Source organism: Oryza sativa, chromosome 1, assembly GCF_034140825.1.
Source record: "Oryza sativa Japonica Group chromosome 1, ASM3414082v1".
NCBI classification, from domain to species: domain Eukaryota; kingdom Viridiplantae; phylum Streptophyta; class Magnoliopsida; order Poales; family Poaceae; genus Oryza; species Oryza sativa.
This window is the reverse complement of record NC_089035.1, coordinates 23,100,131-23,170,534: the sequence shown is the minus strand read 5'-3', so window position 1 is coordinate 23,170,534 and position 70,404 is coordinate 23,100,131. Positions and strand designations below refer to the sequence as shown.

The window sequence follows — 70,404 nt, the reverse complement described above, 5'->3', positions numbered from 1 at the left end:
CATTTGCACTGTGCTTGCGTTGTACGTATGCCATTTTTACTCACTAACTTCTAAAGCTCAATATGTAACTATGCCACATTATCCTCCACTAGCAATAATTACATATTTAACATCGTACAAGCATACAAATCAACATACAAGTATATCTAATTATCTTCTCTCACATAATCTTCACAATATTTTAACAAATCTATCTATCATTTTTATAATATTTAATATATACTTATCAATATGTTCCGCATTAAATCGCGGGTATCATTAGTTTATTTTATGATATGTACCAATAAACTCTCATGTTTCATTATTATTTTACCTTTTTACTCCTAGCACAATGTTGAAAAATATATATTAAAAATTGCTTAGTAATTTTTATAGCAAAGTGCGAAGAATCACCTGCTATCCCACGGGATGGCCACCCTGGATGGGCCGGAATGTAGCATTTGCCATAGAAGGCCTATACGGGCCTTAATCCGGGTACATCCTCAGGAATGGGCCGTAATCTCGGCCCGTTCATGTCGAAAGTCTGGGATTCGAGTACGACCCATCCAAACGAGACCCCACGACCAACCTGGTCCGACCGACCGACGACCATACGAACCCGAGCACCCGAGCCATCCCGACCGGCCGGAGAGCGAGCCCTAGGGCAGAGCGGCGGAGGCGGAGGCCGGAGGCGAACGGGAGGCCGGCGAGATGTCGTCGGTGTACGTGCTGGAGCCGCCGACGAAGGGCAAGGTGGTAGTGCAGACGACGGCCGGCCCGCTCGACATCGAGCTGTGGCCGAAGGAGGCCCCCAAGGCGGTGCGCAACTTCGTGCAGCTCTGCCTCGAGGGCTACTACGACGGCACGCTCTTCCACCGCGTCATCAAGTCCTTCCTCGTCCAGGGCGGCGACCCCACCGGCTCCGGCACCGGTGAGATCCCCAAATCCTTCGCCTATCTGTATCTAGGGTTTGTGATTCCAGACTGTACTGTTTGTTGGCCTGATTAGGTTGCTGGGGGGGGGGGGGGGGTTGGATCGAATTGCTGAACAGTGACCGAAAAGCTAGTAGGATATATGCTGCCTGGTTAACAATTTGATTGTGTTAATTTGTTGGGTATGTGAGCCATAGTGTAATTGGGGAGTTGTATAATGCTTTTGAATTGAAGGTGATATGTGTCTAATTGCTATATGCAGGGGGTGAGAGCATATATGGGGCCCCATTTGCAGATGAGTTCCATACGCGCTTGAGGTTTAACCACAGGGGTTTAGTGGCGTGTGCCAATGCCGGCACGCCTCACTCGAATGGGAGTCAATTCTTTATCAGCCTTGACCGTTGTGATTGGCTCGATAAGAAGAATACCATCTTTGGGAAGGTACTGTGTTTGGCTTGATTATTGATCTCAGGGCGGTATTTGGTGCTATGCATTTGTCTCATTTAGGGTGATTATGGTTGCTTATTATGATGTTGTATGCTGTATGCAGGTCACTGGCGATTCTATTTTCAACCTTCTAGCCTTGGCTGATATCGAGACTGATAAGGATGATCGACCTGTGTATCCGCAGAAAATTCTTTCAGTTGAGGTTGTCTTTTGTTCTCTCGTTTTTGGTGCACTTCCACTTTGTTTTGGTACTTACAATTTGATGATATAGTACCTTCTAAAAACTATTTATGGTGAAGCCAACTTATTTAATGGTTAGCTACGTATGCTTCTAATTCTGAAGGTACTCTGGAACCCATTTGATGATATTGTTCCAAGGCAACTTAAGAAGACTGAGCCTACTGCCAAGGGTGATATCGAGGGGAAATCAAAGAAGAAAGCCGTTAAGTAAGTTGTCTGCCACTTCATGTTGCCCTTGAAAAGATAGGGAGATGTGCGTTTGTTTTGACTTGTTTTATTCATCATACAGGCAACTTAATGTGCTTTCATTTGGAGATGAAGTAGAAGAGGAGGAGAATGAGGCAGCATCCTCTGTGAAGGACAAAATAAAAAGTATTCACGATGTGTTGGATGATCCTCGGTTTCTTAAAGGAGAGGCACCGGATGAGCAACTGGTGAGTAATATCATTTGTAGTTAGATAAGCCTTTAAAACTGGCAACTGGCCAGTGAACACACTCACAGTAACAATAACAGGACAAAACAAACTCTGCAGTAACGCTGCTGTTTCAGCACCTTACAGTATGAAATCAGGACTTGATGTGCTGTTTTTTCTACTTTACCAAGGAAGGTGGTTCATTTGAGCTGTTTATGTAGGTTATGTGTTTTCAGTTTTCACTAGTCCATAATACTTCATAGCCAAGTATCTAGCTACAAGACATTGAGTCAAAAAAGTATTTTTTTTAATAAATATTTCATACTAGGCCTCCTTTTGAACACATGATTTTTTTCCTGGTTCCTGAGAGAACTGAACCGCTTCCTAGAAATTCCTTTGTTACAAAGGAGGTCCTAGTTTATTTTCCAGGAAACATGTACTATGAACTCAGGACCACTCTGTACTTAGTACTAATCAGAATACTCTCATTTATGATCTGATTTCCTGTTATATGTTGTTCTTCAGTCATGCACAATCTGTCTTTTGTTACTTTAGGGCATAAACTGTTACTCTGCTATGGTTTTGCAATTACTGTGCCACCTTTAGATCAGATTAAGAGTTAACTTGTTAAGAGACATTACAGAGGAATGTCATCTTGGAACCATTACAATGGTCTCATTTAGAAAAATGCTATCGCGAACATGAAATATTCTGATAATTATCATTACCATCACATTTTCCATCCCATGGGTATGAAATGCCCATTCCCCCCTTCCCCCACACTTTTTACTTTCATTTTCTTTTCTTTTGTTGTTACTTAGGCAGTTTCACCTGTTATAACATACCAAAACTTGGAAGCATTTTTAAAAATCAGATTAAACATTTAATTTTCAAGCGAACAATTCTTTATGCAGATTTAATAAAGTATTTCTAATCCATGTAATTATCAAGTTCAAAATCTATTTTGCCTCCTTTCGAATTCTCTCACCAAAATAGATGTTAAGTGGATGGGAAATGTTGCAGCAGTAGTATTCCCCAGAATTTTTCATGTCTGATGATGGCATTTTACTACAGAAGACCTTTTGGATGGTATTTTTTTGCGTTCCTTTACGATGGCATTGGACATATTTACTTTATTATGAATTAGTTTTAGTTCCTCTTAAATGTAAAAAGTCATTATGCTTATTCCAATCTTGCAGACCAAGGAGCAAGAGGACAAAAAAAAGGAGACTGTTCAATCTGTCAGGGAGGCTTTAGTATCAAAAAAATCTGACTTCAGAGAGCTAGAGCATGATTCAGAAACAGATGATTATCCTGACGATGAAAACGAGGAGGATTTTGATAACAGAATGCGCTCTCAAATTCTAAGAAAACGCAGGGAGCTTGGGGACATCCGCTCTAGTGAAACCTCCAAAAAAACAGGTAAATTATCTTCCTGTTTATATTAGAAACATCAATATCCAACTGTTGAACAATTTGATAGTAGTGTAACAGTTTTAGCAGGTAGTGTGCTTCTGCAATTTCCTGCCAATGTTTGCAATTTTTTAATACTTACGGAATTATGATTGCTAAATATTGTTTAATACTTTGTTTTGTTGCTTGGTACAGATAAAGCACACCGTAAAGACAAGGAGTTACCAGTTCACAGGTTCATATCTACCATATCTCTGTATAACCTTATCTGTACCATACCTTTGAAATAGCTGTGTAATGTTGAAAAGGTTGTTTATTTCAAAGCCTCATTATTATGTAATATTGAACAACGGTGAACTGTACTTTTGCGATAGTTGAAAGAGGGGAGGAGGGGGATAAATCGGATTTGACCCTATTGAACAACTATAATATACCCCTTCTCGACTTCACTACTTAGCATGCAATCCTGCAGCCCCCTGAAATACCTCTCTCTTATACAATATTATATGATTATGTTCTGAAATGTCATGGTACAGTATTTACATTTAGTTATTGGCAAACTAATATTCAGGGTCAAGAATCTGTCTGAAACTCCAAATGGACTATCTTTCCAAACCAGAATCAATCTTAAAAGAAATGGTCTATTTCAATCTTAAAAGATTTGGTTTATTTCTGTTCATCCTTTAACCGTAACGTTGTTCAGAATCAGTGGACCATGCTGTACTGGACTTCTGAACTTCATTTTATTCCAATGGTTTTAGTAAATTTGTTACCTATCTGATGTTTGCAGGAGTGACGATGACAATGATGACGACAATGAAGACCACCAGCTAACCAAGTCTAGAAAATTTTCTATGAAGAAAAAAGGCATTGGCTCAGAAGCCAGTGCTGAAAGGATGTCCAAAGGCGATGCTAATTTGCAGCTATTGAATCCAGCTGAGCAAGAGAAGCATTTGCAAAAACAGAAAAGGCGCCGTCTTCAAGGCCGTGAAGATGAGGTAGTGATTTTTTTTTGCTTGTTTGCAATTTCAACATTTTTATCCCATGCCAAGATGTTCATGCCTATTCATATAATCATATTCCAATTAGCATCACATCTACTTCTTAGCTTCTATGTTCTCTAAGTTGAGCTGTGAAATGTTTCTTACCTGTTGTTTTTCTTGTTAGACGTTAGCGAAGCTACAGAAGTTCAAGGCATCGTTTCTCAGTAAGAACCCTGCAACTGGTAACACAGAAAAGAAGACTGATGAAGAGGATTACACAGGGTGGCACAGCAACCGGCTGACTTTTGAACCTGATTCTTCTAAGGTATGCTACCACACCCTCTACTTTTCTTGCTCATCTTTTTCAGCACACAAGTGGCAAATAGATTCATTATGTGCAGTGCCTGAGTTGTTATCTGATATTTACAGGATGGAATGACGAGGAAAGATGATCCAGATGACTATGTAGTGGTTGATCCTCTCCTTGAGAAAGGAAAACAAAAATTCAACAAGATGCAAGCAAAGCTTAAGCGGAGAGAACGTGAATGGGCAGGCAGATCTCTGACCTGACCGCATAAGCTGCTTGAGGTGCTTTACTGTTTCCTTCATAAGCGGCCTTCCTGAATTTTTCAGCTTACATTAATTTATCCTTTTTTTGCCTCTCAGAGGTGCACCGTGCAAAAGATTACCTCATATCATAACAGTGCCACTACTGCAGTTTTGATGGTGTTGTAACTGTACACTGCGTTTCGCTATGTTGTGGTTCATGGTAGAGGGACCACCTGTAGACTAGTGCTTTTAACATTAACATTTGTATCATTGTCAATCAAACTGTAAATAACAATTGTTTTAAACTTAGAGGTTCATAATGCCCTTATTAAGTTGCAGTGGTCTTTTTTTTTATTGGAATTTCTTTTGTGGTATCATGTGCTACAGGACAGATTATTTATATAACCGCATAAATTGATCCGACTCTTATCTTGGAACAGAACGCTCTTCCAGGCAACCATCAGTCGCATTGCAGGCTTGCCGCGTTAAGGGTTTTACGAGCCTCAGAAAACACAGCCTGTAGCATGATTTTCCAAAGTGGATGAAGTATTTTTTTCCCGGTTATTGCATGACTGTAGCAGTTCGGTGCTGTCCAGCCATTAGTAGTAGTATTTTTAGAGAGATCTTAGACAATTCATATGCAAGCCCATGGGCGTCAATACATGGGCCCTGTAAATGAAAGCCGGCAGCCACGTCATGGGTTAGGAATGTCCACCACGGCTCTGAATTTGTCAACTGGAGTAGTTTAGAAAAGGAAGTTGTGTTCTTCCCACGTAATTGTGACTTTACCCCTTCCCTTTAGGTTTTATGATTTTGCTCTCCTTTTCTACCTGAAGCTTTGATTTGTCCCTAGTGTGTTAAGTCATCTTAACGGTATTAACTTCGTGGTGGAGCTGCCAAAAAGTGATCGGAGCAATCCGCTAAATTGACAAATGAGAAATCTGTTGGAAGAAAAAAAGGAGGTTCGCCTACGCAGTTGAAAAATTCTAACTCTTATTAGTGCAAACAATTCAACGTGATTAATCCAAATGAACATAGTTTTTTTTTCCTGAATGGATCAACATAATTGAAATCGTTGCCTTTTCTCGTGTCCACAAGCGGAGGTCAAAGCACACGCCTACATTTTGCAACTGATTGAATCTCATTTTCGTACTCATAGCAATGATGGTTGAATGTGGCCGTGTCATATACATCAACCGCATGATTGACCTTTTCTTTGCCATTACTTGGGATGGTTGTACGTATGAGTACGATTGTGCTTCAATTAAACATTTACTCATAGCATGATGGCTTTTTTCTATTCTATTTAATGAAATTGGCGCTTCTCGATTCGTTAAAAAAAAGTTAGACATTTACCGCCCCTCGCCGGGGCAAAATGGCTGGCGATTGAAGACCAGGAAAACCTCGGAGGAATTTTAACCTCAGAGGAATTTTAGGTTCATCTGTCTAGTACGTCTCCAAGTTCAAATGCAATGACTTTGTTTCTCCAACTGCAAAAACTCGTAGCGTATACACGCACAATTGAAAAGTTGAACTTGATAAACACTTAGTATTTCATAGAAATTAAAGCACTTCATAAAGACAGCTTTAAACGGTTCAAATGAAAAGTTGCAGGCATTCTATTCAACCAGAATACCAAGTCATATGCATTGTTTGTTGGACTTCCTTCACGCCTTCAGCTTTATATGAATGTGACTAGCACATAAAAACTAAGCAGTGGAATGAAAAATTCCCCAACCAGAAGTGCTATATACAGCTCGAACTATCTGAATACTTTCTTTTTTTGTCGCCGCATTTTTTATGTACTAAGTAGGCATGGATATTCTATTTTCTGCATTAGCCAGTGAAATTGCCAGTCGGACCATCTCCTTCATCGTTGCCAAGTATCAGAAGCAGACCACCATGGATAAGACAATTAGGCTACATCAGCTGCTGCTTCGAGCCCGGACAATCATCGAAGAAGCTGATGGAAGGCACATCTCCAACCAAGCGATGCTTCTGCAGCTCAGGCAGCTAAGAAACGCCATGTATGAAGGCCATTATGTGCTCGACACCTTCAAGGGACAGACCGAGGTGAACAAACCTTTCAACAACCTGAGCAAAATCCAGGTCAGCATCGAGAGTTTGGAGTCTAAGATAGGTGATTTGAAAGAATTTGTTGTGTTTTTGATGGACTGCCCTCGCTTCCTTCGCGAACCATACAACACATATCTTTTCATGGAGAGGTGTATGTTTGGTCGGCATGTAGAGAAAGATCATATCATTGATTTCTTGATGCAACCTTCAAGTTTGTCCTTAGAAATTCTTCCTGTCATTGGCCCTCGAGAAATCGGAAAGAGGACGCTGGTAGAGCATGTACTGAACAAGGAGATGGTACAGAAACATTTCTCACACATTATTCGTCTCAGCAGCGATGATCTTAACAATATAGAAAATGACAGTACTAGCAAGGGACACAACTTAATTTCCTTTACTGAGAGGAGTTTACTTGTTGTAGAGCTTGAGCATGAAGCTGATTTGGTGGCATGGGGAAGATTTCGCTCCTCTCTTTCGAAGATAAATATTATGATTAAGGTCTTACTTATTAGTTGTGTGCAGAAGGTCTCAACATCGGGGACAACAGGAGCACTGAAGCTAAAACGGATGCGCTCAGATGAGTTCTGGAATTTCTTCAGGACACTTTGCTTTGGAAGTGAAAACCCGTATGAGCATCAGTTGCTGTTATCAATGGCCTTGAAGATGGCAAAATTGGCGAAAGGTGATTTTGTATGTGCAAATATAGTTTCAAGGCTATTACGAGCTAACTTTAGTACAGAATTCTGGAGCCATATGTTGGATCGCATGATAAAAGGACAACGGCTGCACTTCCATTTATTTGGGGAACACGCAAATGACCGTGTTGGGAAAAACCGTTCTCACATTGTTTTTGATATTGCTGATGGCACCATCATTTTAGCCAATAAAATATATACCTCTACTACAAGCTTGGAGGACACGGGTGTTCCGAAAATTACGGTTGAAAACTTACTTAATAAAACCGCAATTATTCCCACCGAGGGAAACTTTGAGGTGTTACGGTGGCAATCTCCAATAGCTCCCTATTACAGCTACCTGGGAAATTGTGTCAATAGGAAAGCTTCACAGGTTGTACCAAAAGAGAGGTATCTCAAGAGAAAAAGAAAGGTATAAAAGCCTTAGGAAGCCTTAGGTTATTAAGGGTGTGTTTAGTTCACGCCAAAATTGGAAGTTTGGTTGAAATTAGAACGATGTGACAGAAAAGTTTGAAGTTTGTGTGTGTAGGAAAGTTTTGATGTGATAGAAAAGTTGGAAGTTTGAAGAAAAAGTTTGGAACTAAACTCGGCCTAAGAGATAACTTTAGGGTATAGTTCTGGAGCCATATTCTGACAACTCACAGTTAAGGACTAGAATATGTGACAATTTTATGTATTGGGTAATATAACACCTAATACAGTTTATGTGTAATGCCAAGTATAGTTTTCAATACTTTTACAACAAGCCCAATTTCTAGACTTTGAATCCTCTAATTACTCTCTCTTGGATATGGAAAAGCAAAGCTTTTTCACTAGGTTTGGCGGGAAGTGAGGAAGCCCTCTTATGGAGTTTGACAGGAACTAATGGGCTATCCCTAGTTGTGGACCGCTGCTAGAACTTTTCTTTAATTCTTTTTGATGTGTTACCGTCTTGCAGTGACTTGTTTTGTGGTGGCACAAATTCTTGTATTTCTTTTTGTTGTTTTTAGTGTGATTGGACGTCTTTCTCCTTCTATTAATGCAATGATACATAACTCTCTTGTGTATTCGAGAAAAAAAGTTTTCACTTGGTTGTTGTTAATGGATAAAGTGAATACGAGAGACCTATTGGATAGGAAGAATTGCAAACCCCAAGATGCTACAATCATCTGTTCCCTAGGCAAATTAAGTACTCAGATTCGGTGCTTGCTTGATATCTCTCTTTGAATCTGAAACCTGACATGACCATTGATTCCTCCTCCATTGCTGGAAAGGATAATGATGAATCTTTAGCTAGCTCATAGGCAGAGGAAAGGTATAGTCTCGTTAACAGATAAGGAAAAGTTGATCCGCTACCAAATACGTTGTGGATCCATGTTCTCCGGGGTAAATACTGGTTTGAGTGTTCTTGGGATGGGTTCTTTTGCCACTAGTACTAGTACAGCTATCTACGAGAAAAGGAAACGATCAAATCGCCTAAACCTATTCTATTGGTTAACTATTCCGGTTCTAATATGGAATCGTAGTGAGAGTATCTAGCATACATCTGTACATTCTGAACTAAGTTCTACTAATTTCTTCTAAGATAGGGTGTTCGCATTCCCGCTTGCACTAACGAACTGTGATGTTTACGGATGAGAAGTAGGCTGTTGGACAGATGATGCTTGTATTTCCAGCCTTCATCGGCTCCGAGGTGTGGTCGGGTGAGCAGTCTACGGAACGTTTCACTGCCTGGCCTCCCGGGTTTCTGAGTGCTAGCGAACCTCCTTAGAAGTAGCTATATTGGAATACCCCGCTGACTTCAGATTCTGATTGGCTGGAGGTGAAGACCTTAGCCAATCCATCTTATTCAGGATAGTTCGGTATGAATGGTATTCTTTTTAGTCTTAATCCTAACACTTCTATCATGGGCTTTTTCAGTGCTCTGGGGAACTAGGGGAATGAAAATGAAGCACTGGTAGATCTCAATAGGGCCTTCCTAAAGACAGAAATACTAGACAAGGAGGGGAATAGTTCCACGTGCCAAGAGAAGGGGATTGCTTGTGTTATGAATGGGCTATCGAACTTGCTTTGACATATTATCATATCATATAAAAATAGAGTTTTTAGACAGAATGAATCAACTCACTCATTTTTCCTTGGTCATCATTATGTTGAATTAAAGTTTTTGGATAGAAAATTGCATCTTGCTAATATTTTTTTACTAAACCATTGGATGCTTCTCACTTTGCTTTTCTTTGTGAGAATGGGGAATTATTCATCCTTTTGGCATGTTTTGGTGGGAGTTTGTGCTCTTGGTTTTATAAAGCAAATATGAAAATAAATGAAAAATGAAAAAAAAGAGAGTTTTGTTTTATGCTTATTGTATATTCTTGTGCATGCTAGCAATATAAGTAAGATTTATTTATCGCGAGTATAGCTTGTATGCATTGTAGGCTTTTCATGAGGCTTAGATATTCCTTTTAAGGAAGTGATGGATGTCACTTAAATTCTTTTACTTGAATCAAGAGAATATGCAATGTCGAAACTAGTGCTTAGTTTGGATGAGTAATGCTTGTATATATGCTTGTTGGATGTTATTCCTGAAATTGCTCTTTGTTTGATCCAAATGCCGCAAGTATTAATATTGCTTGTATTTACTTTTAAGAGAGGTAAAAGTAAATACTGAATCATTGGAAACAGTCTTGATGACAAAGACATATTCGCGATGAGGAAAATAATAGGTGCCGAATCCTTGGCAACAGTCTTGACGACAAGGATGTACCCGGAATGATTGAGAGATTATGCTAAAATGAGCACAAAAGGCTCAAAAAAATATTGAAAGTTCTCTTAGTTATTTTTGTGATGGAGTTAATTTGAGAAAGAGTAATAATGCAATAGGTATATATGTAGGGGTTTTTCTATTCAACATATGTTCTAGTGAATATGTTGCATTATAAATCGCTTGAAGTCATGAATCTTGATTGTTGATTTGATCTCACTGGTAAAAGCTGTGGTCCTCTACTTTGTTTCTAATTATCATGATGGTTCCCTCATTTGTGCAATAGTTTGGACATAACTGCAAGGTTATAAAGGGGATGCAAAAGAAAATAACAGTCGAAGACATTCCTCTTAAAAGTATTGTCAAAACATTGGTGTTGGTGATTCCTGTACTCCTTTTAGGAGGATCCGGGAAGGGAAAGTAAGAGCTCAATCTTAGCCAAGACTATCAAGACTATCATCATATGCCAGGAATAAGAATGATAATGTGGAAAAACATTTCCAGAGAGATGTCCAAATTAAAGTCAATTTCTGCTACCACTGTCTTCACAAGCCTATGATGAATATGTTCAAAACAAACCAAGAGCTAGCTTCTTTCTCAGTATCCAACAATTCAAATATCTGGATTTATTTTTGGGTAATGCCAAGTACACTATTCAATACTTTTACAACAAGCTCAATTTACAGGGTCAACTCTATCCTTCTAATATATTCGACAATGCTCTTGCTGCTTTCACCTCAAAAAACAACAAGCTCAATTTCTGGACTTTGAATCCTCTAATTACTCTCTCTTGGATATGGAAAAGCAAAGCTTTTTTCACTAGGTTTGGCGGGAAGTGAGGAAGCCCGCCTATGGAGTTTGGCAAGAGCTAATGGGCTATCCCTAGTTGTGGACCACTGCTAGGATTTTTCTTTAATTCTTTTTGATGTGTTGCTGTCTTGCGGTGACTTGTTTTGTGGTGGCACAAATTCTTATATTTCTTTTTGTTGTTTTTAGTGTGATTGGACGTCTTTCTTCTTCTATTAATACAATGATACATAACTCTTTTGTGTATTCGAGAAAAAAAGTTTTCACTTGGTTACTGTTAATGGATAAAGTGAATACGAGAGACCTATTGGATAGGAAGAATTGCAAACCCCAGATGCTACAATCATCTGTTCCTTGGGCAAGTTAAGTACTCAGATTCGGCGCTTGTTTGACATCTCTCTTTGAATCTGAAACCTGACATGACCATTGATTCCTCCTCCATTGTTGGAAAGGATAACGATGGATCTTTAGCTAGCTCATAGGCAGAGGAAAGGTATAGTCTCATTAACAGATAAGGAAAAGTAGATCCGCTACCAAATACGTTGTGGAGCCGTGTTCTCCGGGGTAAATACTGGTTTGAGGGTTCTTGGGATGGGTTCTTTGGCCACTAGTACTAGTACAGCTATCTACGAGAAAAGGAAACGATCAAAAATCGCCTACACCTATTCCACCGGTTAACTATTCCGGTTCTAATTTGGAATTGTAGTGAGAGTATATGGCATACGTCTGTGCATTCTGAAGTCTGAACTAAGTTCTACTAATTTCTTCTAAGATAGTGCCGTTCTCATTCTCGCTTGCACTAACGAACTGTGATGTTTACGGATAAGAAGTAGGCTGTTAGACAGATGATGCTTGTATTGCTAGCCTTCATCGGCTCCGAGGTGTGGCCGGGTGAGTAGTCTATGGAACGTTTCACTGCCTGGCCTCCCAGGTTTCTGAGTGCTAGCGAACCTCCTTAGAAGTAACTCTATTGGAATACCCCGCTGAGGTGAAGACCTTAGCCAATCCATCTTATTCACGGTAGTTCGGTATGAATGGTATTCTTTTTAGTCTTAATCCTAATACTTCTATCATAGGCTTTTTCAGTGCTCTGGGGAGCTAGGGGAATGAAAACGAAGCACTGGTAGATCTCATTAGGGCCTTCCTGAAGACAGAAATCCTAGACAAGGAGGGGAATAGTTACACGTGCCAAGAGAAAGGGATTGCTTGTGTTATGAATGGGCTATCGAACTTGTTTTGACATATTATCATATCATATCATATAGAAATAGAGTTTTTAGACAATGAATCAACTCACTCATTTTTCCTTAGTCATCATTATGCTGAATTGAAATTTTTGGATAGAAAATTGCAACTTGCTGATATTTTCACTAAACCATTGGATGCTTCTCAGTTTGCTTTTTCTTCATGAGAATTGGGAATTATTCATCCTTTTGGCATGCTTTGATGGGAGTTTGTGCTCTTGGTTTTATCAAGCAAATCTGAAAATAAATGAAAAATGAGAAAAAAAGAGAGTTTTGTTTTATGCTTATTGTATATTATTGTGCATGCTAGCAAATACTAAACAAATGCTATAAATAGATCTTACTTTTATTGCTCATGTATATTATTGTGCATTATTGTGTCGGTTTTGGTTTTGGGTTTTTCGTTTGGATACTCATGATTAATTCATGTTTATTACTTCTAGATGGATACTATGCATTTGTAATACTGTTGTTTGCTAATGTTAAGTTGAAGAGAAGTTGTGCTCGAATATGGTTTCTTGGTTGATTCATGTGTATGTGAGTCTTGATGCCTCGAGAGAGTGTTGCCTGTGATGAATCGGGAGTCAACTTGGGAGAACATGACATCGGGACGACCAAGATATCATGCGGGATGCTTAGGCTAAATATCAATGCACTTGGTTTGTAAAGATTCCATATGGCATATGATGGAGATATTGAGTGCGTATGGGATGTGGAGTCAAATTTGGAAGGAGTCCAAATTTGGTATGATTGGAGTTTGTTTATTTCTTGTGCGAGAAGGTTTCCTAGTATATTAAGACTTCTTTCTTTAGGCTACTTACCTCAGGTATAAATAGAGAGGAGGTTGAGGCCTCGTGATATTAATTTTGTGAGAGTTTAGTTTTAGAGAAAAGTTAGGGTTTCGAGTTTAGTCGAGATGCTTGAGGGAGTGTTGTTGTTGCACTTTTAAACATGAATATAAGCAATAAAGTTCAATCTACTTGGAGAGATTTTCAATTTGTGTTTTCTTGGGTTTCGATGGTCACACCGGTGGTCAAACCGATGATATTGGCCCGATTAGACTAGCGACAATATCACGGTTAGACTGGTGATGGTGACAAGCGACGACAGCGAGATCGTGCTATTAGACCGGAGCTACAACGCTGGTCAGATAAGAGGTCTTCAAGCTGTTAGACCGGCGCATCTACTCCGGTCAGACCGATCTCCATCAATTCGAGGGCAACTTTTAATTCCGCTAACAGTTTTGGTTTTTGGGTATACCAACCATTCACCCCTATCTGATTAGCTTGGTTCTTACTGTGTGATCCTATAATTACAATCACTTTTACTTTTTTTTGCCTTTAGTTGGGATGGTTCTAAGTATGTGTGCTATTGTACTCCAACCAGACAAAGGCCCCCTCTCCCCGAGAAAATGGCGGCCGATCGAGTGTATCACAAAAGAAACACTACTATAGAAACCCTAATTGGTGCCGGTTTGGAACCCCCCTTAGGTGTCGGTTTTCCCAACCGGTACCACGGAGGCCGCACTGATGACTTTTGGTCATCAGTGCCGGTTTTAGAACCGACACCTTTGATGTCTTAGGAATGCAAAAAAAAAGTTGGCTCGATGCATGCATCGATCAATTTCACTTCAAGAACACATGAACACATGAACACAACATGAACATCAAGAACACATGAGCACACATAAACACAAGATGCCGCTACCAGGCTGTCGTTGTCGCTTCTGCTCTCGTTCGCCGCCGTTGGGCCATCGCCGAGTATCCTCCCGGCCAGATCTGGCGGAGGGGAGGTGCCGCCGCCGCTGTCGGGTCGACGCCTTCCCTCTCGCCACCGCCCGCCGCTGCCGCTCCTACCTCCCTTCCTGCCGGGCCACCGCTCTCGGCAGGATCCGGCAGAGGGCGCCGCCGCTGCCTTCCCTCTTGCCACCGCCCACCGCCGCCCCCGCTTCCCCTCCTATCGGGCCGCTGCTCCCGGCCGGATCTGGCGGAGGGCGCCGCCGCTGCCCTCCCTCCCGCCCCGCCCCCGCCTCCCGTCCTGCTGGGCTGCCATTCCCGGCCGAATCTGGCGGAGAGCGCACCACCTCCACGTCCACCGCTGGGCCGCCACTCCAGGCTGGATCTGGTCGAGGGTGCTGCCGCCTCTGCCTCCACCGCCGCCGCCGTCTCCACCACCCGGCCGCAGCCGACGCGCGAGAGAGCCGAGGGGAGGGCGCAAGAGAGCCAAGGGGAAGAGAAGAGGAGAAGAATGAGAGAATAAAGAAAGAGATAAGGAGAGAGAGAGGGGGGGGGGGTGGGGGGATAAGAACGGACGCGGCTCCCCGTGCGGCTCGGCTCGGTTAGAAAACTGACACCTATAATATATTATAGGTATCATTTTTTTAAAAAGCCGGCACCTATTCCTTTTACCACAAAGATGCCGGTTCTTGGGTGGGTCCTGCGCCAACTAAAAGATGCTGGATGTAAATTAAAACCGGCATCTATTTCTGACAGGGGTAAAAGATGCCGATTTTTTTAATAAAAAAATGGGCACCTATTAGGAGATAAAGATGTCAGTTCTTGGCATTTTGGTAGACTGACGGGCGCGCGGGAGGGAAAGGCACTATAGGTGCCGGTTTTATCACTTTCGGCACACATAGTGCCAACATATATATATTTGATGTTTCGTAGTAGTGAAAGATTGGTCCAGGTTCCAGTTATAAATATCCCGGTCATGGTGTAGAACATTAATGAAGTTCTTAAGAGGAATTTTTGGTTCATGTAGACAGTACAGGGTTTCAAAGTTCAAATGCAATGACTTTATTTCTTCAACTCCAAAGATACGTAGCATATGCATGCACAATTACATCCGTTGAATACAAAGTCATTGCATGCACAATTACATTTGTTGACTTTATGCCTATACGTCTTTCAAGAAACCAAAGCACTTGACAAGGACAGCTCCACTGTTCAAATGGGAGCTTTCAAGCATTATATTTCAACCAGTATGTCAAGCCATGTGCCTTGTTTTTCAGAATTTGGAGATATGAACTTCCTCATCTTCTCCTTAATTAATTAGCTCCTATAGCTAATAAAAACAATGTGTGGAATGGAAAAAATTACCCAACCACAGCTGCTACACATAGTTTTGCCCATATACATAATACCTTCGTTTCAGGTTATAAGACTTTCTAGTATTACCCACATTCATATAGATGTTAATGAATCTAGGCGCGCGCGCGCATACACACACACACACACACACACACACACATATATATATATATATATATATATATATATATATATATATATATATATATATATATATATATATATATATATATATATATATATATATATATATATATATATATATATATATATATGTCTAGATTCATTAACATATATATGAATATGGGCAATGCTAAAAAAATCTTATAATATGAAACGGAGGAAGTACTTCCTTTCTTCCCACAGTTGAAGTATTAAGAAGGCATATGGATATACTGCTGTCTGCATTAGCCAGTGATCTTGCGAGCCGCATCATCTCCTACCTCCTTCTGAATTATCAGAAGAAGACCACCATGGATATGATGGATAGATTACATCAGATGCTCGATCCTTAGAGTCTCCACAATCATTGAAGAAGCTGATAGCAGGTACATCTCCAACCAAGGGAGGGTCCTGCAGCTCAGACGGCTAAGAGAAGTTGTCTATGAAGGCCATCACATGCTTGACACCTTCAAGGGACACACCATGGTGGGCCATTCTTTCAATCTGAAGAAAATCCAGGTTACTGTGGGGAGTTTAGAATCTACAATAGGTGACATGAAAGAATTCGTTGTGTTTTTGATGGACTGTCCTCGCATCCTTCGCCAACCATACATTACATATCTTTTCATGGAGAGGTGCATGTTTGGTCGTCACAAGGAGAAAGCTCATATCATTAGCTTTTTGATGCAACCTTCTAATTCGACCTTAGAAGTTCTTCCTGTCATTGGCCCTCGAGAAATCGGGAAAAAGACTCTGGTTGCACATGTATGTAATGAGGAGATGGTGAAGAAACATTTTTCTTGCATTATTCGTCTCAGCGGCAATGATCTTAACAGTCTAGAAAATGGTAATGCCATGAAGCGACACAATTTAATGTCATTCAGTTAAAGGTGCTTACTTGTTGTTGAGCTTGAACATGATACTGATTTGGTAGCATGGAAAAGGTTATATTCCTTGTTTTCAAAGATAAATCATCTAAACAAGGTCATACTAATTAGTTGTCTGCAGAAGGTCTCGAGGTTAGGAACAACACCAACATTACAACTAAAAGAGATGCATCCTGATGAGTTCTGGTATTTCTTTAGGACCCTTAGCTTTGGAAGTGAAAACCCAGATGAGCATCAGGTGCTATTGCCAATAGCAATAAAGATCGCAACATTAATGAGTGGCGACTTTGTATGTGCAAATGTGCTTTCGAGGTTATTAAGAGCTAACCTTAGTGCAGAGTTCTGGAGCCATATCTTGAGATTTCTTAACAAATCAGTACAGTGGCACTTCCATGTCTTTGGAGAACACCCATTGTACTGCCTTAGGAAAGGCCTCTCTTACTACATTTCTATAATGATGGTACCTTCATTCTGTGCAGTAGTTCATACAGTACCACTAGGAATTTGGTAGAATGTGGTACGCGGAAAATAGCATCTGAAGACATTTCTCTCAAAGGTGTTGCTGCTCCAAGTGAAGGAAGCTTTGAACTTGTGAAATGGAGGTCTCCAATACCCCCATACTACAGCTATCTAGTAAAGGAATGTGTTGTTCAGAAAGCTTCGGAAGTTGTTCCTGAAGATAGAGGCCTCAAGAGAAAGAGAAGGGTATAAATCACCAGTTCCTGTGAAACATAGTTGTGACCAACAGTTTTTTCTGTGTTAATTATTGAGTGTATAATTATCTGATGGCTGTATTTAATAGTGAGTTTCTGGTATGTTATATTGATTGCTATAGAATAGAAGTTAGCAAGGTCTTCTGCTTTTCCACAGTTAAACAAAAATACCGACACAACACTTTCAAGTCTTCTACCTGCTCTGTCTGTAGGCGATTTGGAATCACAGGCACGATGTTGTTTTTAGGGGACGAACCCCATCAGTTGGATCCAGCCTGCAAAGTTGTGTAAGCGAAGCAGCCCTCTGGGCAGAAAATTTAAAGATTGAAAACAGACATGTAATTTCTGTTTGGAAACAAATTCTCTTCCCTCCCTCCAAACTCTTAATCTTATGTAACGTACCTTATTCTATCACAAATGCAATGACGAATTCAGATGGGGAAGTTCTCCCCCCCGGTGATTTAGTTAAAAAAATACTCAAAATCCACTTGTTTAAAAAAGAATCTATTTTCTTAAGCATATAAAGGATAAGTACGCCCGTCTCTTATGGTATGGTACTGTATTATATGGCATGCATATGTACATTGAATGCTACTCTCTCTGTTTCATATTACAAGTCGTTTGGCTTTTTTCTTAGTATATTTTGATAATATGTTTGTTTTGTATAGAAAATATTAGCATTTCTTTTATAAATTTGGTCACACATAGAGGACTTTGACTAAGAAAAAAAATCAGATGATTTATAATATGAAATGGAGGGAGTATCATACAAGGCAGGGCGGAGCTAGAAAATCTCCAAGAGTAGGGCTCAACTTGCTTATACACCTTGTATTTTCAAAATTTTCACTAAGTTTTGATAGATTTTAGTAAGAGTTTAGGAGACAAGCCTAGAGCTCAAGTCCTAGCTGCCCTAGGCTTATCTCTGCCACTTACAAGGACACACTAGATTATTGCCTGCACATACATAGCATTTCATACTGCCTTGCTAGGTTCTGAGTATTACTTGCTAATTTATATCCTTTGCCATCTACACTAACGAAAAAAAAGATTGCTAAATTTACTTAATATCCAGTCACCGGTCGCGACTAGCACGGAACCAAAAGACACCTAGCACTTTTGTATGACGACCAGAATCACTAGAAGCTGGTACAAATCTTTTGTTACTGATCTATTTCTAGTTGTCATAAATAAAATGTGATTTGGGTATATACCGACGCTGAACATGCATGCCTCCCCCTGTCTCCCATGCCCATGTGGGCCATCCAAACCTTGTTTGATTACAAACCAATTCAAAAAATAACTTTGAAAAGAAAAAGAAAATTCTACTAATGAAAAAAAAAACTATACCCAATCATGTGTATAGACTATATACATACAAATATAAACATCACAAACTTTGTACACATAACTTTATAAACATTCTTATGAAAAATATTTGAATCTGAATTTGGATATAAATTTTTGGTGTATAAATTTTGAGTCTATAAGCTTTGTATATACAAATTTGAAAAACATGTTCGAAAACAATTTGATAAAACCAAAACAAAAATGTATAAGGGTCTTGGTTGAGTCCCTCCTCTGAGTCCTGTGCACATGCAGCAGCTTCGCTGCACGAAAAAAAAGAAAATAAAAGGGAAAAAATTATCTGGTGGGCCGTGCGCAAGGGTAAGGACCGAGAAACGTGCATGACTTAGAATCCTAGCACTTATGCGCTAAATAGGATTTTCGGACTAATTCAAGTCAACATAGTTAAAGTTGCTAGTCCGCACCACAGCCACATAAAGGTCAAAACACAAATATATTGCCTGAAAGTCGCAACAAATCGATAGTCATTGTAGTAGCAGTGTATAGCATTGTTATTGCATTAATATTTTGCAGACATAGTTGATTTTTGACAAATGGAGGTCGTAGAGGCTTGGCCATTCCTAATCTTTATTTGGAACGTGACATTTTGCCAGCTTTGTACGATGTGTAGCTGTGTGTTAGAGAAACAAGTTACGACTCAACCCTAGGTGCAAATGCTCCTCAGTGTGTTAGAGAAAGGTTATCAAGTCTATTTTCTAATTGAGTAAATGGCGCACGATTTAGATGTTCCAATCAAAAGTGGCGGCTAAATCGTACACAGTTTGATTTGTTGGAAAGTGGACTCATAACATTTCCAAATATGAACTTAGATACTTTGAATCTTTCTGATTTGATGCACAACTCTTCGTAGAATTGACAGTCAGTACTGCACCTGCATACCCTCATCCATGTCCTTATGCACTGTTGCACATTAATGGTTAGGTACAACTGATCTGCAATATACATTCCAAGAACAAAGTTAAGTGACTACAGATGGTTGGTTTGGAAGAATAAGTTTCATTAGTTTTTTGGTGGTTGTAGTATAATATATTTTATCCACAATATTCTATAATAGTTTCACAACCTCAGATAGCCACAAACTGAACTATATTTTTAAATCCATATGCCCATTCCTAACTTACGTGTTAGGCTTCATCGCCATCTCATTAACTCTCTATATATTAATGACAGGCACACAAAAAACAAGCAGCAGACTGAAAGAAGTTCCCAAGCTGAAAGGCTATAGCACCACCAATCTACTTTTATCTTGCCACTTTTTGTATAAGGTGGCCATGGATATACTGCTAACTGCATTGGCTAGTGACATTTCCAGCCGTGTCATCTCCTTCCTCGTTGCTAAGTATCGGAAGCAGAACACTATGGATAAGATGATTAGGCTGCATCGGCTGCTCCTTAGAGCCTTCACAATCATTGAAGAAGTCGATGGCAGGTACATCTCTAACCAAGGGATGCTCCTGCAGCTCAGGCAACTAAGAATTGTCATGTACAAAGGCCACTATGTGCTTGACACTTTCAAGGGACACGCTGAGGTGAGCCGATCTTTCAATCTGAACAAAATTCAGGTCATCATAGAGAATTTAGAATCTATGATGGGTGATATGAAATAATTTATTGTGTTTTTGATGGACTGCCCTCGCATCCTTCGGCAACCATACAATACATATCTTTTCATGGAGAGATGCATGTTTGGCTGGCATATGGAGAAAGATCATATCATTGACTTCTTGATGCAACCTTCTATTTTTTCTTTAGAAGTTCTTCCTATCATTGGTCCTCAAGAAATTGGAAAAAAGACGCTGGTAGAGCATGTATTGAATGAAGAGATGGTGAAGAGAAAATTCTCTTGTATTATTTGTCTCAACAGCGATGGTTTGAGAAATTTATTAGGAGATGGTAGTCCCATCGAGCAAAACAACTTGATTTATTCCAATGGGAAGTGCTTAATTGTTGTTGAGCTTCAACATGACAATGATTTGATAGCATGGAGAAGATTTCAGTCCTCGCTTTCTATGATAAAATTTGTTAGCAAGGTCATACTCATCAGCAGCGTGCAGGGAGTCTCGAGGCTAGGGACGACACAAGCACTAAGGCTGAAAAAGATGCGTAAAGATGAGTTTTGGTACTTCTTTAAGACCCTTTCTTTTGGAAGTACAAACCCAGATGAGCATAAGGAGCTAATACCAATAGCCATGAAGATTGCGGTGCTGATCAATCGTGATTTTATTGGTGCACATGTATTTTCAAGGTTACTACGAACCAACCGTAATGCGCAGTTCTGGCGCCGGATGTTGTTATTTCTCAACAAAGTAATAGAGTGTAACTTGCATGTATTTGGAGAACATGTATCTGACATTGTTGGGAGCAACCGTCCTTACTATGTGTTGTCAAATCGTGATGATGCCCCACACATTTGGTGTACCAGCTCGAATACAATTCCAGGGCATTTGGTGGATTGGGGCTCGACGATAATAACCATGGAAGGCATAATGAGTGAGAGTGTCGCTCTCCCTACCGAAGGAAACTTTCAGGTGATAAGGTGGCAGTCTCCAATAGCCCCCTATTACAGCTATATATCCAATTGTGAAATTAGGAAAGTTTCCCAGGTTGTTTCTGAAGAGAAATGCCCTAAGAGAAACAGAAGGTTATAAAAGAATACGGAGTATGTTATTTTGTAAAACTCTGGTTCAGATTAAAAATCGCTTGGGCGTTAGTAAACATGTCGTGTTACACTAATTTTTGTTTCGTGCATTTGCATGCATGTCTGTTTCTGATTGCATTGAGCCTGAGGCGTTCTCTGTTGGGACAATGTTCTTGTGCCAAATGATACTAGTAGTAGCAACTTCACCTCCCGGAAATTTGTACTGCCTAATTGATACTCTAAATGATATCAAATAAAAATATCATTAATAGATATAAAGCTGTATATCTCACCGAGCTCTAGAACTTGTAACGAGGTTTGGGAAAAAGTTCAAAAGTTTGTTTTTAAGATAGATTTAAGAACTTGTAATGAATATTTGTTTCCCTATATGATCTCAAATAAAAAAACATTCAACTGCAAAATTTTATATCTCATTAAGGACCACAATTTTCATAATTATATTCCACAAAGATTGTCTATAGAGGAGATTCTTTACACCTGTACTAGTTGATTAGTATGCATGTGGAAACCATTTTTCTTATTTTTTGAAAATGACTAAGCTTTGAAATTCATAGAAAGTTGACTGTAAGTCCGATTGAGGTGAACAAAAGTTCTCAGTGATCGTTACAATATTGACTTTAATTAATATGCTTAGGTCAATATTTACTTAGAATACTTTGTTTATAATATTTCACTTATCTCAAGTTGTCTATATGTAAGTTCACATGTTATGCAACGAAATTGAAATTAATGAATGGCCATATTAAAGGAATTATTGTAAGAAAATATTAATGTCACCATATTATAGAAAATTCTTTTTCACAAAGTCAACTGCCATCGCCGGGACAAAATGGCTGGTGAGTGAAGGCCAGGAAAAAGCCGGGTCATCGAAATTTCCTGTCATAAATATGCTTGTCATGGTGTAGTACTGGAAGATTAATTTCTTTGGAGGAATTTTGGGTTCATCGATCCAGTACAATGTCTTGAAGTTCAAATGCATTGAATTTGTTTCTCGAACTCCAAAAATACCTAGCGTATATGCATGTACAGTTACATATTTGAATAAAATTGTCCACATATATTTCAGAGAAATTAAATCACACTTGATAAGGACAGCTTTACTGTTCAAATGAAAAGATTCAAGCATTCTATTCAATTAGTATGCCAAGTCATATGCCTTGCTTTCGGGACTTCCTCACCTTCTTAGCTTTATATTAATGTGACTTAGCACAAAAAAAAAAGGTGAAATGATAAATTCCCCAAACAGAACTTCTAGCTATCGTCGTACTTTAATTTCTTTCTTCTGGCAATTTCTGTATCAAGTACACATGGATATATAGTTGGATAAACCGTGTTATTGCAAGCCATACGTGTCATCTCCTTCATTGTTGCAAAGTATCAGAAGAAGGCCACCATGGACAGGTTGCAACTTACATCTTGTATCAGCTGCACCTTAGAGTCCACACAATCATTGAAGAAGTTGATGGTAGGTATGCCTCCAACCAAACTAACCAAGGGATGCTCTGGCAGCTAAAAAATGTTGTATATGAGGGTCATCATGTGCTTGACACCTTCAGGCAACACCCCGAGGAGAGAAAAACTTTCAACCTGAACAAAATCCATCAGACTATAGAGAGTTTATAATCTAACATAAGTCTATGGGCTTCCATTGCAAAGGTTTTTTCTACAACCACAAGTTTAATGTGTTGAATAGTCCCACATTGGTTGTGGAAGGGCAAAGGACCTAAGATATAAGTAGGGGAGCCCCTCACCTCAAAGGCTAGCTTTTGAGGTGGGAAAGGCCCTTTACGATCCTACAATTGGTATCAGAGCCAGGCTAGGTTAACATCTCTGGCCCGATGGACACGTGTGAAGGCCTGATGGACCGTGGGTGCCTGCGGAGCCCGTATACCCAATGGACCGTGGGCCGGTGGGGGCCCGGATACGGTGAAGGGGCGGTGAAGGGCTGAGGGACACCAATGTGTGAAGGGGGAGATTGTTAAATAGTCCCACATTGGTTGTGGAAGGGCAAAGGAACTAAGATATAAGTGGGGGAGCCCCTCACCTCAAAGGCTAGCTTTTGAGGTGGGAAAGGCCCTTTACGATCCTACAATTGTAAAATCAAAGGTGTTTTTGATTATTATTCTGTGATGAACAATTGGGCATTGGAGATTATTGGTTTTGTTATTTGGAATTTATTCACGAAGTGGTTTTGGAGATGATTGGATTCACAGGTGATCGCATGATTTATTATTTCATGTGACCGGTCAGACCGGGCTCTGGTAGCCGGTCAGACCGGCGTGTAATGCGCGGTCAGACCGGCGCAGCCCGCGGTTTGACCGGCCGACGCTGTGTCGGTTTCAGTTTCGGGTTGTTTGTTTGGATATCCGTGATTACTTCATGATTATGACTTCTAGATGGATACTATACATATGTAATACTGTTGTTTGCTACTAATGAGTCAAGTTGGAGATAGCTTGGTCTCGGAATATGGTTTCTTTGTTTATTTCATGTGTAGGTGACTCGATGTCTCGGGAGAGTATTCACGGTGATGGACTGGGAGTCGGCTTGGGGATAAGACGACGTCCGTGGTGGTCAGAGATCATGCGGGATACTTAGGCTAGAGTTGATGCACGTGGTTGATGGAGATTCTATATGGCATACGATGGAGGTATTGTGTGCGTATGGGATGCGGAGTTGAATTTGAAAGGAGTCCAAATTTGGTACGATTGGTTATGTAAAGTTTCTTTTTTGTACTAGTGGGTTTCCTAAGGTGTTTAGGACTCCTAGTATGAGTTTGGTTTGTGGCTTTAGGCTGCCTACCTCATGAATAAATAGAGGGGGAGCGTGAGGCTTCCCGGTATCGCTTTTGAGAGTAATTGAGTTGAGTTTTGAGTTAGGGTTTCGAGTTTAGTCGAAATTTTTGTAAGGAGTGCTGTCGGTGCAGTTTGTAAACATAGAGAGAATCAATAAAGTCATCATCTACTTTAAGAGTTCTTCGATTTGTGTTTACCGGGTTTCGGCGGTCAGACCGGCGGGAGCACGGCGGTCAGACCGGCGGCGGCGACAGCGAGCAGCAGCTGATCTCGGCGGTCAGACCGGAGATATAACCGCGGTCAGGCCGACGGCAACCAGGCGGTCAGACTAGCAGGACAACTTCGGTCAGACCGCGATCCGTCGATTTCGAGGGTAAGTTTTATTTCCGCTAAAAGTTTTCGGTTTTTGGGTATACCAACCATTCACCCCCCCTCTGGTTGGCTTAGTTCTTGTGATTCGATCCTACAAGTGGTATCAGAGGCTTGTTTTCTTCTTTGGATTTTTATCGATCTAGAGTTTTTGCCATGGCTACTCCCGCTAGGTTTTCAACTAAGCCTCATGTTTTCAATGGAACGGATTTTTCTCATTGGTGTAGTAGGATGCAATCTTATATTATGGCTGAAGATTATGATATTTGGAGAAAAGTTTCTCATCCTTATGTGATTCCTGAAGCTATTAATACTGCTGCTGAAAAAAACTGGTTTTGAACAAAATTGCAAAGCTCGCAATATTCTTTTGAGTGGTATTTCTCGTTCGGATTATGATTGTGTTGCTCATCTTCAAACTGCTCATGAGATTTGGACTGCTTTGAGTAATTTTCATCAAGGAACAAATAATATTAAAGAACTTCGTTGTGATCTCTTCAAAAAGGAGTATATTAAATTTGAGATGAAACCTGGAGAAGCTTTGGATGACTATCTTTCTCGGTTTAATAAAATTTTGAGTGATCTTAGATCTATTGATTCTTCTTATGATGCTAATTATCCACAATCTAAGATTTCTCGCCACTTTTTGAATGGTCTTGACATGTCTATTTGGGAGATGAAAGTTACATCTATTCAGGAATCTGTTAACATGTCTACTTTGACTTTGGATTCACTTTATACAAAATTGAAAACACATGAGATGAATGTTCTTTCTCGAAAAGTTGATTCTAAGTCGATTGCTTTGGTTTCCTCTTTGGATGTTGATGCTTCTTCATCTAAGTCTTATTTTCTTGCTGTTTTTAATGCCACATCCGATGATCAACTCGAACAAATCGAGGAGGAGGATTTGGCTTTGGTTGCTAACAGAATTGCTCGAGCTATGAATAATGCTAGGAACAGGAAAAGAGGTGGTCCAAATCGTTGCTTTGAATGTGGTTCAATTGATCATCTTCGTTCGCATTGTCCTAAGCTTGGGAGAGGCAAAAGAGAAGACAAAGATGGTGAGAAGATCAACAACAACAAGCCCAACAAAAACAAGTCGAAGGGTTCATACCAAGGGAGGAAGATGGAGAATCTTAGGAAGGCTTTTCAACAAGTTTGCGCCGCCTTCGAGCCACTAAGTGATGTAGATGGTGAAAGTGGAGATGATGATAAGGGAAAGAACATCTCCGATGTTTGCTTCCTGGCGCGTGCTGAATCTGACACAGAGTATGAAGATAATGAGGTGAGTGCTTTTGAGGAAGCTATTAATATTTTGAGTGCAAAAAATAAGAAGTGTGAGAAGATGTATAGAAAACAAGAATTTATCATTGAATCTCTTAAATCTGAAATTGATAGATTAAAATCTCTTATTCATAATGATGATGATTGTGAAAATTGTGAGGTTTTAATGAATGAGATTTCAAAAATTAGAGATGTTAATAGTGCACATGATTTGAAAAATAGATCTTCTCTTGCTTGTAGTTTTGCCTTGCATACACGCACTTTGGATGAATTGTTTTTAACTAAAAAGATGTTGCAAAAAATATCAAGTTGCTTTTCATGCTAGTTTGATGTTTAACATGATTTCTGCTAAAAAGTTAAAACAACCTCATGATGTTTTGGATTGCTCAACATGTAATTTGAATAAGTTGAAATTGAAAGATGCTTTAGGTCGTATTGAGTACATGAAAGATGTTGTGAAAAACAATGAAGTGCTTTCTTGCCCTAAATGTCGTAAAAGCAAAGGTGTCATGGTAGATTGTGAAAATTGTGCTAATTTTGAAAAAGAGGTCTCTTATTTGAAAAATTCTTTGCTAAGATTTTCTGATGGTAAAAAGAACCTCAACATGATTTTGGATCAATCAAAGGTTAGCGCACATAATCGTGGTTTAGGTTTTAATCCTTATGCTCATAATTCTAGACATCCTCCTGTTGTGTTAGGTGTTGGTGCTAGAAGTGGTGAGATTTTGGTTAAACCTGATACTAATAAAACTGTGTTTAAATCTACTGGTATCATGTCTACTATGAATGCATCTTCTTCAAAATCCAATGTTGTGCATGCAAAATCTTCTATTGTTGCTTATGTTGCTAAATCTTCTAATTCTACTAATGTGTCTAATCATCGTGAAAAATATACTTGTTCTTTTTGTGGCAAAGATGGACATATTGTTGGTTTTTGTTTCAGATTAGCTCATAAACAGAAAAAGGAGAGAGAGATTGCTTTTGCAAAATCAAAGTGGCAAAAATCGGGTTTTCCCTCGAGGAAACCGGTCAGACCGCAGTGGGTCCCGTGGTCAGACCGGCGACCGGTCAGACCAGCTACTGAGCGGCGGTCAGACCGGTGGTACAGAGACGGTCAGACCGGCCCCCGGTCAGACCGGCCACTGTACCTCGGTTAGACCGGCCTCGGAGGAATTTTTCTGAAAATTCTAAAATTGATTTTGCACGTGGATATATGCCTATTGGATCTTCTGGTCGTGTGTCTCAGTACTGGATTCCTAAATTTTTATTGTCATCTAACCCCAACACTGAGGCTTCGACTTCTGCTTGTGTGTAGGCTTTGGTGGCAAGGAAGGAGAACGTGTGGATTGTGGATTCCGGTTGTTCGCGGCACATGACCGGTGATAAAAATTGGTTCTCCTCCCTAAAGAAGGCATCTAAGACTGAATCGATTATTTTTGGTGATGTTGCTACAAGTGCCGTTCTCGCTACAGGTATGGTTAAGGTAAATGAAAAATTTGAATTGAAGAATGTAGCTTTGGTTGAGAACTTAAAGTACTATTTGCTTTCAGTTTCACAAATTGTTGATGAAAATTTTGAGGTTCACTTTAAGAAAACTGGAAGTAAAGTTTTTGATTCTTGTGGTGATTCTGTGTTGAATATTTCTCACAATGAAAGAGTGTTTAAAGCTGATTTTGAAAATCCTGTTTCACCTGTGATAACATGTTTGGTTGCTAAGTTTGATAAAGATGTGATGTTTTGGCATTGTAGACTTGGACATGTTGGTTTTGATCATCTCATTAGGTTAAGTGGTTTGGATCTTGTTCGTGGTTTGCCTAAACTTAAGAAAGATCTTGATTTGATTTGTACACCGTGTCGTCATGCTAAGATGGTTGCTTCTTCACATGCTCCTATTGTTTCTGTGATGACGGATGCACCGGGACAGCTATTACATATGGATACTGTTGGTCCAGCTAGAGTGCAATCTGTTGGAGGAAAGTGGTATGTGTTGGTTATTGTTGACGATTTTTCTCGATATTCTTGGGTTTTCTTTATGGCAACTAAGGATGAAGCTTTTCAACACTTCCGTGGTTTGTTTCTTCGATTGGAGCTTGAATTTCCTGGTTCTTTGAAAAGAATTCGAAGTGATAATGGTGGTGAGTTTAAAAATGCTTCATTTGAACAATTTTGCAATGAAAGAGATCTTGAACATGAATTTTCTTCTCCTCGTGTTCCACAACAAAAAGGTGTTGTTGAAAGGAAAAATCGTGTTTTGGTTGAGATGGCTAGAACGATGTTGGATGAATATAAAACTCGTAGAAAATTTTGGGCTGAGGCAATTAACACAGCTTGTTATATTTCAAATCGGGTTTTCTTGAGGTCTAAACTTGGAAAAACTTCTTATGAACTTCGATTTGGACATCAACCCAAAGTTTCACATTTGCGTGTTTTTGGTTGCAAGTGCTTTGTCTTGAAATCTGGAAATTTGGATAAGTTTGAGGCACGTTCTACCGATGGATTGTTTCTTGGTTACCCCGCACATACTCGTGGCTATCGTGTACTTATTTTGGGGACTAACAAAATCGTGGAGACTTGCGAAGTTTCTTTTGATGAGGCTAGTCCAAGTACTAGACCCGATATTTCAGGTACACTGTCACAGGTTCAGGGGAAGGATGGTCGTATTTTTGAAGATGAGAGCAACGACAACGACGACGACGAGGTCAGCTCGGCCGGTCAGACCGGGCGCCAGGCCGGTCAGACCGCCGGCACACCTCCGGTCAGACCGGCTCATGAGGAGCGGTCAGACCGGCCAGGTTCGTCGGGTTCCGGTACTGTTGATGCTGATCGAGATGGTCCTCCGGAAATTACTACTTCGACCAGTACTGATACAGAACGTGGATCAACTTCAGAAGTTGTTGCTCCTTTGCACATTCAACGACGACATCCGCTGGAACAAATTATTGGTAATATAGGTGAGCGGACTACAAGGTCTAAGGTAACGACTCATGATGTTTGTGCAAATTCTGCGTTTGTTGCTTCTTTTGAACCCAAAGATGTGTCACATGCATTAACTGATGAATCGTGGATTAACGCCATGCATGAAGAACTTGAAAAATTTGAGAGAAACAAAGTTTGGACTTTAGTTGAACCACCTTCTGGACATAATATTATTGGAACCAAGTGGGTTTTCAAAAATAAACAAAATGAGGATTGTTTGATTGTGAGAAATAAAGCTAGACTTGTTGCTCAAGGTTTTACCCAGGTTGAGGGTTTGGATTTTGATGAAACTTTTGCTCCTGTTGCTAGAATTGAGGCAATTAGACTTTTGTTGGCTTTTGCTGCTTCAAAAGGTTTTAAATTGTATCAAATGGATGTGAAAAGTGCTTTTCTAAATGGTTTTATACAGGAGGAAGTTTATGTCAAACAACCACCAGGTTTTGAAAATCCTGATTTTCCCAACCATGTTTTTAAATTGTCTAAAGCTTTGTATGGTTTGAAACAAGCTCCTAGGGCATGGTATGATAGGCTTAAGAACTTTTTGCTTGCGAAAGGTTTTACAATGGGAAAGGTTGACAAAACGCTTTTTGTTCTTAAGCATGGTGATAATCAACTTTTCGTTCAGATTTATGTGGATGATATCATCTTTGGTTGTTCGACTCACGCTTTGGTTGTAGATTTTGCTGAGACTATGCGCAGGGAATTTGAGATGAGCATGATGGGTGAGTTATCATACTTTTTGGGATTGCAAATTAAGCAAACACCTCAAGGTACTTTTGTGCATCAAACGAAGTATACGAAGGATCTTTTGAGACGGTTCAAGATGGAGAATTGCAAGCTAATTTCAACACCAATTGGTTTTACAGCTGTGTTGGATCCTGATGAAGATGGTGAAGCTGTTGATCAAAAGGAGTATAGAAGTATGATTGGATCTTTGTTGTATCTAACTGCTTCTAGGCCAGACATACAATTTGCTGTGTGTTTGTGTGCACGCTTTCAAGCTTCTCCTCGTGCTTCACATCGTCAAGCGGTCAAGCGAATAATGAGGTATTTGAATCATACACTTGAGTTTGGAATTTGGTATTCTACTTCATCTTTTATATGCTTGAGTGGATATTCCGATGCTGATTTTGGAGGTTGTAGAATTGATAGGAAGAGTACTAGTGGAACATGTCATTTTCTTGGTACATCATTGATTGCATGGTTTTCTAGGAAACAATCTAGTGTTGCTCAATCAACTGCTGAATCTGAATATGTTGCTGCTGCTAGTTGTTGTTCATAGATTCTTTGGCTTTTATCTACTTTGAAAGATTATGGTCTTACTTTTGAGAAAGTACATCTCTTTTGTGATAATACTAGTGCTATCAATATTGCTAAGAATCCTGTTCAACACTCACGCACAAAGCACATTGATATTCGTTTTCACTTTTTGAGGGATCATGTTGAGAAGGGAGATGTTGAATTGTAGTTTTTGGACACAAAGTTGCAAATTGCTGATATTTTCACTAAACCTTTGGATTCTAATCGCTTTGCTTTTCTTCGTGGTGAATTGGGCATAATTCATCCTTTTGACATGGTTTGAGGGGGAGTTTGTACCTCATGGTTTTATCAAGCAATAATATGACAATGGAAAAATTTTGAAAAGAGAGCTTTGTTTATGCATATGGTATTTTCTTGTGCATGCTAGCAATACTTTGAAGGTTTATTTGTCTCTAGCATAGCTTGTATGTATTCTAGTCTTTTCATGAGATTTAGATTTTGCTTTTAAGGGAGATGATGCATGACACTTAAATTCTATACTTGAATTAAGAAAATATGCAATGTTGATGCTAGCATATGGTTTGATCTATAAATGCTCTATATATATGCTTTATTGAATTGTTATTCCTCAAATAGCTTTAATTGCTCATTGTGAAAAAGAGAATAAAATATGAAAAAAATGAATACCGAATCCTTGGAAACAGTCTTGACGACAAGGACGTATTCGATGTGAGCAAAATAATGGGTGCCGAATCCCTGGAAACAGTCTTGACGACAGGGACGTACCCGGAATAAAAGAGAAAAATATGAGCAAAAAGGCTCAAGAAAAGAAAAAATTGAAAAAAAAAATTCTCTTGGTTATTTTGTGCTAAAGGTTATTTGAAAAAGAGTGATAAATGCAATAGGTATATGTGTTTAGTGTTTATTCTTCAACCTATGTGCTTGTTAAGATGTTGCATTATAAATCGTATGAAATCATGAATTTCGATTGTTGATTCAAGCTTAATTGTAAAATCTTTGGTTCATGGTTATACTTTAATGCATGCTTGTTCTGTTATAGATGGGTTCATCTTCTTTTTATTGCAACACATGACTTGATATGCTATATGTATGCTAAGCTCTTGAACATTAATGAACATAATTCCTATGCTTGATGAAATCATTGTCAAAAGGGGGAGAAGTAATGTGAAAATTTTTGGATTTTTGGAGAGGCAAGGTGGATTTTTGGAGAGTTTTTGAGAAGAGCATGTGTTTGGTTCAATTGGGAATTTCTTTCTTTTAAAAAGGGGGAGAAGTTTTCTTTTGGATTTTTGAGCACGATGTGTACGTTTGTACGAAGTGTGCTTTTTACCACTTTTGTTTTTATTTTTCCAAACACCAAAACATTTTTTATGGGTTTGCCAATGTGTTCATCAAGGGGGAGATTGTAAAATCAAATGTGTTTTTGATTATTATTCTGTGATGAACAATTGGGCATTGGAGATTATTGGTTTTGTTATTTGGAATTTATTCACGAAGTGGTTTTGGAGATGATTGGATTCACAGGTGATCGCGGGATTCATTATTTCATGTGACCGGTCAGACCGGGCTCTGGTAGCCGGTCAGACCGGCGTGTAATGCGCGGTCAGACCGGCGCAGCCCGCGGTCTGACCGGCCGACGCTGTGTCGGTTTCAGTTTCGGGTTGTTTGTTTGGATATCCGTGATTACTTCATGATTATGACTTTTAGATGGATACTATACGTATGTAATATTGTTGTTTGCTACTAATGAGTCAAGTTGGAGATAGCTTGGTCTCGGAATATGGTTTCTTTGTTTATTTCATGTGTAGGTGACTCGATGTCTCGGGAGAGTATTCGCGGTGATGGACTGGGAGTCGGCTTGGGGATAAGACGACGTCCGTGGTGGTCAGAGATCATGCATGATACTTAGGCTAGAGTTGATGCACGTGGTTGATGGAGATTCCATATGGCATACGATGGAGGTATTGTGTGCGTATGGGATGCGGAGTCAAATTTGGAAGGAGTCCAAATTTGGTACAAATTTGGTACGATTGGTTATGTAAAGTTTCTTTCTTGTACTAGTGGGTTTCCTAAGGTGTTTAGGACTCCTAGTATGAGTTTGGTTCGTGGCTTTAGGCTGCCTACCTCATGTATAAATAGAGGGGGAGCGTGAGGCTTCCCGGTATCGCTTTTGAGAGTAATTGAGTTGAGTTTTGAGTTAGGGTTTCGAGTTTAGTCGAAATTTTTGTAAGGAGTGCTGTCGGTGCACTTTGTAAACATAGAAAGAATCAATAAAGTAATCATCTACTTTAAGAGTTCTTCGATTTGTGTTTACCGGGTTTCGGCGGTCAGACCGGTGGCGGCGACAGCGAGCAGCAGCTGATCTCGGCGGTCGGACCGGAGATATAACCGCGGTCAGACCGACGGCAACCAGGCGGTCAGACCGGTCGGACAACTTCGGTCAGACCGCGATCCGTCGATTTCAAGGGTAACTTTTATTTCCGCTAAAAGTTTTCGGTTTTTGGGTATACCAACCATTCACCCCCCTCTGGTTGGCTTAGTTCTTGTGATTCGATCCTACATAATGGGTAAGCTCTCGTGGAAAGTATAGTTTGCTCCGAAGCAAAGCATGCACTTTGTTAAGGTGATAGTGTTGGCTCGATTGGCGATGCAGCAGCCGTGCTCTTCTGGTGATGGTGAGGAATGACAACAGCGTGGAGACAGAGTACAAGCGAAGTGGTGGAGCTCCAATCCAGCAACATCTCGGCGTGCGCTAAAAGAATGGTGGACGAAGCAGTAAGGAGACAATGTCTTGAGATGAATAAAAGGAACATAAGAGAGGGATCAATAAAGGAGTGGGTATATTTGCTTGTGATTTGAAGAAGGCATCAATTTTTTGGAGACAAAACGCAGCAGTGCTGTAGTTTGACAGTGGACGATGACGTTTAAGGGCATGACGTTGGCGAGCGTCAATGGGAACAGAGAGGACAACAAACTAGACAGACACCGGCTTTTATAGAGGAGATGGGAGAGGTGTTAGGGAGTATGAAACATGGACCCATCTCATCAATTTGATTCAATTTTTGCTATTCAAAAAAGAAGTTGATTCGGAAGGGGACGACAATGGATGGTGAAAACCAGGAACTCACCTGTGAACAAGGTCTCAACATGAGGATGAAATGGTAACAGCAGCTCAAGTACCCCGACGGCGACGCCTCCTCTGTGTGCATGTGATGGCTACCGCACATGGAGGGTGAGTCACCACCGACGATGATGTTGAAATGGTGGCTGTCTCAAAAACAGAACAATGATGATGCGATTTGTGATCTGCGAATGGAACCAAAATGACATGCTCACACTAGATGATGATTAGGGAGGAAGAACGACGAGAATGTGGAAGTAGCGCAGGTGCTTACCACGATAAAGAGGTGGAAGTAACGCCGATTGGTTGACATAGAGTCGATTGCGACGGTGTTTGGCTTTACGAAAGATGGCGCAGGAGGTAGGGAACAGTGGCGGACGCAACTTTAAAATATAGATGGGGGCGGAGAATAGAGATGTTCACTTCATAAGAGCAATCGAATATAACACATATTCGTATTAATAGTTCAATCGCATAACTGCCTCGATCTATTGTGCGTTCACACCTTGTTATACCTAATTTTGATGGTCCATGACTAATATATAAGGGTAGGAGGTCTTGGGGGTGTGGAGCGACACGGGTCATAACTGGGTTCTGGGTCGGTCGATCCACCCTGTCTAATGGGTAGATCAGCCCCTGCAGGGAAGACGACGAACCTGGATGACAAATGGTGTGACAGGTTTGTGCTCATTCGGTCTGTGACCAGGGTTTGCAATTTTCGAAACCCTAGCTTTTGCCGGTGGGGGCTGAAAAAACCAAAATCATCGAAATTTTGGTATTTTTTTGGCTGTTTTTTTAACATATTTTGACTGAATTTGAACAAATTTTGACCAAATTTATATTTGACAAAAAAACTGAAAATTTCAGGGAGATTTGTGATTGCTGGTGGAGGCCGAAATAACCGAAATTTCAAACACTTTTTGTGACAACCGCGTCTCCTCGATGTCCCAAGGCAGCAGCCCGTGCCCTTCGGAGGCCGGAATATGGTGAGCACTAGTAGCAGCAAGACGAAGACGACGTAGTTCACGACAGCCCAGTGGATGGCGATGGAGAGAGGCGATGGTGCAAGTTCGCTGCGAACGGCTGGTGGTGGGGATGCGGGCATGACACCGGAGGTAAGGAAGATAGGAGGTGTGGCAGGGACGGTGGTGTGGTGAAGGTGGCAGAGGAGTTGATGTTTTAGTTGAGCGAAAAGAGAAAACGAGGAGGGAACTGCTAGTGCTTTTCGTAGAGGAGGACAAGGAAACTGAGCAGCTAGGAGATGAGGAGTCACCGGTTGCAAAAATGGATCATGGTCATAAGAGCAAGGATAATAGTGGGCTATAAGTAAGCTATATGCTTATATGGAAGAGAGAGATAAACAAAAGTGGGGAGTATTGGTTCTTATGCAAGAGCTAACTGCACATAAATTCTAAGAAATATGCATTAAATTCATGGTGAGAGAAAGAGAGAGGATGAAGAAAATAAAGATAAACTTATAGCCAATCTACTATATATGTTAGATTTAACATTGACTAATAGTAAATAGTGAGCTCTATTATTAAACTTGCTCTAAGGTGGTTTAATTTTTGGTAAGAATGTGAGTGAGGGAGAGATTGATTAGCGGGAGGAGGAACTCGAGGAGACAGCTCGGTTTCCTGGAAGATAACTCGAGAGAACTGACTGGGAATCGGAAAAACAGATTTGTCTGTGATCCCATTGGAGATAACGCAGTGGAATATGATTTGGCTCTTGGTCTGCTTTAGAGCAGGTACAAACTATAAGCCAGCTATAAACATATTATAAAGAAATAAAAGAGAAAAGAGAAGAGCAGCCAGCTGTAGCACGGACTCCAAGACATAACATGTGTATGATAGGTAGGACCAGATATTAATAGTATAGTAAGCAACTATTGTATGAATTGACTATAGATGATTTGTAGCCGGTAGTTGGCTATACTATTAAACTTGCTCTTAGTTTCTTAGCCGTTCCCGTGCGCCGCCGCCGCCGCCGCCGCTCCTCCTCTTCTCACTCCACCGCCGACGCCGTGCCACCGCTCCTACACAGACACAGTACAGGCCCCAAATCGTCATCCTCGAGGATATCTCCCCGTCCGCTCGCCACTCCGACTGAGTTCGCCCCGCCGCCCGCCGTTCCCCCCCCCCCCCCCCCCCGCATACTGGTGAGAATCCATCCGTTCCGTTTACCCACGTCGAGTTTGTGCTAAACCCTAGCTTCTGTTCTACAAATTTTGCCTTCACCTTAATACTAATACTAACAGTTTTCTTGGTTTGTTCCTAAAATTTTTTTTTGAACCCCCCATGTCCCATGTTAGATCCGCCCGTGTCTGAAAACTTGTCCGTTATGTGTGAGAAATTTCAGATTTTAAGAACATGAGCATTATTTTCTTTCACTGCCCAAATCCAATGCGCTAGCTTCTTGACAGATAAACACTTTGAGGGGGAATAAATCCAAGAAACATATGGCCAAGAAACGCGAATCCTGCACCCCGGACGCCAGAGGTACTCCGTGGAAGGGGCGGCTACGTTCTCACCACCCGGCGCTTCCCACCTCGCCCTCATTGCTACCCTCTTCCTCAGCCAAGAACCAGAAGAAGAAGAGGGAGCAGGAGGCCCAATCGTTCAAGAGGCGAGCTGCCCCGAAGAAAGCCAAGGATACGGGTAAATGCGGCAGCCGGAGTCAGGACGCTGCAGAGAAGCCCCTGTTGCCTGCTCCTCCCCGTCGGTCCCCACGCCTCGCTGGCAATCCCCCGGCTTTGGTCGACGGGGTGTGCAAGGTATCCTCCATTGTCTCCTCATGGTTGTGGATTTGTTACATTAGGGCATGTACAAAGGTAGAGTCAGATATGAGCTCTACGTTATCTAGAGACTAGCATCCTACAACAGTTAAAGACAATATGGTCTCTAATCATTAATGTATAAAAATACTTTTTCTTACTCTTCTTTCCTTTCTTTCACCACCATCGACTCTGAGCCGTTGTCATGCACTAACAACCATACTCCTTTCTCTTTCTTCCATATCATCAAATTTACTTGCATGACAATAGAGAAAGACCACTAATAAAGACCGTTGTACATGCCCTTAGTCGTGCCATCTGAAACAATAATAAACCAGTAGCAGTTTGTTTGAAATAGCCATCAAAGTATCCAACAAATTCAATATTCAAAGCTCTTCATTGAACTTATGGCTAGGTTATGTCCATTTTTCAAATAACGGAGGTAATCTTGGCTAGGTTATGTTAATGGTTCAAAACTTGTTTTGAAATTGCTTAACCAGGACAGTTATTTTGAAGTTAATAGTATATGGGAGATATATGGGACCATGTGAGATATGTGACATTGTTGCTTACTTCCTGATTTTTTTTGTTCCATGTTTTATTCCCTATTTTCTGACTTGATAGACAGAACCGCAATTTCCCCCCCTAAAATTTGTCATTATCTCTTGTTTTGAGCATTTCATCAAAATTGAACACTGAATAGTAACATTCTCCAGTAGATCATGCCTACCAAGCAAAATCTTGTTCTACCCTACCAATTATCATGTTCCTGTGCTTATTTCTTAATTTCTACTTTAGATTGGTTGGATCCTTATGCCTGTCCAATCCTAATATTAATGGTAATTGGAATGCTTAAATCATTTTATGTACCATTTATGTCTTCAGAGAAACAGTGTTGTGATTTCTACTACTTTCAGGAATCTATGGTAAGGGGAAAGCAGTCAGCAATTGTGCCTTTCCGAAGATCCCTACGGCTCCGTCATAATCAAAACAGTCAAAATGCTTTTAGTATGGACCAGAATCATGAGAGTTCATCAAGAAGGAGCCAGAAAAATACCGTGGTAAAGCTTTCTATGAGGATGGTAAGCCACAAGGATTCACAAAAAATATTTTGTCAAGATTCCCAGGGCATTCCTCCCAGGATAAGGGTTCCAGATCTATCATGCAAAAAGACTCAGAAGGAAGAGCTGAATTCCAATTGTTGTGAGAAGCTGGCAAGAAAGAGGAAGAGAGGAACAGAAGAAAGAATGTCCTCATCAAAGAGGCAGAGTCATAAGGATCCCAAATCATTGTCCCTAAAATGCCAAGAAAGTACACCTACCAATAAGCCTAGAAACACCAGTCACAAAAAGGGTGAAAATAACTCTTCTTCAATGCCACAGCCTAAATTTTGTGATGGAAGGTTGATGAATGCTGAGAGAAACAATAAAGAGCTAAATGGGAGTGAAAGACGAGAAACACAATGTGGTTTAAATAACTGGACAGAAGAGCAGGACATGGCATTGCGCAAAGCTTACTTCACTGCTCGACCATCCCCAAATTTCTGGAAGAAAGTTTCAAAAATGGTATTGCCAATCCTTCTGTTTTGTTGCTTTAGTGCTTCTATCATTTATTTGTAATTGCAACAGCTGATTGATAATAATATGCAAAGAGGTGCCTGAAGAAACATGATTCTTTACTGGAGTTGAAATGCTGCACTCAAAATCATTTTATATTTTCAGGGATGATTCATCAATGGACCTTAGTTATTCATGACTCATTACGTGTCAATTCTGTTGCAATTTGCCTTCAGTTCTCCCTTCTTACAGAGACTGCCGTACGGCAGACATCAAATAAAAGGGTAAACACATGTTGAAAATCTACCATAGTCTCCAACACACTATTGGTGGGTGATAAATAAGCTAAACAATAGACTATGCATTTCCTGATTATGTGATGGGTTGTTACAGGTGTAGGGTTCACTTGTCATTTGTTTCTTAATTACTCCCAAATTCCCAATTGATCTTGCACTGTAGGAAAAAACAGTAATGATGTAGTAGTTTTTTTATCCATACAATATCTAAGATGCAAAGTTCATGTCAAATAACTAGGTACACAGATTTGACAATGGTTAAATAAGTAAATTGTATATGCTGGTCCGTAGCCCAGTAACACGGCATGCATTGCAATTAATAGCACTTAGAGGAGATTGTTAGTATCTCCTTTGTTTTCAGTATACACTGACACTCAAAGGAATGTGGCAATTAAAGTCATATAGCAAGGATTTTTTAGTGTCAAACTATTTTTTTTTCAGTACTTCTATCTAGTGTTGTTGCAACTAGATTTAGTACAACTTGTTTTGCTTTCAGTTAATTTTCCAGTGCTATTTAGCATATGTTGTCATAAATGTGGCAGCAGTGCCCAGTGGACAATCCTAGTTGGACTTCTTTGAAATACTTCAATGGCAAGCTTAATGTACATTTCTACCTTAATCATTTATTAGTTCAGCAATCGCTGACTTAAACCATTTCAGGTTCCTGGAAAATCTGCTGAAGAGTGCTTGAGCAGAGTTCATGCTGATCTTTCAACACCGACTCCAATTGCTCCTCGTCCTAGAACAAGTAAAATGAAATTTTCTCCTCTTGGACATTTCACATTGTCTGATCCAAAACATCCAAACGTCCTGGAACCTTCCTTCAGAAGACGGACTGCCAAGCAGAAGAGCCTAGCAGCACAGAAGACAGTGAGACATTTACTGAAGAAGCAGTGCCTCACTGACCAAACTCAAGAGGCTGATCACTTCTCAATTTTCGAGACATCACCAACTGTTCTACCGGTGGAATTCTCTTTTGAGGATTCTCCTGGGACTCCTAACAGTTCAGGGAAAAAACTGTTAGCAAGGTTGGAAACTGTAAAGAATGTTGGCATAAACCCCGCTGAACCGAGCCCAGCAGTTCTGAAGCCTATAAAAAATGTTATCTTACATGAGAAATATGTTGACCGATTGTCCCGCAGAGAAGGCACAACAAGGCCTCGTAAAAAAGCTGCAGGGTCCAAAGCTCTGGATTCTGTCAAGACTCAACAGGCAGGTGGTGTGAAGGCTGCAAGGAATGCTCTCATCACAGAAGCAACAGACTTTATAAGCCATTTCAAGAAGATGCAAGCAAATCCCCTTGCGCATGTTGTAGAAGACGACGAAGATGATGAGATTGATGGTATTGAGTGTGATACTAGCAATCATTGATACTTGATTCGAAGCTGCCTGTTGTACATAAAGTTTTAAAACTGCAGCTGGATAGCATCTTATCAAGCTTTAGTTCTGCAATGATATGCATATGTTTTGCCTCAGCTGTTTTATATGCTCTGGATCAGAATAGAGTATCTCTCTTGCAGCAAGAATCCTATTTTTCTTGGCGGTTGACTGGTCATCTCTTTGGATCCATCCAAAGGCTACTGATAAAAAGGTGGTTGAGAGGAAAGCTTGGAGGTGTGTTGTTCAAGTAAGGTCTGATTTTGCTATAAATTTAAGGAAATTGCTATATATCACTTGTGAAATTTTTCAGGTTTTCACTCGAATTTCTGTCCCGTTGAACTTTTTGGGTATGATTCATATCGCTTTTCGGGTCCACACCCCATTCGAGTTGAGAACCATTTTGTCTTTCCAGATCGGAACAAGCCCCAAAGCTGAGAGGTGAGAGCTAGTTCCACTAGCAGAGCCCCTTTTGGGGTAGCATTTTTAGTATTAGAGTGTTTGGTGATACTGGTAGTACTAGGAAGCATCTAAATTCCATTCGCAGTGACCGGGCTAGGGATCTACGGCATGTTTTTGCATCTCCAAGTCAGTCTCTGTGTCATTTTAAGAATTCGTTCGGCACGTTTGCCAGACTCGAACTGAGGGGGAGATTTTTCAATTTTGTACCCCGGGTCACTAGTATCTGTCGCTATTTTGAATCACTGATTTATCAGTAGATGGTGCCATCTGTTATTAGTTGCTGAAGAGGAAAAGGAAATACAGTCTCTTGCTTCTGAATATTTTGTCAATGGCTGAGGTTCATCTGGATCTTTGTTATGGGCAGGCTGATTTTTGCTTTGCCATTTAATTTGTGCAGATCACAAGCTGTTAGGCAGCAAAAAGCTATCTGAAGAAATCAACTTTTTCTGCCTTCCTGTAGATTAGTTTGCAGCATGCATACATATGATATGCCCTTTTACACTTCTTTGACACCTTGGTAGTATGTATGATTGGTCAGTAAATTTTCAAACTCTGTCTACCAATATGTTTTATCTATACAGGTTGGGTACATGGAGATTACACTGGTAGATTTCCTTTGGAAAAATACACTGAAATGATTCAGCATATGCATGACTGCACAGTTCCTTGAATGCCATACATGTATAGAAAGCTAAACAGAGGGATTGAGTGCTACATCTCATGTGTCTGATCCATCTGCTGAAAACTAATGTAAGGTGACACTTAGTTTTGCAGTTCTGCTTGTTTTCCGTCCTTACCTGTCAATCTTCTTTGTGACCATTCATTGTTGTCAGTCATGACTTGTACATTATGTCCAAAGCACAATTTTTAGAATTTATAGCAGCCAAAGCAATTTCTCCAACTGAAGTCTATATCTACAGCAAGTTCTCTAGTATCTGTCGATCTATGAATGTGTTGTTCATCAGTCAGAATTGGTGCAGATATCTGGTGTGTGCCTTTTCAGTTTGGTGTTTCCTGATGAATGCGGCTTGATGCGGAACTGAATCCGTTTGTAGCTTGCTTATATTTACAGTAAGTAGCATGCTTGGCTCAGATTTTCAGCAGTTTGTAATGTATGTACTTACCAGGTAGTAATATCTAGCAAGAATGATGTTTGCTACAGGACATCCAAATTTTGTGTAATTGGCTGGGGGACATCGCTAGATCGTGTCAATGCCGGAGGACAAAAAAAAAGTGTAATTAGCTATAGGATACCAAAGACATTATTTTATAATTACCGAACAAAAATTGGAGAGAATTTTTTTAAGAAAATACAAGTTCACCCCTTCATATTAATTGCACAGCATAGACATAAATCCAGTGCTGTGGGTGTTCCACGTATGTTTGTTATCCACATCGTGTAAACCAACTAACAAATGTAAAAAGAAAATCTAGAAAAATGTACATATACTTCTAATAGTTACGTATATATGTGTGTAAAGTACCAGTTTTAAATTAATTATATTTTAGCCCTAATAAAAAATAAAAATATAACAATTTTAATAGTATAAATATGTTAGAATTTTATCTTTCTCTCTGAATTTGATGCTAAGACTTCATACATAAATGTAATATTGTCGGAGTACTTGTGCAAATTTAACTAGGTTTTTTTATGATATTTGCTAGGTGGGTGTACTGTGAGTGCACCCGAAGCTTATGTGGAGTATGTTCCCAGCTACAAGAAGAGGAACAGATAAGTGGCGGAGCCATCGCCCGGCTAGCCCGGGCTCACCGGCGAAAACTCCATTAAATTTATAAAATTGAATATTGATGAATAAATTGATGGTGAAATTTATATAGCAAATGCTATTTATATTGAAATTTGCTCGGGCTCGAAAATCTTTCTAGCTACACCTCTGGAACAGATAGTGATGATGCTCCCAAGTTTCCTTCCGTACAGTTTGTTCAGGGTACCCGGCTACCCGCCTTCTAACTACAAGCATCAAAATCTCAATGCAAATAATTCTAGAAAGCTTGGCATTGTTTTTTCTTAAAAGAAGGTAAAAAATGAAATAGGTGATTTTTCAGAATAATTTAGGTAGATTTTTTTAGTGATGTTTTTAGAAATCATGAAAAGCAAGGCTGGGCGATAGAAGTGGCAAAGAACAAAACCCTAAATTTAATTTTTTAAAGATCAAATTCTAAATTTAAAATGAGATGCTGCTTTTCAAGGAAAAGCAGTGCCAAACATACAATACCGCTCTAGGTTCTCTTAAGTCTCGTTCGGTTAATCCCTTTCACAAGGGGATTAAGGGGATTGTGTGGAATTATTCCTTTTCAATTCCCTCCAATCCCTCATTCTTGGGGATTGACTAAGCAAACCATTAGGGTGCCGGTCCCCATCAATTACTAGAACACATACTTGCATTAATTATTCAACCCCCATACTACTTCGGTTCGAATAAAAAAACTGAAAAAAATCTGTAATGTCCATTGTTAGTCAAGTTCTATGTCAAATCATTGCCATAAAGCATTATTGTCATTCTTTGATGTTGACAAAACTTTGACCAAAACGAGACCATGCAGCAATCAACCCCAATCAAACACATGCTTTACTATATATTCATATATTGCTCGCTCTCAAAGCTAGGATTCGAACCTATTCCCATCAAGGCATCCGTTTAACTTCGAATCGATTTGATTTCCACTAGAAATGGACACACTCTTATCTGTAGTTGCCAGTGACATTATCAGCCGCCTCATCTCCTCCCTCATCACGAAGTACAGCAACCAAAGCACCGCCGATCATAAGCTTGAGCGTCTGCAATGGCTGCTCCTCAGAGCAAGAACCATCGTCGAGGAAGCCCATGGCCGGCAGATCTCCAACCAAGGTATGCTCCTACAGCTCAGGCAGCTAATGCAGAGCATGTACCAAGGCTACTACATTCTCAACGCCTTCCAAGAACAGCACATCACCGGTAAACGAAGGCGATCATCATCATCCCTCAAACTGAAGAAGCTTCAGGCTGCCATGGAGGATTTGGAATCTGCCATCGATGACTCGAAGAAGGAGTTTGTTGTGTTCTTGCTAGGCTGCCCATGCTTGCCTCAGCGACCATACGACACTCACCTGTTCAGGGAGAAGTGCATGTTTGGTCGGCACGAAGAGAAAGAGCTGATCCGTGAATTTCTGCTTCAACCTTGTGATTCTCCTTTGCGTGTTCTTCCAATCATCCGCCCCCGAGAAGTCGGGAAGAACACGCTGATCGAGCACGTCTGCAACGAGGAGAGCGTGCACGAGCATTTCTCACGGGTTGTTCGTTTCAAGAGCGATGATTTGAACAATGAAGAGAATCAAGAAAGTTTCTTCAAGACAAGTGAGCTGGTTGCTTCTAGTACCATGTCTCTGGTTGTCGTTGAGCTTGTCAACGACGATATCAGTGACGAGACATGGAGAGGATTCTGCTCATCCATTGCAAATGGTTGCAGCAAAATGATAGTCATCAGTAGATCGGAGACGATCTCAAGGTTAGGGACAACACAAGCACTCAAGCTCAAGAGGCTCAAACGCCACGAGTTCTGGTACTTCTTCCGAACCATTGCCTTTGGAACTGCAGATCCGGAAGAACATCCAGAGCTACTGCGTATCGCCAGGAGGATTGCAACAACAGATCAAAGGTGCTTCCATTGCTGCTAACATATTTGCAAGATTGCTACGAGCTAACCTGAATGTAAAGTTTTGGAGTTACACATGGAGGTTCATCAAGAAAGCAGTGGAACTTCAGCTTCTTGCCTGTGGTGGGAGTTGGGACATTGTTAGCAATAGCCGCCACTACTATCTGTCTGGTCACAGTGATGGCCCTCTCCATCTGTGCAATGATGGGTACAAAACTGTTGCAGCTGGTTGTTTGGTGAATGATGAACTACCAAGAATAATAGCAGATGACATGCTGATCAGAACCAATGCCTTTTCTGAAGGCAGTTTTGATATCCTACGATGGAAGTCTCCAATACGCCCCTATTATTGCTACATAGCAAACTGTGTTGTTAAGAAGGCTCCACAGATTGTGCAGCCTAAAGATAAATCTCTGAAGAGGAGGAGAGGAATATGAAAGTTTAGTGTCACTCTATGTACACAACAATTTCTGTATTTGGTGTTGACTATAGTGATGTTAGCTTGGTTATTTGTACTTTTTTCACTTTTACTTCTACACTTCTACTCCTAGCACTCTGAAACTGATACCAAGTGATGACAGCATTAATCCAGTGGACTCTAGCGAACCAAACAGAGGCTGAGTTTGTTTCTTTAGAGTTCCCAACTCCCCTCTTGTTTCCACGTGTACGCTTTTTAAACTACTAAACGGTATGTTTTTTACAAAAAATTTCTATAGAAAAACTGTTTTTTTAAAAAATCATATTAATCTATTTTTCAAATTTTTTAAGTTAATATTTAATTAATCTTGTGTTGGTTGGGAACCTGCAAACTCAACCAAAGCAATGTTTCATTCGGAAAAAATGATCTCTGTTTTTTTTTCCTTTTGGCCCCACGTGCCAAAACTCAGTACAGGGGGTTTCTGGAACCGGCTCCTCGCATCTAAAGTCAGGGAAGCACAGTATTTTAAGTCTTGTGCTACAATGCAAAACAGTACCGTGCAGTTTATTACTGTAGCAACAGTATAAAGCAGTGGATTTTACTGTACAGAGATATTGTTCACCAAATTACTGTACCGATCGATCTTGTTCGTTTGTGGTGGATCGGACGGCTAAAAATAGCTCTAAAGTTATGGCACTATAGCTCTCTAACTTTACATGAAAGTCAGAGGATCTCATCCCGGGGTTTCTTCTTCTAGATCATGGGAACTTCAAATAAGGGCACAAAGTTCAATGCTTGCTCGCATAATTTAACAGGACAAGAGTGGAATATAATGGGAAAAACTAAGTATGAATAATGGTAAGCAAGTAGACTGTGAGTGACAAATAATGAATTTTCTCGATTAAAATTTGGTACGGTGAAGCACTAAAGTCACCCATAAATTAACTCCATTATCTAAAGAAAAAACTCCATAAATTTTCTTGCCCGTGAAATAAAAGGGAAGAAAATGTGTCTTTACTTATGCTAACCGGAGGCCCGCCTAGAAGCTTCCTCAGGATTATATGGATCAAAGACACTCACGAGTCAACACTAATAGTTGTAATCTTGGACGATTCAAAAGAAAGAAGAAATTAAACATCCATGGCTGCGGATGAGATCCATGCATGAAATTTGGATCGAACTACCGGACAAAGCAAAGTCAATACCATAATATTTAACATGGTGAATTACAGAGATAATTGATATTCCCTCTATATTTTAATGTATGACGCCGTTGACTTTTTAACCAACGTTTGGCCACTCATCTTGTTCAAAAATTTTATGCAAATATAAAAATACTTATGTTATGCTTAAAGAACATTTGATAATAAATCAAGTCACAATAAAATAAATTATAATTATACACATTTTTTGAATAAGACGAAATGTCAAACGTTTGTCAAAAAGTCAATGGCGTTATACATTAAAATACGGAGGGAGTACATAGGAGGGAGGCAGAGTTGATGAGTACAATCAAGAGAATCATGAAAGTTTCATCAAGGGAAGGGAGCTAGTCGCTTCTAGTGTGATGATGTCCTTGGTTGTAGTTGAGGCTGTCAATGACGAGATCGACGATGAGTCTTGGAGAGGATTCTGCTCATCCATTATTGACAGTGGTTGCAGCAAAATCATAATTATCAGCAGAGTGGACACCATCTCAAGGTTGGGGACGACACAAGCACTCAAGCTGAAGAGGCTCCGTCAGCATGAGTTCTGGTACTTCTTCCGAGCCCTTTACCTATGGAAGTTCAAATTCAGAAGAGCATCAGGAGCTAATACAAATCCTCAGGAGGATTGCAACGCAGATCAAAGGTGCTTTCCTAGCTGCAAACATGTTTGCGAGACTGTTACGAGCTAACCTTGATGTGAAGTTCTGGCGTCACACGTTGGAGTTCATCAGGAAAGCAGTGGAATTTTCAGCTTCTTGTCTGTGGTGAGCATTCATGGGACGTTTCCAGTGATAGCCGCCATTACTATTTTGTCTGACCACACTGATGGCCCTTTCCATCTGTGCAACAGTGGGTACAAGACTATTTCGGGTTATTCGGTCAAAGATGGGCTGCGAAAAATAACAGCAGATGATGTGCTTAATAAGACTAGTGCCTTTTATGAAGGCAATTTTGAGTTTCTACGATGGAGATCTCCAATACCCCCTATTACTGCTACATAGCAAACTGTGTTGTTAAGAAGGCTCCACATGTTATGGTTAAGGATAAATCTCTGAAGAGAAAAAGAGGAAAATAAAAGATTAAGGTCAGCCTATGTACTATGGTTTGGGTCTGTTTGGCACAGCTCCAACTCCAGCTCCACCCCTCCTGGAGCTGGAGTTCAGCCAAATAGTTTCAGTGTCATCAAAACTGGGAGTGGAGTTGGCTGAAGCTCTCTCACAAAATGTACTAGAGTTGTGGAGCTGGGTTTAGACAGCTCCACAACTCAACTCCTAGAGTAATATTTAGGAGTTGGAACTGTACCAAACAGGCCATTTCTTGTACTTGATTATGACTATATTATGGTATTAAATTCCTTTTGAAGTTAGTTGTAGCACTTTCTGAAAACCTTACTCTAATTATTAACACAAATATTCCATATTTGTTTGTTGTTTTGCGATAGAGTTCCAGTGAGCTAAGGTACTTGGGAAATTGGTACAGTATTTTAGCGATTCCCTTTTAAGTAAAATTGCAGAAAGTCTGGTCTTCATTCCACCACATAATCACTTCTCCCAACACATATGCCCTTCAAATAGAGTAGCCATCTCTTAACACTACCATAGATTAGGGCATTCTCAACCCAATAACTAGGATGATATCCATAGCATTAAATAAGTTGTCGCCTAGGACAAAAAAAAAATGATGTGGCAAGTGAATAAATGAGGAAAGAGAAGGAAACCATGTCTTGCATGAGACATGGTTTCTACACAACATCCAAAACATCATGTGAGATAATTAGCATTAAATTGAAGTATGGAATAGTGGTATTTGCATTGCAAGAGTAGTGTCTAGTACTAGTTTTTTTTGATGATGTGGAGTTTATGGAAACCACGTCTCACTACTACAAAAGTGATTTTTCTGTACGAGGCCCCATCATTTTTCCATGCGGACCGTAACTAGTGGCGTCTGCAAAAATCGAGGGTCATTTTCCCATACGGCTGCTTAAGTGACCCGTATGGAAAAATCGATTTTCCCATACGGGCCTCTTAAGAGGGCCGCATGTAAAAATGACACTTAAGCACCCGCATGGAAAAATCGATTTTTCCATGCGGACCACTTAAGAAGCCGTATGCGAAAATAAAATTTGAAAAATTTAAAACTAGTATATCTCACCCATATGAACTCCAAATTGGATGATTTTTTTCCTAAATGTTTCTAAAATTATGTTCTATCATGTTATTATGTTCTTACTGGTATTATTTTTGCTATTTTTTCTTGTGGCTTTGTTTTATCAATTAAAATTTTGAATTTCAAAACTTCAAATAATATTTTGAAGTAGTAAATGAATTCAACTGAAAAAGTCATCAATAACAAGGTTGTATAACTCATCAAGATCTATAACTTCTATTTTGGTCATTTCTTCATCCAACAAAGTGATTTGTAAGATTGTTCACAAAATGCACATATCTTATATAAAACTTATATAAGAGATGTGCATTTTGTGAACAATCTTACAAATCACTTTGTTGGATAAAGAAATGACTAAAATAGAAGTTATAGATCTTGATGAGTTATACAACCTTGTTATTGATGACTTTTTCAATTGAAATCATTTTGTATTTGAAAATGTTATTTGAAGTTGTCATATTTTGAAATTCAAATTCAAACGGTCCAAACAAAGTCGTATAGAAAAATGACCAATACAAAAGTTGAAGATCTTGATAAGTTATACAACTTTATTGTTGACAACTTTTCTATTTGAAATCATTTACTGCGTGAAAAATTATTTGAATTTTTTATATTATAAAGTTCAAATTTTATATAGTTCAATCAAACTCGGATGGAGAAATGACCAAAAGAAAATTGGTAGATCTTAACGAGTTCTACAACTTTATTTTTGGTAACTTTTTCATATGAGTTCATTTAATATCATAAAATTTGATTCGAAGTTCTCATAATTTTAGATTAATTTTTTCCCTCCACACCACTTCAAAATTTTTCATCTCTTCTCCTCTCTCCTCTCTCTCTCTCCCCTCTCTGATATTTTCCCCTCGTCTCTTTCTCTTCCTCTCTCTCTCACTCACTCTTTCTCTCCTCTCTCTCAACCTTTCGGAGGCGCCTGGCGAGCGGCGGCGCCGGGAGCGGGTGGAGGCTGTCACGCCCCGAACTAGTCCCGACCGGAAATAGCCCGTGACGCTCCAAATTAACCTGTTAATCGATACCAGTCCCAGGAAACAGTGCTGGTATCACAGGGAGACAGAATATCACAACAACAGAGGTCTCTTTATTATAGAGTAGAGGTACAGTCATGTTGGGCTGCGGACAGATCCCGAGCTCACAACTGCATTACAAAAGGGAAACGGAAGCCAGGACTTAGACCAATCAACACAGGCGCGACTTGGGAACTAGGCCGAAACCCTAAAACTCGTCGTAGCCGGCTTGCTCCTGGAAGAACTCCTCATCAGCAGGATCCACTTCATCTTCTTCCGCAACTGAGGGGGGGGATATTTATATAGAGCAAGGGTGAGTACGGGAGTACTCAGCAAGCCATGGAAATTAAGTGTTTAATGCAGGCTTCAAAGAAAGGCTGATGTTTTTGCAATTGATTTTATTTGAACTCTTTTCTAAAAACAACTAAGTGAGTGCTTCTCAAACGACACAGATGAGACAGTGCGTCTCGTCCGGTCGGAGTTTGTGCAATATATCAGTCTTTAGGATTGAAGCAAGGTTGGCACCCGGCCAACAACTTTTCAAACGGCCACCCGGGCCAACAACTTTTCAAACGGCCACCCGGGCCTAGCTGATCCCATCAGCTGCAGATTTTTCAAACATCGAACCCCTTCTCACAACAGCAATTTCACAAGCAGTAGTCAAACAAAACTACGCTAGGAATCACCTCACATCCGCCCATGACCGTGGGCACGGCTGTTCGAACAGTTTGTTAACCTTTGCAGAGGGGGGTACACTTTACCCACACGACATTACTAACCCGGATCACCCAGCCCGTGGGGATCAGCCACGTCGGGAGACCTCCAAGCTTTCATGACAAGGCATTTCCAAAGCCGACACAGGTTTACCATATGCCGACGAGAGGGGTCCCAGACCAACAACAGGTTAGGTCCCAGACCTTACTGTGCCAGGAAGCCCAGGGGTCCTCCCCGACACCACCCCGGCGAATCCACATGTCTCTCGGCATCAAGGCTCCCCTGATAAGCTAGTTACTCAGCTAGGGGTGTCCCATTCCACCCATGTGGTCGTACTTGTCTTATGTTTGGATGAAATTCCAAGGAAACGGTCCTTAGGTGCAAGAGCGGGAAACCGTATACCCGGTACGTTCCCCGGTCCGCGGTTTTGGAAATTCATTTAGTTCGCAAGCACCGACCCAGGTGTCGGGTTTTCCAAGTCTTTTGTAAAACCCAAGTTTTACCCAAGAAGTTTTTCAGATTTTAAGTTTGAAGGCGCCCGTCGATACTCGCACAGGGTGCACGAATATCGAGACGCAACTAGATGGTTACAAGGGGACACGATATAACAATTATCAAAGGAAGGATCAAATGCAACAAATTAGGTAGGTCCGCCAATCTGCCTTGCAGACGGGACAACAGATTAAGTGCGATCCTATCAATGCATAATATTTTTCAAGCAACATAATTAAATTTCAAATATAGGCTCAAGATGTTCAAAGGTGGCTTGCCTTGCTCGAGATCTGGAGCTTGATCCTCGAAATCCTCGCACTGCGGGTCTTCGGGCTCCGAAACTACACGCGAAACGGGACAACTCAACAAACGGCGAAAATAAAGCCCTATTAATGACCTCTAAGCGTGCCATTAGATAGATCTCGAGATTTGAGGAATTTTGGAAGTTGAACGGAGTCAAACGGATTTACGGTTGGGAAGATATTGAATTTCTAAGATTTTTGGATTTTTGGTCTAAAGGAAAAAGGATTTAATTAAATTCTTTTTGGAAAAGAAAAAGAAAAGAAAAGGAAAGAGGGAGGGATTATAGACTTTTCCTCGGGCGGCTAGGGCGTGGCCCAAGGGAAAAGGAGCGGACCGACCGAGCTAAATGGGCCGGCCGGCCCAAGGCGGCCCAAGTGCGCGCGCGCGGGAGGGGAGGAGAGAGAGGGCCGGTGGACCGGGCTCACCGTGCGCGGTCCCGGGTGGGACCCGCTTGTCAGCGGCTCGGCTCACCGTGCGGAGGGAGCACGCGGCGTACGCGCGCGGGCGGGGAAGGGACATGGTGCACGCGTGCGATTAGCGGTGGAAGCGGTGCGGCGGGCCCACGCGCAGCCTCACGGCTCGCGGTGGAACGCGCGCACGGGGAGGGGCTGACCGCGGTCGGCCCGTCCCGACCTCGGCTGAGCTGGCGCCGACGTGGCGCCTACGTGGCTGCCACGTGGGCTGGCGGGAGGTAGACGACGACGCCGGCCGGAACAGACGGCGGACAACAGCGGCGAGCGGCGGAGCGAACCACGGCGATACAGGCGAAAGCGAGCACACCGGGTGGTTGCACGAGACGAGGGGAGACGAGCCAACGGCTCGGATTCGCCGTAGGAAGCTTGACGGCGGCGAATCGCGGCGGCGGCAACCGGCGGGGAGGGAAGAGGGAAACGGCGACGAGGTCACGAGGGGTCGATTCCCGGCGGTGAGAGCATCTACGCGGCCACGGGAATCCGATGCTAGCGTTGGATTGGGCGGAGCTACGCCGAGCGAGGCTGGCGACGAGCGGGTGCTACGGAGCTCGAGCGGCGACGGCGGCGAGCACACGGCGAGCGACGGCAACGGTCGGGGCGGCGCCGGCTAGCTACGGGGAGGCTACTCGTGCTACCACCGAAAACTAAGGGGGGGAGATGGAGCGAGGAGGAAAAACGGAGAGAGGCACTACCGAGATGAGGAGGGGCGCTGTGACGAGAGGCCGACGGCGCGGGAGTGATCTCTCCGGCCTCGGGCTGAGGAAGAGGAAGAAGAGGGCGCGCCCGGAGTCCCCTTCCGTGTCCTTGCTCGTGCCGGCTCCTCCGACACGCGCAACGACGAACGGCGACGGCGAACAGAGCACGGGAGGCGGCGGCAATAGCGCGGAGGCGAATGGGAGAAGAAAGAAAAAGGGGGGGGGGAGCTCGGGTTTATAGGGGGCGGCAATGTCGGTTTCGAAACCGACTTTGGCGGTCAAGGCGCGAGCTGGCGCTCCGGCTAGCGGCCAAAACGGCGACAGGAGGGAGGGAGGATGACGCCGGCGGGAGGAAAAAGGGGAAAAAGGAGGGGGAGAAAGGGGCTTGTCCCCTTGCCTCTTCGGGAAAAGGAGGAGGGAGCGGGGGCGTCGCGGCAGAGGGAGGAGGGAGGCTCTGCCTCTGTCCCTTGGCGGCTTGCGCGGGAGTGGCGGGGCCGAGGCGATGACGACGGCGATGACGGCGGGGCGGTTTGGAGCGGCGCGACGACACGGGCGACAGGCCCGTGCAGGGGCTGACGGCGGCGGCGACCGGGCGGTCGGCCACCACGGCACGCGCGCGCGGGTCGCAACGGGAGGCGCGGCGGATGGAGTGGCGCGGCTCGGGCACGCGCGCTGGCTGCGGGGCCGAGCGGCTGCGCGGCTGCAGGCGCGGCAGGGCAGCGGGGCCGGGCGGCTCAGACGCGACGCGGGCGAGGACCACGCGGGCGCGCGCGCGAACGACGCGCGGGGAGCAGCAGCGAGGGCTCGACTCGGCGCGGGCGGCTCACGCGCACGTGCGCGCGGCGCACGGGCGGAGCGGAGGGGGAGGGAGGCGCTCGGCGCGGCGGCTCACGCGCACGCACGCGCGGCGAGGACCACGCGGGAGCGGAGCGAAGGGAGAGAGGGCGAGAGAGAAAGGGAGAGAGAGCGAGCGCCGGGAGGGAGGGGAGAGGGCCGGGGGAGAGGGGGAGATGGGCCGAGAGAAATTCGGCCCATCGACCCCGGGGGAGGCAAATTAGACTTTTGCGGAGGAATTGATTTGGGAAGGATTTGGATTCGGAATTGAACTCGACGATAGATCGGGGATTTGAGATCTTGAGATGGCACGGACACTAGACGACAAGCGAAGAAACAAATTTCGCAATTAGGGTTTTTAGGAGATAATTTTTCCGCTAGGCGCCACGACGGAACGGGCGTTACAGAGGCGTAGGGTGAGCGGTGGCGCCGGCGGCCGAGAGCGGCGTGGCGCACGGTGAGCGGCGGTGGAAGGCGCGCGGTGGCGTCGGGTGGGAGCGGCGTGGCGCGTGGCGCGTGGAGGCGGCCGAGAGCTGCGCGACGACGACGACGACCTCGATGCGGACAACCCCGACGACGACTGGGCGGCGACGACGACTGGGCGCCCGGATCTGGCGGGCGGAGGCAGCAGAGAGCGGCGCGACGACGACGACGACCCCGACGACGAGTGGGTGCCCGGATCCGGTGGGCGGAGGCGGCCGAGAGCGGCGTGACGACGACCCCAACGACGATCCCGACGACAACGACGATTGGGCAGCGACGGGGCGGCGACGCGGGCCTCGTCCCTCCCGGATCCGGCGGCGGCGGGCCTCATCCCGTCCAGATCCGGCGGTGGCGGGCCTTGTCCCGCTCGGATCCGGCGAGAGCGGGGGTGGCCGGCGGTGGGAGCGGGAGCGGGAGCAGGCTGCGGCGGGACCGGGGCGAGCGGCGGTGGGAGCGGGGGCAGGTGGCACGGGAGCGGCAGGCGAGCTCGGGCGGCGGCATCGCCGCCTGCGGGCTAGGTTTTTTTTTTGGAATTTTATTTTTTTTTGGCGATTTTTTCTCTTTGCATGCGGTCGGCTTAAGCGCCCGCATGCGAAAATGCGGGTGCCGTGGCCACATGCAAAGTTGGCGATTTTCACAGACAATTTCCCGCATGTGGTTGCGCCAACCGCATGCGAAAATCTCTCCTGCCCGTGTGCAAAGACCTTTTTTTAGTAGTGTCTAGTGTTATGGGTTGGGACTGCCCTTATGCTCCATAAGAAGTTGCTAGAATTAAATGGGCTAGGCTCAATTTAATCCTAGGAAATTTCATGAGCCATAATTAATGTTAAGAGATTAATACCATTTTGAAAACCAACATGGGGGACCTTGATTTAAATAGCTTACTAATTGAGAGCACATGCTGAGCGTTTGAGGTGGTCATGGGACTGCCATGCCTGCGCGCGCCGAGCCAAGCTGGCCGTGGCGGGGCGGGGGTTGGGCTGGCTGCTCTCCTCCCCTTCCGAGCATTGCATTATTGTGAGTAAAGATGATATAACTGATGGGGAGCCATTACGACTGTAACATATGGAGCAATTAAGCGTCTCAAGTACTCCTGAAAAAATAACTGATGGACAGTCATTACGGCTCTAATGTATGGAGCAATTAAGCGTCTCAATTACTGCCGAAACGTCTCTCTGTTAACCTTCCATCACCGGGATATACAGAGATAAGAACTCTTTTCTTTATTCGTCCTTCTCGTATTCCTCTCCTCTCACGGTACACATCCCACCCTTTTGTTCCTCCATCCATCTAAGAAGCTGCATGGGTAAGTAGGCGATCAAGATTTTGGAGAGCGGTTCTTTGCGCGACTCCTCTCGGCACTGCATCCTCTACACCGCGGTCTTCTTCCTCTGCATCAACATATCGTCCAACCCAATCACAGGCAGTGGAGGAGGAGACAGCATTGGCAACGCAGAAACAGAGAACGTCATCAACGGAGGCAACAACAATAATACATCATCATCATGTCGAGCGTTTTCTGGGTATATGTGTTCGACGATATTTTGTACATTTTTTTTATATATGAAAGAAATGAAGTGTGTCAAAGTATTAATTTCGGGAATGGCGATATAATAACGAAATTGGTGATTAATTACCACTAATAGCACAACCTGGCGTACATGGCGTATACGTATGAATAATGTGAGACACTTGCCGTCGGCTGCTCTAGTATATACGTACTCACGACATTTTGATATAGGGTGATCGATCCAATTTCATGGTTGGCTGGTGGAAGGAAAAAGGTGTGAATGTTTTCATGGGAATGGAAGCATGTGCCACTGTAGCACTGTCATTAGAGGAAGTTAATCATATGATTTGCCGGCCGTTAATCTCTCACGTCATATGCATGGAAACCACGTACAGTACATGCTTGCATGGAAACCTAGGAAATCAAAAGGGCAAGATAGCTTTATATGAAAGTTTCTTTCCATGAGCAGGGCGTGAGCGTATACGTATACAAGGAAAATTGATCCATATCACGTCAGATTGGAAACGAAACAGATAATAGCAGCAAGCACCTGAGATTTCACATGGAAATACTACTCTCCGTATCACCATAGAGAAGCTTCAATAATCATATCACAATACAACGGAATTATCATAATCATGATATTTGCTAAATGGAAATTTGGCTTATAGATGGAAGCGGCTGGCTGGCTGTGCAGATACTAATCCATGTATGAGCTAGCCTGTGAACCGACTTATCACCCCTATAAAAGATTGTCCATTTCATTTTACAGGGAGACAGGACAGACACAGAGACGGAGGAACACACACAGACAGAACACACACGCATACGAAAGTGAGAGAGAGAGAGACACACACCATTTTTGGCCGGAGAATCTCGGCGTCCAGCGAGAACACGTTGGCCGCAGTGCCTCGGCGTCCGGCGAGGAGGCGCGCGGAGGAGGAGACGGTCGCCGGAGCACGTACCCAGCCATTGCCATGGGTACAGCTTATTAGCTTTCTTTTATTTTTCCTGCTCTTTCTGCTCAGATCGTCATGCATGCACAACACGGCGACGAGGCGAGTTTCTGGTGCTGCCCGGCCCGCTGGATATAGCGTCCTCTCCGCCTGTCGGACGCACCGCCGGCCGGAGATCGCGTCATCGGAGACGTCGGTCGCCGGTGACACAACTACCTGCTGCCGCGACGTCCTTGCCTCGCCGGCCGCAACCTCTATCCCACGACGCCTTTACCTGGCGATGTGATGTCGCCGAGACGCTGGACGTTGTCGCCTTGCCGGTCGCAGCCTCCTCTTCGCGACATCACTGACGTCCGCTCGCTCTCGTCGACGTTACCATCTTCTTCGAACTCATCGGCTGGTTGCTCGAGGAGAACGCCGACCGGAGCGCCACTACTCGGTGCCCGCAAGGCGTCTCCAGCTCCAGCTACGTCGCAAGCCATCTCGTCGGAGTTGCCGGGGACGTCGTCGAGCCGCCTGAGTCCGTAGACGACGCAACGCTGCCAAGCGATGCTCGTCATCATCCGCTGCTTGCCGGAGAAGGTTTTTGTCATTTTGCCTCACCGGAGCACGCCAAAGGGAGTTGAGGCAGCCGCCAGGGCACTACGCCGCAGAGCCCTCCCATGTCGCGGATGCTGATTGTCTTGTGCATGCTATTGTATACGGTGACAAACCAACAAAACAAGACATGCATGCATGCTACTGTACACGGTGACAAGCAAAAATGAGTTTGCAGATTCATACTCATTTGGGGCTGCTCCGTATTAAACCTCCAAGCCATGACCAATTCGGCTATCGCGTTGATCATTTTACTTTTATAATCTAATTCCGATGCAATTCCTACCTCGTCGGGTCATCCAAGCTACACAATTCCATACATGTCTTCAACAACAATATAAACCAACACATCGTCCAAGGCCGATGAGGCTAAACAGCAGGGCGGGAGGAGTCGACATCAAGACGACGTCACCAACACCGGCGTGCGGACCGACGAGGCCGCGAATACCGCCGGCGCCCACTCACACACATCTACACCATCATCACCATCATGCATGGAGGACGTGAAGCGAAGACGGATGATGACGACCAGCGTAGCTTAATCGGAGGTATCTCACGGGTTTAACTCGCGAGAGTAATTAACCGGGTGTCTTCCGAGACCCCGGGAACAGGAGATCACAATCGCCAAGTCAGATCCACCTTACCTATGAGCCGTGGAACGCATTTGACAAAGGATTTTGTTTTTTTTAATTCTTCAAGAATTATAATAAAATGCATTTTCCTTTGTCCATTTTATTTTTGTGTACCTAGTACACTGGCACGCCCGCGCATTTTTATTTTATTTTATTTCCCTGGGCGGAGGGATGAAAATTTAATTTTTCTCTCCAAACAATATGATTATCCTCATTTCGGTGTAAAACATGTTTTTAGATGCTATTGTTCCTATTAGCATATTCATGTTTATCACTATCCTAGAATCACTCTTGTTTAGGGCCCCTTTGATTTGGAGGAAAAACATAAGAATTTTGGAGGATTTCAATCCTATAGGAAAAATTCATACAGATGGCTTTGAATCAATGGATTGAATCATATCCAATCCTTTGAAATTCTTATGGAATGGACAATACTATAGAGATTTTGGAGAAAAATTAGCAAGAGCTCAAAGCTCTTGGAAAAATTTCTGAGTCTATCTCTCTCATCCATTTCCTGTGTTTTTTTTATAATCCAATCAAACGGTTATTCCTGTGTTTTGCAATCCTCTATTTTACACTTCAAATCATGTGTTTTTCCTATTCTTTGTTATTTTCATTCCTGTGATTCAAATGGGCCCTTATTGTGTTATATTAATTTCTAGATTAAAATATGCTGAATTACGACTATATTTCTATCAATCCAAAAATTTAATAGATCTTTTTTAGTAGTTGATATTGCCCTTTTGATGGTGGGATATTATTTCCCAATCCCAATTACCAAATAAAGTCTCGATGGTTCAAAATATAAGGTTGTACCTCTCTGTGTATGTCATTACCGTAATTTTTTTTTAATCTTTCTGCTGTATAACCAGGAAAAAAGAATCATTCGGACACCTCAAAATTTTGAGCCAACCACCGCAGAACATGTTAATTTTTTTTGTCAACTGTACAAACACCAAGGTATTTAAGGATTTACACCGACAAAAAAAGACCGTAAATGTACCGTGTGAACTCCACCCTCTCCTGTGACTCTAAAATAACTGACACGGCCTCCCGCTAGCTTAGCTCTCCGCCGTTCTCCACGACGCGCCCACCACCGTCGGCGAGCCGACGTTGTCCTGGGCGTGCGCGGCGGCGTCGGCGGCGGCGGCGCTCATGCGCGCCTCGTAGGCGTGTCCGAGGTTCCTGAGGCGGTTGAGCTCCGGCAGGATGACGGTGGCGAGGTCCGGGCGGTCCCTCCGGCGCATTTCGGTGCACTTGAGGGCGAGCTTGGCGAAGCCGATGGCGTCGTCGACGGGCCAGTCCTTGACGGTGACGTCGAGCATCTGGGCGAAGGTGCCGGCGTCGATGGCCTTCTCGACGTGGTGGGTGAGGCCCATGGGCGGCCGCGCGGTGAGCACCTGCAGCAGCAGCACGCCGAGGGAGTAGATGTCGGACTTGACGCCCAGCTTCCCCGTCTGCTGGTACTCCGGGTCGATGTAGCAGAAGGTCCCCGCCGTCGCCGTCAGCCGGTACTGCGTCACGCTGTCCGCCACCGCCGGCGGCACGAGGCGCGCCAGCCCGACGTCGCTGATCTTGCTGACGTAGTTGCGGTCGAGCAGGATGTTGGCCGGCTTCAGGTCGCGGTGCACCAGCGGCTCCGGCTTGGTCTGGTGGAGGAACAGCAGCGCGGTGGCGATCTCCGCCGAGATCCTGAACCGCTGGCTCCACGGGATCGGCGGCGTGCCGCCGCGGCGGAACAGGCGGTCCTCGAGGCTGCCGTTGTCCATGTACTCGTAGACGAGGCAGCCGTAGTCCGGGCAGGCGCCGAGGAGGAGCACCATGTTTGGGTGGCGGATGCAGCTGAGCACCTCCACCTCCTGCTGGAACTGCTTCCGGCCCTGCTGCGCGTCGGGGCGGAGCACCTTGATGGCCACCGGGGTGTGGTCGAGGGAGGCGCGGTAGACGGGGCCGTAGCCGCCCTCGCCGATCTTGAGCTCGTCGGAGAAGCGCTCGGTGGCGAGCTCGATGTCGTCGATGTTGTAGCGGCGGTAGCGGAAGTCGTGGCTGGAGATGGCGTCCAGGGCGCGGACCTTCTCGTCGGCCTCGCGGCGGGCGCGCACCTCGGCGTTGCGACGCCGCTGGGCCTCCAGGTCGGCCAGTCGCTGCGCCGCCTCGGCCGCCTCCATGGCCGCGCGGCACTTGGTCTTCTCCATCTCCGCCATCGCCAGCGCCGCCTCCTCCGCGTGCCGCGCCTCCTCCAGCCGCCGCGCCTCCTCCAGCTTCAGCAGCTGCAGCTCCTTGGTCCGCTGCTTCGCGTTGATCGCCTCCCGGCACGCCGCGTTGTACATGTCCATCGTCTGCTTCAGCTCCAGCCTCAGCCGCCGCATCTCCACCTCCACCTCGCGCTGCGGCTGCACACACACCCACGTCAGCAATGGCGTCGCAGCAATGGCGTCGCAGTCGAAGTGGTCCAAGAACGCACGGCGGAGAGAGGCGAGCTGCTCTCCCGTGGGCTGGCGGAGAGCGACGACATGTCGAGGCTGTCGCAGAAGTCCATGGAGGAGAAGCGCGAGCTCTGGCCGAAGTCGAGGTCGCCCACGAAGGACTCGTTCGACACGGACCGCCTCGTGGAGCGGTACGACCCGTCGACGCCGCCGCCGCCGCAGTCGGGCGCCGCCCTGCTGGACAGCACGACGGGCTTGGACGACGAGGACGGGAGCGAGCGCTCGCGGAACGGCGGCCGCGTGGTGAGCTCCGGCAGGGTGCGACTGTCCACCGACCGCCTCGACGAGTCCGGCGACGGCGTCGCCGGCGGCAGCTTCCCCCTCGAGCACCTCCTCGTGTACAGGCTCCTGATCGATGAGTCGCCCTCGTAGCCACCGCCACCGCCGCAACCGCCATCGACGCCGCACTTGGCGAGCCTCACGTTCACCGACTTGCCCTTCGCCACCACGTAGATGTTGCAGTAGTCCGGCGCGCCCTTCATCAGGCTGGACGGCACGTCGGCGTTCTTGAATTTCCTGACCATCAAACAATGCAGCACCACCATCACCACCAAGAACAACACCTTAAAATTGGATCGAAATCGGATCAAAATCAAAACGAAACTAATTATTGATCTTTGATTGATTTACTTGGTGAATGCATTTCTGTTGGATGCGCCGAGCGCGATGCTCTGGATCTTGTTCACGGTGATGAACTCTATTAAGGCCTTTGACACGTCTGCCTCTTCCAGTACCAACTCCGATACATGCACCTGATCGATCAACAATGGAAAACAAAATGCGTTCTCGTAATTAAGTATTTTTTTTTGTTCATGTCTTTGATCTGAAAGAATTAATTTCTTGTGTTGATCTGAAACTAAATATTTGATTACCCCATTCCTGGTGCAGAATCCTCTGAAGGGGACAAAGATCTCCCTCATCTCGGCCTCCAACGCGCCATGCGTCGCCTCGGCCATGGCGAATCCATCTACGTCACCAAAAAAAAAAACAAAAAATGCACATCAGTTTTACGATCTCTTGCAGTTGCAGCAGAGAGACGCATGGCAATGGCTGATCCGGCGATCGACGTACGGTTGGCGGCAGGGGGGTGGACGGCGATGTGGAGGAGGATGATGTTGGAGGCGCCGGTGAGGAGGTGGTCGACGACCCACTTCACGGCGAGCTGGCTGTTCCGGTCACGGTCCACGGCGACGACGATCGTCATCGCCGGCTGGTGGTGCATTATCCCCGGCGGCGAGGTGGCCCGGTGCTCGTCGGGGCTGAGTGGCCCTCCTCCTTGCATCCTGCCCGCCTGCACTTCTCCGGTGAGATCTCACCCGCCTTCGTCGTCGCCGCCGCCGACGCCGACCGTAATGTGATGGATGGATGGAGGTGATATCGCCGGCCGGATCAGTGGATGATGCGACGGTGAGTAGGACGGTGGTGCAAGGAAGGAGAAGAAGAGAGAGGGAGAGAGAGGCTGAGAGAGAGAGAGAGAAAGGGTTTTCCTTTTCCCTCCCCTCCTGCTCTTCCTTCTCCTCTGTCTCTCTTCCTTGCCTCCAACCTTCCTCTCAAACTCTGCAATGGCCTCCTCCTCCCTCCCCCCTTCTTCTGGGACCTAAATGCCATGGCAATGGAGCAAGGATAGCCTCAGACTATTCTTGCACCATCTCTTTTTTTTCTCTCCTCTTTTCCATTTTGTTCCTTTTCTAAAATGTTTGTGGAACATTTTGGCCGAGCTATCTAAAATAGGGTGTGTAATCCGGCATGTCGAAAACCGGATAGAGGTAAAAATGGAAAGGGGAGAGAGATGATAAGACCTAAGAATGGCTATAATGCAACTCACTACAAGATCCATAATCCATGGGTTTTATTCCTCCTACTTGTTGTTCCAGCACACGCATCACGTATTCACGTGTTCCCATTCTGCATAATCTATTCCATTTGCCAAATTCATGCATAAAATTCTTGCAGTGTTTTGTTGTTCTAGCATGATAAGTAACCCCCCAACCCCCATATCCTCTGGCTCTCACTATGTTATGTACAAACTACAAAACTGTACATTTCCTAATATTCTTGTAGACTGCTGAAATGGTTTTACAAGGTCAGGTAGGTCTTGATCATCGTTGAGCCGGTCGGATCAGAGAGGAGATGTCTGACAAGGTTCATTCGCATTTGGTTCGGCGCAATTGTGAACATGTAGAATGCAAAGAGTATGAGATCCACTGAAGAAAGCGTCGAACCAAGGAATCCTCGCCACATCCTGATAGTAACAAAGAACAGTGATGAACACTTTGTTGGGTGGCAATCTTCAGGTCATACATAATGGTATTTGTAAATAGACTGAAAACAGAGGCAAATGCAATCAAGAGTAGAATTACCATTTGGGCAACCGGAAAAAGGTTTCAAAGAATGTCTGAATGCCTTCGTTATTCAGTTGGATTATCAAAGCCAGCCCAAAAAGGAAGAATGATCGTTGACGTTTCCGTTCTTGGGGCCATAATGTTCTCCATGCTGCAACACCGCATAGCAATTAGTACCAGAAAATGTTCCTGACATTTCCAAAATTATACTAAAATACTGCCCTCATCTGAAGCAATGTACTCCAATTTGTAATACTGGTGTGCTTGTCAATAAAATTGAATAAATATCAGAAGAATGCTTACCAAGCATTGATGGACTGGAACTTTGAGAGGTTCCAGGCAAATATTCTCCAGGGTAGACACGGTTTCTCAAGATATCAGATATCACAGATGCATATCTTGGAGCTTCAGACAATGATCTAACCACCGAGTATCCTATGTTTTTGACAGATAAATATTATATTATTGCCTGTAAATACAAGAGAAATTGAAAGTACGGATTGAGGATTTGTTAGTACCGGTTGCAGGATGCACCATACTTGCTGCCGCACCAAATGCGAGATTTTTCTGGTCTGTATTTGGTAAGGACCCTCCAACAGGAATGTAGGACCATTCCTGAAATCAAGAGTTCAGCATTTAGGTTAAGTTTCCACTTCACCTATGCAAGAGAAACAACTAGTGACACCAAGCCATAACTTGTTACCTCCTCGTATACTTTTCGAATATGAACTCCCATTGCATCCAACCGAGACATCAACCGCTTTTTAAGGAGGTCAAAGGGCATTGCTTCTTTAGAAGCTAGGCATGTTTCCTGTCTTGAAATAATTATCATCAGCAACACAAAAGCATGGGAAAATACTAGTCGGAGGAATAAATTGTGATAAAGTTTCTCATATGGACCTCAAAGAAAATTCGTGTGGATGACATGGGCATGGCATAGAGGAACGTTGGATTTCCTTGCTCAGGATGTGAGAATTTGTCTTTGAAGCAATCTCTGTAGTCCATGAAAACCATTAAGCTGGGATCATATGGATTGTTTTCCACCTGAAAATTTTCAAATCATTGTGAAAGATGAATGACATGTGCCCAAATAACATATCTAAAATTTTCAGCTTGAAACAATATGAATAAAATGCTCGTAGAAACACGACGACAGAAGGGAAACTATTCTAAACTCTCGAGGGGAGTAAGTTCTATAGGAGTTGTGCATACCTCGACTTCGACACCATATGCAGTCTGCACACAAACACGCGGACCACCAACCTCGTACTCTAGAAGCCTACCAGATGCTGCCCCAGATGCAACAATGGCAAGCCTGCAAAGTACCTCACGATCCCCTTCACAACAGACTACCCGATGTCCATCAGGAGATTCCATGATCTTGTCCACCTTCGAGCTGAGGTATGTGACGCCAGCGTCATAGCATCTGACAGTTTTTAGAGTATAATTTTTCATCAATAATTTTGTATCACTTTGCCTGACTCTGTTTACTCTCAAGATTGCTAACTGAAAATTTACCGTCTCAGCAACTCCTCGTGCAGCAAGTCCCTGTGAACCCTGCCATACGCACGGCCAATCATTATTGGCTTGTTACCGTCTAGGTACACGATAGTATCCTTCCAGACATGTTCAATGCAGCTCTCCAGGCCCAGGTCTGGATAGCAAAAGATCAAGAGCCATAAGTCCATCATGTACCAAATTATGATGGCAACAATGTTATTCAGTGCTGAAAATAGTATGCTACCTTTGAATTCATCCTCCCACACACCGTAGTTGTTCGTGAATGGAAGATCAGGGCCAATGAGACCAACATTGAGCCCTTTCTTAGCTGACTCTGCTGCTAGGGATAAGCCAGCTGGACCGCAGCCAATGATGACCAAATCAAGAACTGAATTTTCATCGGGTATGGGCAGCAGCTGCACACAAAGATTCAGAGCACGTGCTTTATTTTCTTGAGACACCATTTATTTATTCGTTCCAATGCAGAGTTTCAGGAAATAAACTAAAAAAAATCCTGATTGGGCTGACAAAAATGTTTCAAAAGTTCAGTACAAGTTATTCGCATTCCTAGCAGTCTAGAAACTTTGAACAATTTCCAGGATGTCCATGTGTCAAGAATAAATGGCATGATTTCGGGGAACTGTGCTTGTGTTTAGCCTAGCACTTCACTTGTTGCTTGAATCACATCAAGTCAAAGGTGTGATGTTGGACTGCAAATGCGACGCACGTACACTTCATCAAATTCAACATCTCTGAGAAATTTGCAAGCAGACAATAATTAATGCAACAGTACGTTCCAAGTTGCATCCGAAGGTGTAATTAGTCAGCAGTTGAGTTGAGAACAGTATGAGATACTCTTAACTTATCCCCTAATTAACACCTTTTGTACAGGCGACGACGTGAGCTCCCATTACAGGAGACATGGAGAATAGTCCAAGCTCCACAGAGATATGGCAGGCAGCAGCAAGCATGGGCAACCAGAGGCTGCTCTTTTTTTTTTTTTGGTCAAGATATGGAGTGAATTCGTGATAGCATCACGTGAATCAACATTCCACACCCGTCGTCGTAGCACGCGCGTGATCAGGGCGATGCAACAGTGTTTCATTCATGCTGTTGATGAATTTCGTGTTTGATTCTTTCTTGTAAACGGCAACCATGGCAGCAAGGTGATTGTGGGTTTTGTATAAAGCCAGATCTCGACCTTGCATAATGCTAATTAACTGCTAAAATCAAGATCATCTAGGCATGCATAAACAAACAAAAAAAATTGGAGTAGTGATATGATTTATTTACTGCTACTCCTCCTACCTTGGAGGAGATCTTGGACTGGCTGTCCATGGACTTGGACGCCTGCATTTGCACGTAGAGAAGCTCGCCGCCGCCGCCCTTGACGTAGTCCTCCTCGTCGGCGAACTCCACCTCCACGCCGCCGCGCCGCGCCGCCGCGTCCTTGTGCTTCTCCGTCGCCACGCACCTCACCATCCACCGCCCGCGCCGCCGCGGCTCCACCGCGCGCGGCACAACCCTCCTGCTCCTTCCCTCCGCCCCCGCACCCGCCGCCGCGGCGCCCCACGCCGCACGGCAGCAACCGAACGGCGCCGACACGGTCGCGCCGCCGGAGAACTCCATCGCTTGGTTGCACACCGTCGGATGAGGAGGAGGAGGAGGAGGCGGTGGTGGCTGCCGCCTCTGCGAAAGCTACTGGTCTCTGCGTCTGCTGCTGGCTGCTGCTGCTGCGGCCATTGTAGGAGGAGGGAGAGGGAGAGGGAGCGGGTTTGGAGGGAGGCGGTATCCGGGAAGGGGCACGTGGCGGGCGGCGATTGGGCAGGGCCCCACGAAGCAAAGGATATGGTTCGCTTTTGGGGGCAGCGCCGAGGGCGTGACTCACCCGCCCCACCAGCCACGGCGCCACCTCGTTGGGCCCCGCGTGTCAGTCACCGTGGTGCGTTGCTGGATATGGGCTGCTATGGGCCGGATGTGAATGGATCAAACGCTGTTAAGTTTGAGTAATAAGTTCACTGCGCGTCACTCAACTTAATAGCGAGAATTTTTTATGATCCCTTAACCATAAAACTAAAAATGTATACTCCTAAACTCATATAAACCGTGCACTCAAGATCCTATGGTAGTATATATAGGTGGTTTCGCTGACGTGGCATCGTAGTCAGCAAAAAAGATTAAAAAAGAGTATGTGGGGCTCATACATCAGCTGCACATATTTTTTTCTTCTATTTTCTTCTCCTTCCCTTCTCTTTTCTCTCTTCTCTCTTTTCTTCTTCAGTCAGGGCGAGCGCGGCGGCGGGACTGCACAGCAGCGGAGCGGCGACGGGCGAGCGCTGCGAACGGAGCGGCGCGGGCTGCGGGTGGAACGGAGGCAGGCGAGTGTGACGGAGCGAGGGCCTGGTCGGCGAGCGTGAGCAGCCCGGCACCGCGCTCGCCCGCCTCCGCTGTCGTCGGTAGTTGATTCCTCTCTCCCCCTTTCCTCGTCGTCGTCCCCAGCACACCAAGCTGCAGCGAGGGCGGGCTCGCGCAAGCCAGGCGAGCTCGGATGGGCTCGCCGGCCGCCGACCCCTCCCTCAAAAACCGCTCCGCCCGGCACCCACCGACCGCGACGACGATGAGGAAGGTGGTGACGAGGAGGACATTGTCCTGCTCGGCATCGTCCGCTGCTTCCCGTGCGCGTTCGACAGCGCCGGCCGCCTCCTCTCCTTTTCTTCCACTGCCGCCGTCGCGTCGGCGGGCTCTCTCCACCTCTCCTGCCACCGCCGTCGCGCCGGCCGGCTCTCTCTCCTTCTCCCGCCGCCCCCGCTCCATCGCTGGCCACCTCTCTCTCCTCTGCCATCGTGCCCACTCGAGAGAATCAGGAGAGAAGAGAAAAGAAAAAGAAAGGAAAGGAGAAATGTGGGCCCACACTATTTTCTCTCACTTACATGTGGGCCCCACATATTTATTTAAATTTTTTTGCTGACTAGGATGCACGTCAGCGAAACAGGGTGGCTATACTGCCTCGGGACCTTTTTTGACGGTTTTACATAGTTTAGGGTACACATTTCTGGTTTTGTGGGTAAGGGACCTGAAAAATTCTCGGTGTTAAGTCGGGGGACCTCCAGTGAACTTATTCTTAAGTTTGAAGAGGTAATTGGGTCTTTTTGTTTAGGTTGAGCACGGAGCTCTCGTTCCCTCAACGTAAAAGGAAAGGTTCGATTTGAGTCCCTCAATTATAGGTCGGATCTAATTCATATCCCTCAATGTAAAGCATAGGTATGTCGTCTCTCCCAAATTTAAAACAGGTGTAAAATGATTTCCTTGACCATTTTGAGAGTGGTTTTTGTTAACATGCATCCATGTTACAAACACAGTCATAAAATATATTAAAAAAAAGTGGGCTTACATGTTATCCTCTCTCTTTCGGTACCCTTTCTCTCTCCCCCCAGTCTTCTTCTCAGCTCGCCGTCACTAAGCCTTGTACATCTAAGAGGGTCTTAGGTAAATTGGTAAAATTTGCTATAGGATATTTAAAGTTTGTAATCTTTGCTAGTAGACACCGCAGAAACATGGCATGGTCAAGGATACTCTAAAGACTTTGTAATTGGCTGGAAGACACCTTAATGATTATTTTATTATTTCCAGGCTAAATGGAGAGATAAATTATGTTAAAAAGACAAAAATGCCCTTAAGTGCTACTAGCATGTCAACTGGCTCTCCCAATCTTTCTCATTGATCATTGTAAAATTTTGCATGGACTTTCTTTCCTACGCGGTTGGTGGCGGTGACACTCGTCAGAGGTGGAGCAGCGAATCGAAGGATGGAGTCTTCTTCTTGTGTTGGTGCCGGGTACTTTGGTCTGCGCCAAGCATAGGCGGTGGTGGCCAGTGGCGAACCCAGAACAAAAATTACCGAAGGTCCAATACATACTAATTATCTAATTATTGACTAATATATTAATTAATATAGTGTAATTTAGATAGGACACCGGGTAGTATAACGTAGGCACGCCCCTGGTGGTGGCCTTGCCGCCTTGGAGCCCTAGGTGGTGTTCCATGCAGCGTCGTCGGTGGCCTTGGTTCTCCGGGCGCCGATGCGCTTTGCGGTGGCGGCTGTTTTGGAATTTTGGGCGATGGCCTTGGAGCTCCGAGCGCTGCTACTCCGTGTGGTACCCCTGAAGCTCCGAGTGCCGTTGTTTCGTGTGATGGCCTTGGAGCTCTCGGTGCACCTGCTCTGTGCGGCGGCGGTGGCCCGAACTGCTGCTCTCCTGCAACGGTGCAAACCTTGTGTGGCACCTCCTTTCTTCGATCTGAAGGCTACTTCTTTGTTGGCAGCTTGCTCCTCTTCGTCTGTCGTACTCTGCTTCAGTACTACGAATCTATAGCAAACATAGGCCTTCTACAAAGACAAGTTTTATCGCAACATCTGATTTCCCCTGTGATGTTGACTAACTGTTCTTCTAAATTTTACTTCCTTTTGTTTCAAAACGACAGTATCCTTGCAAGGTCTACCGTTCAGGTTGAGCAAACTCTGCTCCTCAGATCTAACGACAGAATCCGTAGAACCAATTTGCTGAGTCCAGTGATACCTAAACTAAAATCTAGAGCTTAGCATCAAACCTTCGATCTATACCGTTTTCGTGGTGACAGCTGTAGGAGTCTTCCAGATTGTCAAGCGACGAGCATGTCAATGGAGGCCAAAGTATTCAGTCGTCATGGCTTTGTCGCAGAACTCTATCGATCTGATCCTCTATTGTTGTTTACTTTCATCAGGAAATTTGCTTCCTTAGATTGGTTAGCCTCTACCCTGTTAGAGATGGATTATTGCCTTAAATCATATCCTTTGTGATGTACTGGGGTGTATCCCCTAAATTCTGTCTTGTTTAATAAAGTTGTTCCTGTTATCCTTAAAAAAAAAAGACTTCCTTTCCTGTAGAGGTAGATGTCAGTTAACAATCTCTCTCCTCCCAAGCAATTTACATGCTCGTGGCCTGAGAGGCATTTTCATCTTTTTGGCATGTTTCTTTTTTATATTTAGCTCAAAAGTAATAAAATAATTGTGCTAATAGATTAGAGTGACGGTATTGGATAACCACACCTCCTGTTTAGTTCCAAACTTTTTCTTCAAACTTTCAACTTTTTCATCATATCGAAACTTTCCTACACACATAAACTTCCAACTTTTCCATCACGTCGTTCTAATTTCAACCAAACTTTCAATTTTGATGTAAACTAAACACACCCCTAACACTGCTATTCCCTTCGTTTCAAAATGTTTGATACCGTTGACTTTTTAGCACATCTTTGACTGTTCGTCTTATTCAAAAAAGTTGGTGAAATATGTAAAACTACATGTGTATATGAAAGTATATTTAACAATAAATCAAATGATATGAAAAGAATAAATAATTATTTAAATTTTTTGAATAAGATAAATGGTCAAACACGTAAAAAAGTCAACGATGTCAAACATTTTGAAACAGAGGGAGTATAACTCAATGCGTTTTTCGTCCTCGATTTAACAAAAAAATTCCAAAATCAGAGTTCCAGTGACTAGTCAACCTTTCCTATTGGTGAGGTGGGATTATTCCACGATGGCACTGTAGCACTGCTGCCGCCGCGCTACTGCTGCTGCTGGAAGTTTTTTCATTTTTAAATTTATTTCTTTTAATATTTACAGAAATAATCTATCGCCGGAAAAATTTATAGAAATAGACCTTGCCGCCTCAGTGGAGGGCGGCAAGCTGACGTGGCAGACGGCGACTTGACCGCGCCGTCTGCCGCCGTCTGGAAAAATTACATTTAGCCCCTTGCGGCAAGGGGCTAAATACAATTTTCCCAGCCCTCTAGAGCATTTGGCTGGTGCATTTTGCATCTGGGTCCCTTGCCGCCCTCTAGTAGGGGTCCCAGATGCAAAACAGCCACATGCTTCTTTCCAGATATGTTGATAATAATTAAAGAATTATTTATTTAAATGTAAATCAACCGTGGAAAAAATAAACTCAAATAAACGAAATGCGTGACTTGTAAAATTTTCTAAATCTCTACCGAAAATAGACGTCATTCGAGTGTCATTTATTAAAACAGGCGTAACTTTATCTTACGGACTCGGAATCAGGCAAATAATATATCCACGGATATCTACAGAAAAAGTTATATCCGATTCTTCCCCGCTTCACCGGGTTCGGCGATATTAAAACCTCCAAATTCCACTTGCAAGATTGTGTTTTTTAGGAGAGAAGTTTTTCGGTAGAGCTTTGGAAAATTCTACAGGTCACATATTTTGTCCGTTTGAGTTTATTTTTTCTATGGTTGGTTCTTGTGTTCTTCTAAGTGTGAAAAAAATATCAAAAAAATAAAATAAAAATAAAAAAGTTGCACATCTCTCTCCTCTACACTAGAGGGGAGAGGGGTTAGAAAATTCCACGTCACATATTTCGTCCATTTGAGTTTAGTTTTTCTATGGTTGGTTCTTGTGTGCTCCTAATCGTGAAAAAAATATCAAAAAATAAAATAAAAATAAAAAGGTTGCAACTCCGCGGAGAGATACAAAATTGGATGCAAGGGGTGTGGAGGGGGCTAGCTTTTTTGCATTGAGGTCCCTTGCCGCCCTCTGCTAGAGCGGCAAGGGACCCAGATGCAAAATTTACCAGCCAAATGATTTTTCTATGTTACGTTAATAATAATTAAAGAAGTATTTATTGGTAAAACTTGTTAATAATGTTATAAAAATGTATTGAAGTTGGTTGTTTCGCAATTTCATATGTTAAGTGAAATATTATTTTGTAACTTATTCGACGTATTAGTGTGCGAAATTGATATAGGCCTATTGCAGTCTCGGTCGTAGAAACATTATATGCACTTAAACAAGGAGAATTATGTAACATGAAGAAATAGTAGTCGAATTTGAACATGATACATCTATTTCCATTGCGGTTACATAGATGATATTAGATTCGAACTAGGAGGGAGGTAGTGCAAGAGTTGAACACAACGACGATGTAGTAATGGGACAAGGAGGTATTACAGTAGTAATATTGATATTAGCGTGCACTCTCCAGGGACAACGATCTTTTTCCTTAACACACCGAACTTCATATTGTGGTCGGTTCGACTTGGCAACCCAAAACTCTCTATGAAGTGACACTGCAAAATGCTTTACCGCCTCCTTCATATCTTCTGCTCTATTATAAATCGCTCTCTGAATAACCTTATTTTCTTTGTACTCCCATCTCACACTATTCTCTTCAGATACGACCAGACCAGAAAAATCCTGACTAGCCCATTCGGCTAGATTAATATCCGTCTCATCATCTGACGAATCACCTTCCTCCACACGCTCGTTGTCAGAATCCTCTCTCTCCATTTCATCCACAATGGCACCGACAGTCTCCCCCTCATCGGCCACTCCATCACCGGGTTGATTGCCCACTGGAGCTACTACGCCCCCTTCCTCTCGGCGCCCCCTTCCTCTCGTGCATTGACCTCTTCCACATAACTCTCATTTACTTCAGCACTTGGTCCCTCGCCATCATCCATGTTCTTCTGCACACCTGGATCCTTCGGGTGAACAAACGGAACCATAGCTAGAGGCCACCCGCGTTGCAATGCATTCTCCACATACCATCTCCACATTCGAGAGTTTTGAACTGGCATTAGTTCCCAATAAAAACCCTCAGTTGTCCGACTTACTATAACATTGATTGTTATGTCACTAGTCTGTGGATCAACTCTCAAGCCACTCATCAACCATCCTTTTATAGAAGGTACACTCCTCTCTGCTGGTCTATCAATTCCCCTTTCTGATACAATAAATTCTGACAGATCTACCCCAGTTGGCCAGTAATGGACGTTTCCTGGGCCATGGTAAACTTGAAATATTTGTTTGTTCGACATATCTGTCAATGAAATAACTAGATCATATTATTTTTTCATGCAATAAACACCTACAACGTAATATCTTCTCATGTACACCAATGTAATGGTAAAGTATTGATTTCAAACTAGTAGATCTACGTATTTACCGATATCTACAATACGCAGTTCTAGATTAGTACAACTAAAACCCTAAAAATATAATGCATTTATTCAAACAAAGTTTTAAAAAATACACAGTAGTTAACTTAATAGTCACATATAGGATCTATGAATATTATCTGAAATCGGTGTCTGAATCCAGCAGGGCTTCGCCCCTTCTTTTCTTCTCCTCCCCCTTCTCTTTTTTTTTTAACTGGAGTTGTGAGGGGAGG

General features: G+C 43.4%; 5 protein-coding genes and 1 long non-coding RNA gene across 7 annotated transcripts; 3 read left to right on the top strand and 3 right to left on the bottom strand.

The window, feature by feature from the left end:
* Positions 1 to 622: 622 nt before the first annotated feature.
* On the top strand, positions 623 to 5,888 carry LOC4324199 (peptidyl-prolyl cis-trans isomerase CYP57). Of its 2 annotated transcripts, none has more exons than XM_026026678.2 (11): positions 623 to 910; positions 1,174 to 1,352; positions 1,462 to 1,560; positions 1,702 to 1,805; positions 1,888 to 2,032; positions 3,211 to 3,433; positions 3,620 to 3,659; positions 4,215 to 4,422; positions 4,592 to 4,732; positions 4,837 to 4,995; positions 5,397 to 5,888. In XM_026026678.2, exons 1-10 carry the CDS (start codon positions 691 to 693, stop codon positions 4,975 to 4,977), a joined length of 1,500 nt encoding a protein of 499 aa, XP_025882463.1. In that variant the 5' UTR covers positions 623 to 690; the 3' UTR covers positions 4,978 to 4,995; positions 5,397 to 5,888. The 2 variants fall into 2 exon arrangements, with proteins under 2 accessions (XP_025882463.1, XP_015635388.1); XM_015779902.3 differs by lacking the exon at positions 5,397 to 5,888 and adding an exon at positions 5,074 to 5,310.
* Positions 5,889 to 35,263: 29,375 nt separating this feature from the next.
* LOC9272369 (uncharacterized) lies at positions 35,264 to 39,513 on the top strand. Its single transcript, XM_015767725.3, has 4 exons — positions 35,264 to 35,380; positions 35,645 to 35,995; positions 36,913 to 37,560; positions 38,508 to 39,513. Exons 2-4 carry the CDS (start codon positions 35,681 to 35,683, stop codon positions 39,216 to 39,218), a joined length of 1,674 nt encoding a protein of 557 aa, XP_015623211.1. The 5' UTR covers positions 35,264 to 35,380; positions 35,645 to 35,680; the 3' UTR covers positions 39,219 to 39,513.
* A 2,769-nt stretch (positions 39,514 to 42,282) lies between these two features.
* Positions 42,283 to 43,965, top strand: LOC9270742 (disease resistance protein RGA2). Its single transcript, XM_015788260.3, has one exon. The coding sequence runs from the start codon at positions 42,379 to 42,381 to the stop codon at positions 43,360 to 43,362; it is 984 nt and encodes a 327-aa protein (XP_015643746.1). The 5' UTR covers positions 42,283 to 42,378; the 3' UTR covers positions 43,363 to 43,965.
* A 1,227-nt stretch (positions 43,966 to 45,192) lies between these two features.
* On the bottom strand, positions 45,193 to 45,706 carry LOC136354967 (uncharacterized). Its single transcript, XR_010738911.1, has 2 exons — positions 45,657 to 45,706; positions 45,193 to 45,535 (listed from the first exon to the last, which is right to left on the bottom strand). It is a non-coding gene; the product is annotated as an uncharacterized lncRNA (long non-coding RNA).
* Positions 45,707 to 56,747: 11,041 nt separating this feature from the next.
* LOC4324197 (U-box domain-containing protein 35) lies at positions 56,748 to 60,184 on the bottom strand. The gene is made up of 5 exons (XM_015766711.2): positions 59,401 to 60,184; positions 59,202 to 59,296; positions 58,960 to 59,081; positions 58,308 to 58,845; positions 56,748 to 58,236 (listed from the first exon to the last, which is right to left on the bottom strand). The coding sequence occupies exons 1-5, from the start codon at positions 59,609 to 59,611 to the stop codon at positions 56,905 to 56,907; spliced, it is 2,298 nt and encodes a 765-aa protein (XP_015622197.1). The 5' UTR covers positions 59,612 to 60,184; the 3' UTR covers positions 56,748 to 56,904.
* On the bottom strand, positions 60,159 to 63,984 carry LOC4324196 (lycopene epsilon cyclase, chloroplastic). The gene is made up of 10 exons (XM_015766712.3): positions 63,480 to 63,984; positions 62,416 to 62,587; positions 62,190 to 62,325; positions 61,884 to 62,097; positions 61,572 to 61,715; positions 61,375 to 61,482; positions 61,190 to 61,286; positions 60,975 to 61,106; positions 60,690 to 60,822; positions 60,159 to 60,571 (listed from the first exon to the last, which is right to left on the bottom strand). Exons 1-10 carry the CDS (start codon positions 63,798 to 63,800, stop codon positions 60,406 to 60,408), a joined length of 1,623 nt encoding a protein of 540 aa, XP_015622198.1. The 5' UTR covers positions 63,801 to 63,984; the 3' UTR covers positions 60,159 to 60,405.
* Between the last annotated feature and the right edge of the window lie 6,420 nt (positions 63,985 to 70,404).

Bases quoted from the DNA above. Each gene is read 5' to 3' on its own strand.
- LOC9272369 (XM_015767725.3), top strand. From the start codon at position 35,681: ATGGCCAAGAAACGCGAATCCTGCACCCCGGACGCCAGAGGTACTCCG. The intron at 35,996-36,912 runs GTATCCTCCATT...TACTACTTTCAG, and splicing joins TGGTCGACGGGGTGTGCAAG to GAATCTATGGTAAGGGGAAA. The intron at 37,561-38,507 runs GTATTGCCAATC...AAACCATTTCAG, and splicing joins GGAAGAAAGTTTCAAAAATG to GTTCCTGGAAAATCTGCTGA.
- LOC4324199 (XM_026026678.2), top strand. From the start codon at position 691: ATGTCGTCGGTGTACGTGCTGGAGCCGCCGACGAAGGGCAAGGTGGTA. The intron at 1,806-1,887 runs GTAAGTTGTCTG...TTCATCATACAG, and splicing joins TCAAAGAAGAAAGCCGTTAA to GCAACTTAATGTGCTTTCAT. The intron at 3,434-3,619 runs GTAAATTATCTT...TGCTTGGTACAG, and splicing joins TGAAACCTCCAAAAAAACAG to ATAAAGCACACCGTAAAGAC.
- LOC9270742 (XM_015788260.3), top strand. From the start codon at position 42,379: ATGGACACACTCTTATCTGTAGTTGCCAGTGACATTATCAGCCGCCTC.
- LOC4324196 (XM_015766712.3), bottom strand. From the start codon at position 63,800: ATGGAGTTCTCCGGCGGCGCGACCGTGTCGGCGCCGTTCGGTTGCTGC. The intron at 62,588-63,479 runs GTAGGAGGAGTA...CTTTGTGTGCAG, and splicing joins AGTCCAAGATCTCCTCCAAG to CTGCTGCCCATACCCGATGA. The intron at 62,098-62,189 runs GTAAATTTTCAG...AAAAACTGTCAG, and splicing joins CACGAGGAGTTGCTGAGACG to ATGCTATGACGCTGGCGTCA.
- LOC4324197 (XM_015766711.2), bottom strand. From the start codon at position 59,611: ATGCAAGGAGGAGGGCCACTCAGCCCCGACGAGCACCGGGCCACCTCG. The intron at 59,082-59,201 runs GTAATCAAATAT...TTGATCGATCAG, and splicing joins GATTCTGCACCAGGAATGGG to GTGCATGTATCGGAGTTGGT. The intron at 58,846-58,959 runs GTAAATCAATCA...TTTGATGGTCAG, and splicing joins AACAGAAATGCATTCACCAA to GAAATTCAAGAACGCCGACG.